The sequence below is a fragment of the Pungitius pungitius genome, chromosome 5 (assembly GCF_949316345.1).
Source record: "Pungitius pungitius chromosome 5, fPunPun2.1, whole genome shotgun sequence".
NCBI lineage: Eukaryota > Metazoa > Chordata > Actinopteri > Perciformes > Gasterosteidae > Pungitius > Pungitius pungitius.
Genome location: NC_084904.1, coordinates 4,783,142 through 4,845,554, shown reverse-complemented (window position 1 = coordinate 4,845,554; position 62,413 = coordinate 4,783,142). Strand labels below are relative to the sequence as shown.

The 62,413-nt window shown below is 45.3% G+C and overlaps 6 protein-coding genes across 8 annotated transcripts; 2 read left to right on the top strand and 4 right to left on the bottom strand.

Moving 5' to 3' along the window:
• Window positions 1–1,924: 1,924 nt before the first annotated feature.
• Window positions 1,925–11,339, bottom strand: LOC119224415 (uncharacterized). Its single transcript, XM_037481354.2, has 13 exons — window positions 11,017–11,339; window positions 10,109–10,212; window positions 9,866–10,033; window positions 8,960–9,064; window positions 7,470–7,592; window positions 7,048–7,194; window positions 6,889–6,925; window positions 5,504–5,604; window positions 4,519–4,679; window positions 3,898–4,057; window positions 3,658–3,780; window positions 3,343–3,412; window positions 1,925–3,013 (listed from the first exon to the last, which is right to left on the bottom strand). Exons 1-13 carry the CDS (start codon window positions 11,078–11,080, stop codon window positions 2,889–2,891), a joined length of 1,488 nt encoding a protein of 495 aa, XP_037337251.2. The 5' UTR covers window positions 11,081–11,339; the 3' UTR covers window positions 1,925–2,888.
• A 265-nt stretch (window positions 11,340–11,604) lies between these two features.
• LOC119225449 (leukocyte surface antigen CD53-like) lies at window positions 11,605–16,556 on the bottom strand. Its single transcript, XM_037483315.2, has 8 exons — window positions 16,144–16,556; window positions 15,581–15,769; window positions 14,877–15,065; window positions 13,908–13,982; window positions 13,609–13,719; window positions 13,349–13,456; window positions 13,081–13,164; window positions 11,605–12,378 (listed from the first exon to the last, which is right to left on the bottom strand). Exons 1-8 carry the CDS (start codon window positions 16,186–16,188, stop codon window positions 12,310–12,312), a joined length of 870 nt encoding a protein of 289 aa, XP_037339212.2. The 5' UTR covers window positions 16,189–16,556; the 3' UTR covers window positions 11,605–12,309.
• Window positions 16,557–16,632: 76 nt separating this feature from the next.
• On the bottom strand, window positions 16,633–21,795 carry lman2lb (lectin, mannose-binding 2-like b). Of its 3 annotated transcripts, none has more exons than XM_037483312.2 (9): window positions 21,533–21,794; window positions 20,782–20,900; window positions 20,096–20,213; window positions 19,320–19,402; window positions 19,160–19,180; window positions 18,833–18,994; window positions 18,520–18,634; window positions 18,010–18,129; window positions 16,633–17,722 (listed from the first exon to the last, which is right to left on the bottom strand). In XM_037483312.2, exons 1-9 carry the CDS (start codon window positions 21,735–21,737, stop codon window positions 17,580–17,582), a joined length of 1,086 nt encoding a protein of 361 aa, XP_037339209.1. In that variant the 5' UTR covers window positions 21,738–21,794; the 3' UTR covers window positions 16,633–17,579. The 3 variants fall into 3 exon arrangements, with proteins under 3 accessions (XP_037339209.1, XP_037339210.1, XP_062418270.1); XM_062562286.1 differs by lacking the exon at window positions 16,633–17,722 and adding an exon at window positions 17,783–17,915 and having other exon boundaries at window positions 21,533–21,795; XM_037483313.2 differs by lacking the exon at window positions 19,160–19,180 and having other exon boundaries at window positions 21,533–21,793.
• A 9,695-nt stretch (window positions 21,796–31,490) lies between these two features.
• Window positions 31,491–32,701, top strand: tbx3b (T-box transcription factor 3b). Its single transcript, XM_037482773.2, has 4 exons — window positions 31,491–31,807; window positions 31,888–32,155; window positions 32,359–32,505; window positions 32,594–32,701. Exons 1-4 carry the CDS (start codon window positions 31,491–31,493, stop codon window positions 32,699–32,701), a joined length of 840 nt encoding a protein of 279 aa, XP_037338670.2.
• Window positions 32,702–36,798: 4,097 nt separating this feature from the next.
• Window positions 36,799–40,410, top strand: tm2d2 (TM2 domain containing 2). Its single transcript, XM_037483378.2, has 4 exons — window positions 36,799–37,197; window positions 38,176–38,263; window positions 38,345–38,460; window positions 39,263–40,410. Exons 1-4 carry the CDS (start codon window positions 36,932–36,934, stop codon window positions 39,474–39,476), a joined length of 684 nt encoding a protein of 227 aa, XP_037339275.1. The 5' UTR covers window positions 36,799–36,931; the 3' UTR covers window positions 39,477–40,410.
• Window positions 39,979–49,529, bottom strand: htra4 (HtrA serine peptidase 4). Its single transcript, XM_037482772.2, has 9 exons — window positions 49,118–49,529; window positions 45,803–45,902; window positions 45,517–45,721; window positions 44,122–44,316; window positions 43,984–44,016; window positions 42,811–42,925; window positions 42,666–42,723; window positions 42,184–42,279; window positions 39,979–40,955 (listed from the first exon to the last, which is right to left on the bottom strand). Exons 1-9 carry the CDS (start codon window positions 49,527–49,529, stop codon window positions 40,790–40,792), a joined length of 1,380 nt encoding a protein of 459 aa, XP_037338669.2. The 3' UTR covers window positions 39,979–40,789.
• Between the last annotated feature and the right edge of the window lie 12,884 nt (window positions 49,530–62,413).

Sequence of the window (62,413 nt, the reverse complement as noted above, 5' to 3'; positions counted from 1 at the left end):
TCAGTTGATGCTGGCCACGGGGGCCTTCTGAGGAACCTCAACGTTCCACGTGTGTGCTCCCCGGAGATAAGCGCAGGTTGCTGTTTTTAGACGTCTGACGAGACGCTGACGCATATCGACCCCCCCCCCCCCTCCTATGAACTCAACTCACGCTGCAAGCATCGCTGGACAAAAATAGACTCTGAGCAGATTCTGTGTCTGACGTTTTCACAGGAGAGGAACAAGGGAAGGTTTACCTGTTTTTTTTTTTTTTTGAGAAATGAAATAAAGCAACGTCATTTCACGTTGCTTTCACTAAGGAGTGGGAGCATTTTCTCCTCGGTTAGAAAGCCTCCGACGTGGCATTTAAATAATCCAAGTTAGAATTGAACTGGATATGTAACAAGAAGGAAATATAGCAATGACGTTTCTATATATATTCAGATTCTTGATAGCTGTGATGCTTTCTGAGGAAGCCCAAGCGCCAACAAACAAACATTCTGCAAGTGAAGCAGGGGAAAAAATAGATTTTAAACCGCTCATAAAATTTAAAGCACTATTAGTTTCACCCCATCAACCTCCATCCACCTGTCAATCAAATGATAAACTGCTCCAGGGGTCTAGAGAGGGAGAGTTGTCCTATTACTATGTAAATACTTCCAAATGGCCTCACATTCCCATCAGCGCTGTGAAGCTGTAACTTGAACCAATAATAGACGCTCATATTCCAATCTTTTTTCATATGTTGTAGTTCCACGGCCCCCAATGGATTCCTAGAATTCCTCTGGACTTTGTTGCTGCTATATGTCAGCTTTTGCCATCAGAGGATTTGTAAACTATTATGAATTGGAGTATTAATGAATGCATTTCCGGAGTCGAACTGGCTAACTAAGTGACGGATTAAAGAGGAGGGGAGATGGGCTTTGCGTTGTTTTCTTCTAGTGATGATTGAATTAAGGCAGGACGTGACGGCGTTGGAGAAAGGAACCGGTTTGCTGTCTGGTCGGCACACGCCTGCCACGTGCTGCAGCCCGAGGGGGGGGTTGGCGATGACCTACTTACCTGTGGGACCCGCTCTGCTTTGCCTCAAAAAGGCCCAGAGAGGCAGCAGCAGCAGGAGGACGAGTGCTTTTACAAATAAAATCAATGATTTCTCTGAGCGGACGCGGCTAATGACGTGTCGGTCTTCATTTGTGGTTAAAAGGCACGAGTTTGGCTGCTCATGGTTCTGTCGGCGCAGCGAACGATGTCCCCCCCCCCCCCCCGGGTTTGAGTCCGATACGGCGCAGCGGACCACGCTGTGTCTTTCACGCTAACCCGTTTCTTTAATTCAAGCCCACGCAGGCCCGTCGCTGTGTGGCAGCGACGTCAACCTACATTCTTTCTTTCTGGGGTGTGAGTCGCCGACCCTTCTCGCGCTGAGGCTGGCGTTCGTTGTCGATAGCTGGTCGACGCCGCAAGACCAACTCCCGCCGTCGAAGGTCGGCTGAGCAGGACGCCATTACTGTTGCAAACTGGAGTTAGGAGAAGACAGCAGACACCAGTTTTAAATTTTGGCCGTTTGGGCAAAAAAGGCTATTTTTGAATTTGGGGTAAAATGTCCCTTTAAGACATGTTTATTTACTGTGGTTAAGTGGAGAATATACCCTCAGACAGGTCAAAAGGCAGGTTAGCTTCTTTAGCTAGTTTGGGTCATGTATATTTGTGTAGAATAAAAATCCATTGTGTTTTTTTCCACATGCCTGTTCACCTCCTCCCACTTCGCGGCCTCTCTCCTGGCAACACCTCGTCTACAGGAAATAAGTCACATCACCGAGTCACATCGTGCCCTAGATCCACACAGTACGACACGTGTTTCTCATGGCTTACAGTAGCTTCAATTCTAACATCGTAAACCCGGACTTCACCAGGCCAAGTTCACCACAATGACAGAAAAACTCCATAGTACATCCTATGCATTGTGTTTTATTTATTTCCAGGCAGCTCATTGAAGTGATCATCATATCACGAAGGAGACTTCTGGGCAGTGGGATGTCTTATTTTCCTTACCTTAAACAGATTGAGCCCAAGAAACAGTATTTCTCAATTTTTATGTTTCAAAGAAACTCTACTTAAGCCCCTGGTCAGGTGACTGTAATCATGGGTCAGAATGCTGTGCCTATGTGGGTGAGTCTTTGAAATTGATCACCGCTTTTAAAAAAGGGAACTCTGTATGGGAAAATAAATACAACCAAACGCTTTTGTCTCAAGTGAAAAAATAACTTTGTATTCACGCAACATATTTTGTAAGTCAGACTCTAAGAACGAATGTGACGCCACAACGCGCCATCGTCGACGTGTGCAGTTGATACGCAGACACAGGTGCGTGTCAAATCTTTGTGTCAAGAGTTCAGCAAATTCTGTAGAGCGAAATGAGCCGAGGCGTGAAGTGTTTCACTAACAGGATAAGCCACCGTACAGGTGCCCACATATGTGTGCCCAGAAAAAAAGATCTGTTTTGCAAATAACGGAGTGTTTGATGTTAATACCGGCTGGCTTCAGCCCAGTCAGATGAACCTGCCTCTTTAAATGAGTATCACAATGCTCCCACCTAGCGGTTCAATATCAGCAGAGCAATCCTCACCAAAGATTGTCTTTGTGCCTTCCTTACGATTTATTCTCATACACAGTGAGAATGTAAAACCCTAAAATGGGTAATATTCATTTCCCTTTGATCATAAAAAAAAAGACGACGCAGCTACCATTACTGAGTCTAGCCTGTGGTGTAGAAAATGAATCCCTGAGTCTCTCCTTCATCTTCAAGTGGGTTGCTGATTGGGATCGGTGACATCAAACAATCAGTGAACTAAAGCAGAGGCGCCTTGTTTATTTCATTAGCCCCGTGGTACCACGCAGCGGGGTCCGAGTATCTACTGCTTCCACTTGGCTCTTGATGACTTCTTCTGCCCGGCTTCAATCAGCCTGCTGCTGCAGCGTTTGATCTCCTCGCGGGACGGAGCGCTGCCCTCTTCGCCGTCGCTGAGATGGGGAGGGACTGTGGGACGGAGACACTTGGTTAAGACAGATGGCCTTTGAAATTTTATATATCTCTCAAATTCTTGATCTTGGATTTTTGGCCATACTGCCCGGCACCAGTAGGTATATACACCCCCATTTTCTACGTATTCTTTTATTTGGAGGATGTTTGATGGGTGAGCAATTCAGCACATTTTAGCATAAAAAAAAGAAGACATGGGACAAAATTTCAAATCACAAATCACCCCGTGCTGGGTGTATGACGACAACAAAGGAAAAGGTAGCAGGTTGACCAGCAGAAAAGGGCTGTTTTGGGAGGGAGAAAGGTATTCTATGTCTTCTACTCGCCTATAGGGGCGCTTTGTGTCTTGGCGTTCCTTGATTCCCGCGTGTTGAGCTGTTCGTGCAAAGTGTAAAGCTGAGGAAGAAGAAGTCGAGGAGGCAAAGGTCATTGGGGGTTAACAGGTTTAGCAAAAAACAGAGCCGGTGGGGTTCAGGTGGTCAAGGACAGTCTGTGCAACATTTAGCTATCTTTGTGTTAAAGGGCCAAATTTGTGGAAATCTATAATAACAACATCAGCACAAAATATCACACACAATGCATTACACCTGCATCTTTTGAAAATAAAACAGCACCAGACAGGTATGAGAGAACTGCAGCACCGTCTCTTGGTGCAAGCCGCCGTCTGCCTCCTGCTCCGATGCTCTTTGTAGTAATATAGGCAGACGGGCTCTGATGTCCTCCAGTTGGTCCATGCAGTCGGTACGGGACGCACTGGGAACCCCCTGAAGTGTGAAACAGATCGATGGACAACGAGCAAACTAACTACAGCGCTCTGACGCCGACGAGAAGCAAACTAGAACAGGAAGCTCTACAGAGAACCATCGGAATGTGACGCGGACCTCTACGGAGACGCAGCTCATCCTGAAGTACAGGTTGTTGACCCCCTGCTTCGCACGGTCCAACAGGTCCTGGGACTGCTTCAGCTCGGCCTGCAGTCGCTGAACACGGAGCGCTTTCTCTTCCCACTCGGCCTTCACTTCTGCCCTCAGCTCGTCCAACCTAAACAACAACAACAACAACAACACAGCTCCCTTTGCTGAAGTATTGAACCGATATTTCTCTCAGGAGACAAGCTCTCACAAACAAGATGCACACTTTCCCCAAGTGCAAGCTGAGGTCGTCAGCGCGTCGCACTCAACAAACAATCAGACCCAAGTCGGTGCAGACTGAAAGCATTTGAGAAGCTGCTTCCACAGAATTTGGGTCATTTTTGCTTAGAAATATTAGCTCATTGATACTGACTCACGGCCACTACCAACTGCTTGAGAGTTGCGGATTCATTCTCCATCAACGCATTATGCAACCAACAGCTTCATCTCCATTTTAAATGGAAACAGTGTTCCAAATTACAACCAACTCATACGAGGTGGCCATCTGAGATGACTCAAACAGAGCTTCACTTTTCTTTGGTAATTGAAGGTTAACGACACACGGCTCAGATGCTAACTCGCTGACGGTACCTCGCGGCTGAAGGTCCGGCCCCGAACTTGAGTTTGGTGTGCTGGAGGTCCAGCTCGGCGAAGGCTTCGGCCCCCTGTCTGATCTGGTCCTGGTACCGGGTCAGCTTGGCAAGGAGTTGCTCCTGGGTGGCCCACTGAGACACCAGTTTGTGACCTAGTTCCTGTTGAAGGAGCCGTGTGCAGAGATCAGTGGCCTCCAGCGGCGAGCCGTCAGGCGGGTTGCATCCCACCGAGCGTGTCGCAACTGCGCTGGTCTTTAGGTAACGTTAAGAAAAGGACGAAAAAATGAAAAGGTTCTCCGCACAGCCAGTATTTTTGTCCTTTCTGGGCTACCGTGGAAACGACTCACTTGAAGAGGACCTGCTACCTTGGTGGCTAAATGGCTTATTCTAGACCACAACGATTCTCCATCACAGCTCATATAGATAAAATAGGACATCACATTTCCATTTCTACCATAAATATCCATAAATACTAGTTTTATTAAGACGGACAGGCAATTTATGATGAAGCCAGAATACAGTGGTTTAATTAGGCCATCATTTATCAGTAATCGGCCCGGCTTTCTGTCACTCATTTTTCCGGTATGTTTTTTGTGCATATTTGAAGCTCAGAATTCAAAAGAGAAAATATGAATAATTAATGGACTAAATGTGTCTTAATAAATCAAAACCACACAAGAGATGTGATGCCGACCGCTCTAAAGCTTGTTAAATGGATTAAAATTATCCAACGTCTCCCTAAAAGACACAGTCCAACAGTTAGGTGAATGTGCTTTCTTACTGGGAGTTGGATGAGTAGGTCTGTGGGATATGAATGAGACAGGATTTATTACATCATTCAGCTAGTTTTGGGGTTGGTCAGAGTTTTCTAGCAACCTCATTTGTTGCCTGGCAACGTCCTAGTGACTCAGGCAAATCTCTGCACCTGACCAAGAAACTCACTAAAAGCACAAGAATGTGACTCAAATTCAATAATCGTCTACCTGCACATCAGAGTCGCCCAGAGCTTCTCGCAGAGCCTCCATGTCCTCCACCAGCTTCCTTTCAGACTGGGAAGCGCCACTGACGTCACAACACTGATGATCTGCAGAGGGCAACACTTTAGCTACTCGATTACACAACTCTTTCATGCTAACATTGTTACTGTACTGACTTTATATTGCATGAATAAAATAGACTAGATAGGCTACAGCAGCTTCATGATTATTTGCCATTTCCTGCCAAGGAAAGGTTCCATGTTTACCACAGCACGGCACGCTCCGAGTGTTCGATGCCGGTTCTATACTCTATAGACTTACATTTCAATCACTGAATGAAGCCGGCCATATTTAGGACGTTAAATTGCTTGCACAAAACTCTTGATCAGCACTCAGCATTTGTTTACTGTGGTCGTTCATTTACACCGCTTTGCACAGAGCTTTGCAACGGTGCGAACGAGCCCGAGTGAGAGAAAAAGAAGGTGTGCGAGCGAGAGGCCTAAGTCTGCGATCTTGGCCATTAGTTCATTTACTTACTTTTTACGTAGGTAATATGTTGTTAAATATTGTTACCTATACAAGTAGTTACGTCTTATCGTATTAATTTGTCCTGTTATTGACGTGCCTAATGCGCAACCTATGGAATTCCTCAACAAAGAAAGACGCTGCGGCGGCTTTGGGTATGCGCGCGCGCGACTTTCAGCCTGGACAAATGTCCCCACCGTAGCAACCAGATATTCAAATATATTTGAATGTTTTTTTTTTTTAAATGAATATTCGAACGTTATTTTTGAGCAATTTTGACAGCCCTAGTCTCCTGCTGCACAGCACCGTGTTCATTTAGTAAACGATGCTCCAATTAGAGGCTCAGTGTGATTGACAGGTCTTGTATAGGTATACAGCATCTTTACTTTCCTTCTCTGAATTCCAAATATTGTAAAATGCTCCTTATTTAATTTAAGATGAATATGATTGTTGATTTCAGATAAAAGTAGGTGAAGACACACATCTCTGTCTACAATGGAGCTGAGGTGGGGCTAGAAGTGAAGTTAGAGAGGAGCTTGTAAAGAGCTCAGGCGATATTAAAAGACACCGACCTGTTCAACTAGCTTATGTTTTTCTTTCTTTTCTATGTTGTGCATCGGGTTCGTACACTGATAAAATGAATAAGACCTTGTAAACCCTGATAGGCAGTGAGTGATACAGGATGTAACTGTAGGTATTGTACTGTGAAAGTAATTCGCTGGAATCCGTCTGCCTTCACACAGTGAATTAAGATTCCTAAAGTGTATCATAGACACAACATGACATGTACAAATACCTGCAACTGCAGGGTGGGACTACAGTCACAATCTGTTGCATGTTTTTTTTGCGGCTCAACACTACCGTACCTGTGGCTTCTTCCTTTCCTTGGTCACCATCAATTTCCTGCATGAGAAAAATGGCCCAGCAACCAAAAAAGAAGCAAAAACAACAACTTATTTTAAACAAAGTGATTCATCTCATTTGTCTTAAACCTAGTAGCACATTAGTTCCTTTTCCCTTCTTACCCGCTCTTTCTGCCTGCTCTGGCTTGTGGCACTAAGATGCTTGAGTGTCCTTTCTGGATTCCTTTCGTCTTCATTCAGTTGGTAAAGCTCAAAATCCATTTCTCTTTTCTTCCTCAGGAATTCGTCATCCATGTCAACCATCCAGCCCTGAGGGGTAGGAAGAGAGCAATAACAAAGATCATGTATCAAATGACTTCAACTACAACTCTGCTTGTATAAATACAACAGCCAATCAGCTTTCCTCTACCAGAGCACCAGTGGACTGATCAGCCCCCCCGCGTTTGCCCGACTGCTACCCTCCTCCCGAGGGGAAACACTGAGCTCCTACAAAAGTCAGCTGGTCAAAATGGATCAGCGCCCAGTGGGACTCCCGTCCCACCCGCTGTGGGACGCGTACGCCAGGAGTGTGCAGGTCTTTTTACCTGTGAGCTCTCCAGAGCCGCTGCTGCTGCCTGGGATTGTTTGCTTGCTCTCTCCACCTCTGCTTGTCCAATGCTGACGGCGTCCACTTTGTGGTCGTGGGCTTTGCACATCTCACGGACCTCCTGACCACATTACAAACAACAAGCATCGGCTCAGTGACAGAGTGGTGGTTTACATTGGATTCATCCAATACATGCAGTCTTCATTAGTGCTTCTCTGGTCTTCTAACTGAGGGACATTGGCTCATTTTTGTAACTAAAAACAAGTAAAACTTGTGTGTCAAATATGCAAGTTTTACTTGATAAATCTTCTCTCTAGTTACATTCTGTTAGAAACAACACTACACACTGCTAGCGTTGTCCTGGATCAACTAGATAAACCCAGGAGACAGATACAAAGCTCAACAAGGCTGCACTGCAGAGTGTGACACACAATTCACGTCCCTGAAATCAGAGCACCTGTTAGCTCCTTTCTCTGTGTTAATTTACAGCATTATATTCTATAATTACTTATATACTCAAGTGATATTGCTTGGAATAGTTCCTTTGAGATTGGCTTTCCGTAGCGTCTATTTTTTTACCCAGTAGCTAACCACCAAAACGCACCTGTAACCAAAGGAAGGATACGGAGAACTCATTCAAATGTTGTTATTGAATGGGATGCTTTTTGGACCTCAGCTGCTGTAGCTCATTCATTTAGGAGTGAGATATCGGCGATCCGGTCCAAAAATATCTTATTTACTTGCTCCAGATAATTTTCCATTGTTGAGCATCTAAATGGGGCCTCGGATGGAAAGCAGAGTATGAGTGGTGGTGAAAAGAGAAAAAACTGTCGAGGCAGTACACCCAAAGTTAGCACTGGTTTACACTTAGTTTCACAGCGGATGCAACTGCAGCGACTGCGTGAGCTCGGTGTGGGGAAAATCTGTCCAGCCTAATAATTAAGCAATTATTGTCCAATAATGTAACAGTTGGAGAGCGTTGTTAGGCCCGACGCGCATTGTTGAAGATAAAGTACTGCCTCAAGTACCTTATTGCTTTTATAATAAGGTTACCAGCGAAATTGTAAATAGCTGCCTTTCAGCGCAAAATAGTTGTAGCCACCAAAATGTTGTGTATCGCATTTCAGTAGTCTAGAAAAAAAAAATCATTCATTCACGTCGCTGATGACGTCCATCGAGCTAAAAGCTAAAAACGCTCAGATCAATGTGAACAGCAACTGTACATTATCGAATAATGCAGCCCCCGTGACTCACTCTCAACCAATCAGAACGCTGGATTTAATCTACCCATATTATAAATAACGTTTAACAACACTGACATTATTAAAATATCTGAGGTCCCACTCTCGGATAAGACGGATCGGTCACATGTCTGCGGACATCAAGAGCGTGGTTTTGGCTATATTGATAAGATACTATTTGCAAAGTCCTTCTAAATCCGCCTGCTTTCATACAGTGGTGGCCAGCGTATCAAACAGCAGAGCTCACCTGCAGCAGGTGTTCATGGATTTGTTGGTAGGCCATATAGATATCCTCAGCTGCGATGATCTTAATGCTCATCTTGTCTTTGTTGATCTCCAGCTGCTGTTTGCGCTGATATTAAGTAAAGGAAGGAAAAAGGTTGTAGTATGTATATCAACGATATGGCGAGATGAAAAAACATATAGGTAATAGATCATGTACGGCTGGGCTTCACAAACCAGTCCATTCTAAGAGATTCACATAAAACCGTTAAACCCATCAAAACATAATAGAAAGGGAAATTTAAAAACAATTACGAAAAATGGATTGAAACATTAAACACCGACAGCATATTTAGCTCATAGTTCATGTTTACAAAAATAGTCAAGCCAATAGGAACAAATCAGGGGTGCCAAACACTAAATGATTTCATGTGCATTATAGCTGGCGTGCAGAAGTCTCGCCTCTGTCTTCGGGGGAAGTACCATACGGCAGAGAGCATGGCGCCGATGCTTCAGATACAAAAATGGACTCGCATTTAGTGCATTTACTTAGGAACAGTCTCCACAGTTCCCCAGCTTTCAGCTCCATGTAGTTCTCATGCATCGTTGTTTAAACTGGCATCCGGTGCATTGGTACCACTGATAGGTTCACTGGTAACCGGGGTATGACACGGGCACTGCATTGAACGCATGTGTACTGAATATCTCCCTCATTCCGGGCATATTGTAGCCAAACCGGTGACGCTGGCAGCACCTGTATCCTTAGAGCGAGTGTGTGTGTGTGTGTGTGGGTCTGACAGATGCAGTCATCATGTCCCGACTTGGCACACAGACTCGAGAGGGCAAGATGTGTTGTTTCTATGTTGAGATAACGCCGAAATAATCAGCAATCTTTTTGTACTTGTGGTGTGTGTTCTCATGCACTCGTCACCTGGTTGTACGAGTCTTCATCGTTGTAACCAGGTGGCTTGAAGTCTTTGTCCCTCAGTGTCTCCTGCAGCAGCTTCAGCTTGGCCTCCTTTTTGGTCACGGAAAAACTCAGGAGGTTCTGCTCTCTGATCAGACGATGCAATCTGGTCTTCTCTTGTTCGATTTTTTCCTGAATGACAAAGATGAAACAATAATGCATCAAATACGAGCTTATTGTGCACCTTTTTAAAAGTTGTTACAGTACCTCCAGATGAAGTCCAGGCCTGGACAGCATTTTACCCGTAGAAGGCAGGTCAAAGCCTTCCCGGACCGGACCTGCAGCTCTGTCCTTCGCCTCAGCCATTTTCTCTGCACATGTAACACATGGTGCTCGGTTGGATCGTCTCGAATCGCCACTAATGGCCACTAATGGCCAACTAAATGATTAGCTAGACTTCACGGCCGTGTTTCCAGTCTCCACGAGTATTATGTGAGGACAGTATTTTTCCACTCCAGTGCAACGATGTGCAGGGAGGGACCTTAATAAGGAAGATTAGCTAACACTAGGCACACCAGTTCCTGCCATACCTTTATAACGTTAAATATCATTAACATACTGAAAAAAGGTTTTACAACGAGACACCGAGTTGGGACAAGGATAGTGAACGGCTAAAGCTAACGTTAATTTAAGGCGTTATGGTGCTTCGACAGTCTAGTAAAGGCAACGCTAAAGTGTACAACGTTAATGAACTTAAAACAGTATTTAACTTGAAAGGGGAGAAGTTAGACTTTGGTTAATACACCAAATCAGCTGGAGTCATAACATCATAATATTTATTTTTACTGGAAAGTTGGCTATGGTTAAAAACCTTCCGATTGAGATAACAGTGCTAGCTAACGTTACATCTGTAATGCAGCTAACCGTTAGCTACCATAATATCAACATGAATGATTTTTTAACAAAAATGGACTGTAATGTTTTTTCACAGGTCAACTGACTTGGCTAACCAAACGAACGTTAGCTATGTTACCGTTAACCTAGCAAGCTGAAATACTTACCGTTAACTTTGAAAGACAATAAAGATAAAGTGTATTTTATTGTAAGCGGGGAAAAAGAAGCGCGTGGTTATTTATGCTACCTGTGATACTAACATGATTCACTTTTTTAAATACCTGAGGTTTTGTTTTGACGAGTTGGATCCTTCATCTTTGTAATGTCTGGGAAATTATACTCCATTTTAACATGTCACCACGAAAAAGTCTTAAATATCTTAGCCGTTACCTTCAGGCCTAAGTGAACGCAATTGTATTCAATGTAACTTAACGTTACATGTTTCAGTTGCTAACGTTGTGTCCCTCTGGTTACTGTTTCTACGCGCGTCATGCATTCAATTCAGGCAACTATTTATTAATAACTGAAAACTATGGGCTGTTAACCATAACCTAACGTTTTGAAACAATGGCTCTCTGACCAAGACAAAATCAGGAATCCCATTTTGACACATCCGTTTGACGCGCGAGTATAATGCAGGAACAAGACGTGGTGCGATGGCGACACCTGCTGGCCGTATATGCCCCACCCACAATAATGTACTTTACAAATTACATCGAGTTTAGTAAAAAATCTACATTGTATTTAGAGGACGGGAAATTGTTGAGTGGCAATATATACATGAGTAAATTAAATAAAAGGTATAATGGATCCAATAAAAAGGTAACAAAAAACACTCCAGGAGATTGGATTTTCAAACACAACATAAATATTTTAATTATAATATTTTAATTTGGCTCCATGTATTTGTGGATGGTAATGGAGTAGGAAACGCTTATTGAAAAAGGCAGTTTCTGAACACGGGCTGTGTGGTTCTCCAAGGACCATGCCAGTTACACAGCATGTATAATACACTTAGACCTGATTTATAACAATGAAAAACAAGCTTGTAAATGAACCTTACCTTTTACAATATACCTTTAATGTTCCAGCAATTTAATTGTCCAGCTCTTCTGAATAACAATAAAACAGATGGCTTTTTAATCAGCATGCACACTGGTTTATTAGCAGAATATATTGAAATGATCAAAAAACATTAAAAAGAAAATATTAAACTCGATGAATAAGGTTAAAAACACCTACAGCCCTAGACCAGTTTGTGTTTTGAGGTTGAACAAACTGGGAGGGGCGTGTCTCACCAAATGGTGCCGTCATCTAGTCCAGCACTCATGAGGGAACAGATCCCCGGGGTCTTGGTGGATTAGGACAGGTCCTTTATATAATCATGTCCAACCCTTCAAATGAAATGTCTCCTGCTATGTTATTCACGTCACAACACATAGTCAATAGTGATGACGAGCTGCTGTCAAAGAAGGACAACTTTTTTTCATCAAGTTGGTACAGAATATTAAACGGATGACACAGGGAGGAGCATCATGTCAACATACAGAAAGTCTGTTTTAATTGGCCCTTATTCACTTGTAACCCAGTCCATGTCGACTGAAGTGGCAAAAGAGGGGGACGGTGATGGACAGACAGATGAACTGAAAACCAAGAAAACAGGTATAAAAAAATAGTTAAACATGAAAACGATGCTGGTCAAAGCCACAGAACATGGAAATAAAAACCTAATAAAACAACAAAATATATCCCTTACATAAACTGTACAGTAAGACATACTAATGCCAGCTGAGATTTACACACTGGAAGCCCTCGTTCAAATGTGACATCTCAGAGCTGCTCTTATCAATGTGATAATGGAAACAAAAGAGGAAAGCACTGTGTGACAGCTTCAACGTTTTTTGCATATTCTCTGTATAGCTGGAAAGTTGTCTGGAGCTGAAAATGTCCATTTTTGTCAGACATCCTGAACTCAAAGGTAACAAGGAAACACCTTGTATTTAGTAGGGACACAAGCACGTTTTCAACTTGCCAGAATGATTGACGCGTTCAACTTTATAATCAACAGAATATTAGTTGTATTTGGGAGTTTGTTTGTTGTAGATTTACTACAGCACTCTCAGTACTGTAGAAGTATTTGACTGGGATTAGCAAAATAGATAGAAATATCACTCCCAATGAAAAGACATTTATCCCCATAGCAAGCGTGATGCATGTCTCAGAGGATGCAGTCATTTGCTAATTTCTAATAGTTCCTATTTGAAACAAATACTTCTCATACACAAAAGGTGTTCAGCTGTTTAAATTCTCTCCTCTCAGACTGAGGAAACCGGGATGGAGCGTACCTGCAGGATGAACATCGTGGCCACGCCGGCGCCTGTGCTGCGATAGTTTCCTGAAAACCAGTCCCTCAGTTTCACGAGGCAACCCTGAAAGACAAAACGTCTGCGGTGACCCGGGCGGAACTGGCAGAGCATACGTGGACGTTCACAGCGGGAAATGATGCACGGAGAGTAGAAAAGGAGGGGAACAGAATCATTGGCGTCATTAAATCCACAGACTCGGGAAGCACAGAAAGCAGGTGTTTAGTGCAGTGATGATGGTGGAAGTGACCTCTTGCCAGTACGAGCGTCCCAGGACGTTACAGGGGTCTTCCCTGCAACAGGAGATGGGCACGTCCCCTTTCCAGTCTGCCACACCGTGGACTCCACAGCACCTGAACTGTACCGGAAAAACACATTTCAAAATGTGCCTCTTTCTACAACTCAACCAATGATTTCAACTGAAGCACTAAACAGTTGGTTGAAGGGTAGACTTTCAAGCTTTCGTTCCACCAATGTAACAGAAACGCCACATTCCAGAGATCACTTTACCAGGTGCTGGACGGCATCGAAGTCGCCTTTCAGGGTGCTGTTGCTCTGCGGGTCCAACTGTCTGTAGATCTCCAGGCTCCGCGTCAGGTCTTCCTCGAAGTACGTGTGGATCTGCGGGGCAGATGAGGCGCGTTATCTGTAATGCGCTGCTGCCCGATGGACATTAAACACGTCACGGCAGTGTGGACAGCGGCGAGGTGTCCCATCACCGGCCTGTGCTCGTTAGGAGAGCTTTTCCCTCTGCAAAGCAGTTTGAGGGGTAAATGTTCATCGACAGAAAGTGCTTGGAAGGCTCTTACATCTCTGCTGTAGACCAGGAAGACGCAGGCCATGGCTAACTCCACCAGCATCAGGATGAACAACAGGACGAAGAACTGCAGTCGGGGAAAATCACATTCTGTAGTGAGAGTTGGTACCGACCAACATGTTGGACTGGGTTACAACATGGTAACATTGGTCTGTGTAGCTGCCTTGTGTCATTTATCAGCTCCTTTAGGCTGCAACAACGCGTGTAACGTGCTGGGACGGTCTCTATAGAAGGAGTAAAACACTAGAACACTAGCAAACCGTAGCACTAACAAATGATAGCACTTAAATTGTACTTATAATGGCACTTTTCTATAACATGTTTTGAAACTGCTTATTTGATGAAAAATGTACTTTCTTGTTACTTGTTCTTCTGAGTTTGTATCTCTATGTGGAAATGCACTTATTCTACGTCGCTTTGGATAAAAGCGTCAGCTGAATGACATGTAATGTAATGTAATGAGTGAACATGTTCAACTCAGTCGTTTACAGCGTCGGGTTCGGCCATCTTGATTTATTGGAACCAGAAGGTAACATTTGTAAGACACCTCCGTGACTAAACACTGCGTCAGAGACGCGTCAATCACAATAAGTCCGCCCTGAAGCATACCCTGCTTTAAGGTCTATTTGATAATAAACAGACCATTGTTTACCAAACGAACGCCATGCTGTATTGGAGACTATAAAGACACTGTAAACTCGTTTTTTATAATGTAGCGTCATTTTCTCATCAGACCTCTTTTTACAACCAGATGGTTAGTAGAGAGAATGCAGGTGTTAAGACAGAAGCCCAGAACAGGAGGTATAGCTAATTTTTACAAGGCAACCGTGAAACGGGTTAGTTTACAGGTTGCATTCCTTTCTGGAATTCTACTTTTTTTTTTTTTTATTTGATCATCAGTGCTATCGCACAGCTTCAGGTGTCTGGATGGCAAATGTTAACAGAGCAACCAAACACTCACATTGATGAGCATGCAGCGGTTCTCCTTCATGGCGCCCAACACGCCCAGGTAACACACGCAGCAAGTGATGGTACCGGTGGCCACCACGGTGTTGGCGGGGAAGATGGGCCAGAAGGTGGTGCTGAGGGAGGTGAACTTGGAGTGGATCACCTGGAACTCCCCCAAGGCCACCATGAAGGCGGCGCAGAGCTGCAACGTGCACACGGGCAGACACCGCGCCTTCATATACGTGCACGTGTACGGGGCGCCGTTTGTAACATGTCGCACGTTGTAAAATCCTGAGTTTTGGTACATTTGGCATTATCATATGAAAAAATATATTTATGTCACTTTATCAAACATTTAGAGAGAAAATACATGCAATAACTTTTCTAAGGATAAGGTTAGGCAGTAACACAAAGTTGTTACATTATATATCTAATCTAAATGTAAATGTTAAATGTTATATAAATGTTAAATGTTCATGTAAATGTCAGATATGACAACTGAACATTACAAGCCAAGACGGCAAGTCTGAATGAATTAGCTCCAGTTATAGAGCAGGGGTATCAAACTCATTTTTGATCATCTGAACACATTCAGGATCAAGTTGACTGAATAACTTAATAATAATACAAGATACATTTCATTCAATTACTGCTGTTACATTTTCCATGTTAAGGACAAGAAGTTTACATTTATGTCTGGCTCTGTTTGTTACTCACCCAGCACAGGAAGTTGAGAGTTGTCACCAGAGTTTTCAAGAAGTTCACACAGGAGCGGTTCATCCTTCCTGACAGTCGCCCTTTGAGACGTAAATGTTCAAAGAGAGCAGCGCACAAAGTGTGGTGGGTTACAGGCGCGCGCTCCGGGTGCACACCAGAGGACGCGCTTTGAGGTGGAATGCGGTCCTGCTGGAGTCGACGGGGGGGGGGGGCGGGGGGGGGGGACGAGAGATGTTTACAGAACACCAGTTTGATGTGGCAACACCGGGCCGTCATCGGGTGACCTACTCAGGCTGCACTTCATCACTCTTATCACCGAGCTCTTATCTGCATGGTTAACCATTTGTTGCAGGTTTTATACCGTACATGGGAGACTGGGTTTCGTTCAGAGCCACCACACTGACATATCGTGGGGGTGGTGATCATCAACGTCAATTTGAATATTTACTTTACATCACACAGAGAAATACTGCACCGTTGTTACAGATCGAGCTGTGGTCCAAACAAACGTGTGCGGATGCATTGTACAACTACTCAGCCATCACAATAAAAGTGGCTCTTACCTTCCTTGATCCAGCAGTATTCCCAGCGAGCGGTGCCTGCGTCATGGGAAACCAGAATGGAGAAGAGACTGCAAATATCTGCGTGATGGACAGTGAAGAGGCGGGGCCTGCGCTCGGTAACGAGGAGCTGCTGAGAGAGAAGTCTGGTCCATCAGCAGACACACGTCTCCATGTCCAGCAGCGGCCCGCGCTCCAACTGATGCACAAGTGGTGTGCATTATTGGTTCTATCACACCAATAGCTTCATCATTTACTTTGCACACCACCGTTTAGTGCCAGTCTTAGTGAAGTTTTTCGTTCTCAAGGCAGGGGAGAGAAACTAAAGCACTTCTAGCTTTGACCAACTTAATTAGATTAAACATCTAATAGTGGTATAGCAGTATTTATAATGACTTCATAAAAAGCAGGCTTGGAAAGGGACAAAGAATGCATTACCACAACTGAAACCAAATTAGTCTTCTGAGAAAAAGAGAAAACGGACACAAGATCTTGATCAGAACAGCTGTTTACTCACATTTTTTTCAGGAAAGTGGTTTTTGATTTAAATAACAAACTACATGAAATGAAACAGATGGCAGGATTATTGACTGCATCAAAGCATTCGACACAGTAGAGAGCATCTTGACTTAGTATAAAAAAAACCTCCCCAGTAGTTTGCACTCAGATATTTCACGACAAAACTGTGGCTGTGTGCACAACCTTTACGCCTTTATGGAGGTCAGTGGAGCGCTCTGCTGGGGTGACGCCCACCGGGATGATGACGCGAGTCCGTCTAGCAATGGATGCATCCAGTGGTCCCTGCTGGTGCCGTGTGAGCATCACACCCCAACGCATCATCGTACTTCTGCTCGGCTACGTTCCGCTGATGTTTGATAGAGCAGAGAGGTCACATGACCACAAAGGAACAAGGTGTTTCCACATTAATAGGTTGGATTCAGTGCGACAAAAAAAACAAAAAACTGTTGCTAAGAAATGTTGCTTAACCCTTTACATCAACTTATCACAGCAGCGACTCCAGAGAGGAAACAAACCAAACCACTTTGTGACCCAACAGGACGTGGAGGAGGAGCTCAGACCTGGGAGTCACCTCAGAGGCTCTTCTGCTTCCGTCTCTGTCCGTTGGGGCGGATCTTTGTGCTTTCAGACGATGAACAAAAAGAAATCACATTTGAGCAGCTTTGTCGCGTCTAACACACACTCTCTCTCTCTCTCTCTCTCTCTCTCATTCGCTCACTCACTCACAGGCATGGCTCATCTATTCATCTCAGCCGATCGTGTTCTTGTGGCTCCGGGCTTCAGAGCCGCAAGGTTTTCCGTTGAATTGTACGGCTCAGTGATGCTACGACAGTCTTTGCAATTGCTGTGATAGATGCTGATAAAGAAAAACATTCTAAAAGACTAAAATAAAACCAATGTAGGTAGAAGCCGCTCTCTCGTCAGTAGAAGCGCTTGCGTCGGTTCTCCTTCCAGCGGCCGTAAACGCTGAGCCCGACCACGGCGAGCACGCCCAGGCCCATGGCGGAGAAGAGGAGTGTGACGACCAGCTGCACGCCGCTCATCCCTTCCTCCTGGACCTCCACTGCAAAGGCAGGACGACAGTTTGGTACACAGAGTCCAACCGAGAATACACATGATATTTGGGTTATTTTTTTATCATTTAAAAGAATTAAAAATGTATCTTAGCCTTTGATGCTTCGATCTTTATTTTTTTCCACAGAAGTGGAGACAAACTTGGAGAATTATTTTCCATGCAAAGCATAACGCTGTCAAACCTCAGTGGGAATTATGAGAGATAGTAACATTCAGTTGCTGCAGTATTCAACGTTTATGGTCACTGAGAAGGAAGTGATGACCTCGGGCATCTACCTTGGAACTGCTCCATGTTGTCAACTCGCGGTACGGTGACCTCCTCCTCTTCATCCTCCTCCTCTGGAGTTCTTTCTACGGTCAGCTGGTACAGCTTCATAGAGATGATGTCGTGGTTATCTAGAGAGAAATGTGGAAGAGAGGGTGGGATTAACACTGAAAGAAAGAAATTCAGCCTCAATGATGAATGTTGCCATTTGCCCATCCAGGTTCATAGTTCTGTGCCTTAATGCTACATCTCATTCCCCCGTTACTCCCCATAATCTGGGTGATACGGTCGTTGCCATTCGACATTGACTGTAGGTGCCAAGGATGGACCTGCTGAAGTCTGCCACCAACTCCATGAAATAGCTGGGTGTGTTTTTTAGAACTTCACAAAACCAGACTGAAGCCAGACAGTAGCCGGGCCCTGGTCGGCAGATGCTATGCTACGATTGGCGAGTTTTAGCAAAGGGCGGGACTTAGCGATCAGAATCAAACCGATTGCGCAGCTGCCTGAAGATTCCGTACCCGACAGGTCTCCAGTCACCGAGGAGGCTCCGAAGAAGTAGCCCGAAGGGAGCCGCAGTCCTGTGACGTCGGCGCAGTCCTTCCATTCCTGCTTGCCGTCTACGTCCACCATGAGCTGGTTTGATAGGACGTCAACACAAATTAACTCAATCAAAACTTTAATTTCCATACAGTTCTTTCACACAAATTGGTTTGTGTAGAAGCCTCGTATCTGGGAATATTTTATATATTTTGAAATTAAATTAAATTAAATTAAAGCTTTAATACATTTAAGGTGCATTAATGCGCCGCTTCAACCGCAAGGGTTCCGTACCGTGAGCCGGCTTTTGGCGTATCTGAGGAGGAGAAAGGTGTCGTGGACGGCGTTGCGGGTCATGGCCGTGCATCCCCCGAGCTCGGTGGGCCGCCCGTCGTAGTCGTGGTCGTAAGACAGAGTCCCATTCCCCAGCATCACCGACACGTACGGGAACGTTCTCTGTGACGGGAGACCGGGGAGGTGAGGGCGCAGCAGCAACACCACAGACGCGCTACGGCACGTGAACACAATACGCATGCACGTGGAGAGATGGCACGTGGTGAGAAGGCGAAGCGATGGAGGTAATGGAGGAACGTTTCCAAAAACTGATGTTTCAGATGCTACCTGAGTTCCAGACTGAGTCTTCTGCACATTTCGAGGGGTGTGGGGGGGGTTTGCAGAGAGAAAAACATCACATGCTTTTGATATCATTTTGGTATATAAAGCACGTCAGGCTGCTCACGACCAGCGAGTTGTGCGGCAGAAGCTACCGGCCACCACTCACGTCGAGGTTCTTTTCGGCGTTGGGATAAGTGTCCACGAATACACCGAGTCCGGTGAACTGGTTCATGCTGCCGAACACGGCGCCTGTGGAGACAAACGGGAGGATCATTCAGGCCTTTCCACAATGTGAGTGTTTTAGGGGGGCAGGCACCAGGATCCAAGACATTTGGTTCAGTATGTGTAGGCAAACATAAGGTTTACCCAGAGGGTTTTGGGGGCGCAACAGTTGGTTGAGCTTGGCTAGCCAAGCCCAAAGGACAGCCATTGGGGCCGGGAGGACCGGCCCGAGTCGCTTTAAGGGATTTTCATTTTTAATTGTGAATAAATATAATTAATTAAACGTTATTACAAAGCTGCTCTTCAGATTGGCAAAACGGATGCCAGAAGAATGTTCGGACAAATACTGATATGTCTAAATAATTAAACTTATTAATTGTTTTGTCTCCAGGCTTTTGGGGTGTTATTTAGAGAAATTATACAAAGTTTTGTAAAATAATTTGTCGTACAGGATGTACAGAGATGAAATGCATACATCATACCATCCAACTTTGCAGAAGCAAATTCCCCACAATGTTTGTGTAGATTCGGTTTTTCATTTAATAACTTAACAGCTTTGTTGAGCACAAACATGTGACAGCTCTTAACACACTAGCCTTTGTACAATGTGCTGGGGGGCTGTTCTGTATTTTTTCACATCACACCAAAGGATCTGTAACACAGGCTCATCGAGGTTGTCTGGGCCGGGACACCTCTCGGCGCGGCCCGGTTTCTACCTACCGTCCTGCATGCGATCTTTGGTTAACCAGATAGCCATGCCGTCCCCGTTCAGGTTCTTCTTTCCCTGGCCGTGGATTTTAAATTGCACCTTTAGCTCCCAATCCCGCACGGAGAGTGGCTAAATGGCAGCGGAATGAACAAAATTAAGACAAAAAGGTTACTCTGGTGCTTTGCGTTATATGGAGGACAGAATTGATTGACAGACATAACTTGAAACAGGCTGAACTTGAGTAATGTAGTAAATGCTTAATTTAATTTCAGAACAACTGTGTGAGAGCGTGGCAAGAGGTGAGGGACAACGTATGGCTGGGCAATATATCAATACTAAATCCATACTGTGAAAACAAACCAGGTATCGTCTTTTGACATCGTAACTTTGTAGTACTGCATAAGGGATACATTTTACTCTTTCAAAAGGCCACATTACAGTTGTCATCAATTGTCTTGATTTATTTGCCTTCATCCACCTTGAACATGAATTCTCAACTCATTACTTTCACTTTACTGCTAATACATTAAAAAAAAATATACAATGTGAAGACACCAATGGTCAGTCCTAAAACAATGATGCAATGTAGTTATTTTGTATTGAGCCATCTTGATTTTCTCCTAATAAAAGTGTGTACTGTTTGGAAATAATGTTAAGTGTGTGTGTTTTTATTTTTACTTTACAACATTGGACTTACAATTCGACTCCACACTGCCCCCTGTCTGCTCTGCAGGTCTGGGGTCAGCCTCACGTGGTCAGGTGTAACCATGGCAGTGCCCATCAGATCCCATTGAGACGAACTAGAGAAACCCAACCCTGTGAAACAGCAATGCACCTGTGAGACAGCAGCATCCACCATGGGATGCACACAGCTTTTAGGAGATCCCAACAACTATTCTACTGTCAAATGCCAACGAAACACTAAACATCTACTTACCGGAAACATATACTAAACTCAAACGCACAGACTTTAGAACGTCGGGTAATTATGGTGCATTCTGCATCATTAACATTATCATCGATAGACCCCATAAGCAAATCATTTAATTACTTATCCGCTGTATCAATGATATGATAACAAAAAACGTCATTTCCCTTATTCTTGGCTTGGCTTTATTGACGGTAAAGCACCACAGTCGTTGCGGAATAACAGCAGCTCGCGATTCACCTATTGTGACATTAGCGAAGAGTTCATCTTAGTTAACCATGTGAGGGTAGCTGAGCTATTACAGCATTGATTAGCGTTAACTTAATGTTAGCTATCTAAGACGGTCGCTACGTCGAGTGAAATGCCCCTTTAGGAGGACTGCTAGTCGGTAAGCCGATATTACCTGATGTCGGCTAACTCAGTTTAGCTCAATCCCACCTGTTAGCTAACGATGACGTTAACGTTAAGGCTAACGTAGCCGTCGTTGGGCTAAATTAAGGGTAGTTGACAGCGAACTTACCGCGGTACGGCTTCACCAGAGAATATTCCCGTTTCAGAAAGTCTTCAATAAACTCCTGTTCGTCCGCCAACGACTGGCTCATTAAAACACAAAGCGACACAAACAAACATGTTAATTGACGGATGTTTTTTAAAGGAAACATTGGACATAAAAACGAGAAACCACCGAAACCGTTCAGATTTGCCTCGGTTATAGTGGCAACCATCTTTACGTTCCCACTTCAAACAGAACCCGTCACGTGGTGTCAGGGAACTGAGCAGGAAACAAACGTACTTCCGGTTATTGCTTTCCAAATTAAAATCAATCTCACCAAACGCGTTTCTCTGCGTTTAAATAAAACAACACATTTCATTATAAGAGGAGTCATGACAAAATCATCAAATAGGTTGCTAAAGAGTAGTATACATTTGACTTAGATATTTAGTCGTCCAATTATCATCAGAGATAAAAGAATCACGGCCAAAGTATTTGTCTTACAATATACCGCCTTCAGGTTATTCCAAACTGATGCCAAAATATTAAGACAGAAACTAGTAACCATATGTGGCTTTCAATCAAAAGCAGTACATTATGTTTTATAAGCTGTGCGCACATATTTAGTTTTGCCATAATGTTTATGAACCAGAGCTGCCAGCTCTCCTGGATCTTTGAGCAATATGATGGAAAACACTTTTGGCAGTGAGGCTCATGTTTACTCACCAACTGCTCAAACCGCAGATATGAACTATTACATGATTTTAAACTGTGTAAAGTAATGTATTGTAATGAATTTGTATTCTCCTATTGACTAGCTCTCTGATTTGGCTTTGTAACAATATTACATACAATGTACATACAACATATTATATGCAATTCAAGTACCGGGCCTGACTTTTTGCACATTAGGAACCTGTTTTGTGTTTGAACAGCAGGATGTTATCAACAATGAATACATGTAGGGTAATTATGTAATCTTATCTTAAAGGTTTGTGAGTTTGGATGGTGGAGTCCGAGAAGCTTTTATCTGCCTGTTCAAACAAATCAAACTCCAACGTGTTACATAGACTCAAAGGTTGGGACATTCCAACCAAATATTACCACTTTTCAACTGTTTAATAAAGCTTATGATAAGTTCTCATATTAAAAAACAAGTAAAAGTATAGGTGTCAGAGACACACGATGGAATAAATGACCACTTCTCCCTGATTAATGAAAGACATATTTATTGAGTTTCAAAACCCAACTACCGAATAAAGTTTTTCTTTTACGTCTTTCCTTCCGTCATCATGCTGTCGGATCGCATGGTTATTTCTAATTTAGAATACTGAACCGAGCAGACCCATGGACTACAGGGCGTTTGCTATCAGTGCAGTGTCGGGGGGGGGGGGGGTGTAATGAATAAACAGGGGATAGCGAGAGGTCATCATGACTGATAATTCATGGCCTGTGCTTCCCAAACCCTGCATTGCTTAATTGTTCGCCTCATTGCAGGAGACTTCTGATGGCGGCGTCCGGAATCAATGGTGGGTTGAATCTCATGGGAGGAATTACACTAATGCAGTCAACTTCAGGGGTGAAGCTATTGCTCCTCGGAGACAGACAAATAACCAAGAGTGGAAATAAGAGAGGAAACGTGAAGGGTGTTTATGATCCACTGGTGACTTGGGGGGGGGGGGGGGGAGCCTTAGTATTTCCTGTATACGTCCCCTGGGTAAATATCGTTCGCTTCCATCGAGGAGGCCGCAGAATTCCAGCTGAAAGCTTGAAACCCGAAACATCAGTGTCTAGCACCCCTCCTGACTCCCACGCGTCACCATGTGTGTATCCCGTAATCCGTGGCGGAGACTAACACATAGAGCGCGGGGGCTGTCTGCCCGGGGGCCACAAACTCTGGCTTTATTGAGTGGAGAGGAAACGCGCGGCGTGCAGCCGCTCTCCCACTGTGGCAGACTCGCACCGTAATCCCCCTGTTTGCAAACTCAAGAGATATTTTAATATCCGTTGGTCACACAGGCCGATCCGGCGCTCATCTTCATTAAAGCTGTCCACACCTGTTCTAGTGTAAACAATCGGGGATCGAAATGCTTCCCCGGGGAAGCGAAGGCATCACTTTTACAGGCGCACATGGTCCGTGTGTAGTGCACCGCCCTGGAAATGATGGGGAATACAGAGTCACAGATGCTGTTGTCAATAAAATGTGATTCAGAAGAGTCCGCAAGCTTTCTTGAGGTTAAACGATGACAACATTGAAACGTCTGGTCGCAGCGTGCTCACCTGTCAGAGTGGATATCGCAGGAGCCGGGATCACAACTGCTTCAGGGTAACAGGTGTTCCAGTTTGACGAGCGGCTGTGTTAACCGGTGACTTTCAGCCCGATTTGTGTGGAGGCTTTGGTCGCCGTAACAGGGGGCAACCACGGACACATTGGGTCCAATGGCACCAGTTGAGTGTCTGGCGGCGTCCATGTCTGCAAGCCGGTAAACATGGCGACGACCACAGGGCCGATCAAACATGATTGTTCTTGTAGTCGCTTTTTACATTTTACGGTTCTGTATCCAAAATAAATCAATATCCTAACAGTGGACATTATTACAGGCTACTTTAAATTCCCTTAAAAATACAGGTGTCCGATATACTTCTGTTGAGGATGAAAAGATTGATATCATTTTAATAATAAGCTCTAATAAGATAGTTTTGCCCACAATCATGAACCTGATATCGTGACATTCCTACTTGCAACATACTTTATAAGTCCCTTTTTGTACATGTGCCCACTAAAATGAATGTACTGTAATTCATATACTGTATGTATATGATGGTGTTCTACATTTAACTATCCTGTTGTCATTTTGTCTAATCGTGCTTGCCTAGTGGAACGATGAAGAACGATGTGGAATTCTTCCAGTATCACTGTAGTGGTGAAGATGGACGCGCAGAGCTGCTTCTAAAACAAAGTCTCCCTTCAAATGGCCCGGGATCTCACAGCACTTTCTTTAATGGACGGTCTCCGTGTGGGTTGAGTTTGCACAGTACACAACTAACCCAGCGTGACCGGCTCCCTGACAAGCCCACAGCGCGAGGAAGTGAATGATGAAATAACGAGGAGACCTTAATGCTTCTTCTGGCAGGACGTGCCTCTGGTTACGTACGAGCACTTACAGGCGGACAACTGTCCCCTTTGTCTGCTTGAAGAGCGCAAACACAAAGAACCGGCCGACACCTCCGGACATAAATATTCACACTATTCAAACCAATGGGCCCGAGCAGCGTGAAATACGGTCGTTTCCGACGCACTCTGATGAAGTTTTCATCCTTTTTGTGCTGACAGAAAGGCAAACACGTCTTCTTAATTGAAACGCTCACTTCCAAACTATTTTGTCTTCAGGATGTGTTCACCGGTAAACATGTCAACATTTCATAGCTGTGGTGACGACAAGCAGAGGATTATGTCATGTATACTATTTAGATTCATGATCTTGTGGTAGGCACACATGTGTTTCTTAAACAAATATTCCAGTCATTCTATACCTTTGGCATATTTCTATAAAGGGAGAATGACTGGGCTACCACACTGTGACACAGCTGGTCAGATTAAGATGGAGAGCAGCAAGATGTCTGCGCTTTGAGCAAATGTGTACACTTCAACACTTCCTCTTTAAAAGATGGACTTCTTCACGAAGGGAAAAGCTACTCTGGAAAATTAGTGACAGTCTGCCAGCTTCTGTAAATTATCCGGAAAAGTGCACTGGACTCACTTTAGGGCTTTGAACTTAGGAGCTTGAATTGTCCTGGGAGTTAAAATGCTGAGTGGTGTCAATCACTTACAGGGGCAACGTGTGTGATTTGGAAATCCTTTTAGTTTAAAACGTTCAAAAAAATGAAGGATGATGCCCAATGTGCCTTCCATCCTATGTTCCCTCAACTCTTTATTCCCTCCACCCCATGTTCCCTCAGTCCTGTGCTCCCTCAGCCCCATGTTCCCTCAGTCCTGTGCTCCCTCAGCCCCATGTTCCCTCAGTCCTGTGCTCCCTCAGCCCCATGTTCCCTCAGTCCTGTGCTCCCTCAGCCCCATGTTCCCTCAGTCCTGTGCTCCCTCAGCCCCATGTTCTCTCAGCTTCCTCATTATGTAACCCCTGCTCTAGGAAGACAGAAATGACTATTGCACAGCACATGGCTGATTATTATGTAAAGTGACATCGTTAGAGCTTAGCCACTGCATTATTTTTTCTTCTGCTAGGAAACCTTCCTGATATTCTTTCTCTGGCCCAAACAAATCTCACCCTCTATACCTAAAGCTAACAATCAGACAGTCTGCTGTTGTCAGCGTGATATCTCCAAAAATCCAATCTTTAAAAATACCTTTAGTTGATTTATTTCCCCCTCAGCCAACTTCCATCTCCTTATCTGAGGATAAAAGGACTCGTTTTAACCCCTCAACCTGTCCGGTAACCGTATTTGGATTTTGCCTTACATTTAGTGGCAGCATGTCAAATATTCAGAGTTGTTCAAAGAACAGAATTTTTTGAATTCATGATCAATTATTATGTCATTTTCAGATAACTGACATTTCATTAGGCAATTAAAGTGTGTTATGGTGGTCTAAACACAACTGTGATGGATTATTATACATTTCAGGCTGACTCCACTACTTTGGACATATAATAATGAGAGAGAGAGAGAGAGAGGTGCTGGAGTGTTGTTCTTTACTTTCCGTGGAGCTCATCAGTGGAGAAGCCGTTTCACAGTTACAGCTCTCTTTAACGCCATCAATCCATCTTTCACCTCTCAATAAGCTAATAGGTCTAATGTGTCCAAATTGATTTCAAGGGGCCTTCTGCCTCCTCCTCCCACAGCTCTTCCACATCCTCTTTCTCTACTCACTTTTTCTTTGTTGCTGATTTATGGCTAATGTTGTTGCAGCAAAAACTACATTGTACTTTGTTTTGTGGGAATGAAGTGGAAAAACGAAATTCACTCAAGAACTTCAAATAGTAAAAAGTTATTTCCGAATTATTTTAGCGCTTTGAAGCTGCGGTTTATTCTGGATGCAAACTACATCCGCGTTTCTTTCAGCATTTTGGAACTTGGGGTTTTAATTTCCACTTTTAAAGCAGGTGAGCAATACCAAAATGTGTCACTCGTACTGATGAAAGTAAAGAGAATGGTCTGCTGAATCTCAAACTCCACAGAGCTTTCCAAAGCTCTAAAGTAATTTCACACCAAGCAGTAATTTTAATCTGAAGAAATATCTACAAAAATGATGACAACAGATTCAAAGGGTTCTTCATCTGCATTCCACAGAACATGCTTGCTTTGAATACGTGTTCAATCACACAGTGCTACAGAGCTACTGGGTATTGTTGTTCACTTTTGGGCCCACCACGTAAATATGTCTTCACAGTGTGACTTCTTCCAGAGGGGATCTGGGAAATGTGAGGAATGCTCAGCATCACCTTGTGAATCTTCCCGCTTCAAACTTCCCCACTCATGTGCAGCCCAGAGGTTATCTCTGCATACACACTTTCATTCTGAAAAAACGTGTGACCGAAAACCTATCGATGTGTTGAATTGAACGCTTTGAATGATTATGATGCCAAGAGGACCCCAGGGTGGAGATATTTGAATCAGTTACGACAACGTACAACTTATGATGGTGAGACGTGGTGGGAATGACTGGTTCTATGAGATGGGGTTAAAAGTACCACATGCGGATATGTGTATCTATAAAATCTAAAAAATGTGTTGAGTGTGATTTATTACTAATTTACAAATCCAATTAATACTTCTCACTTGGTCTATTACATTGTAAACATGAGTTTGTGGTCTCAACGTCGTTTCAAGTCTTCTTCAATGCAGCATGGTGGTCGTTTAGTAGGTTATGCTCCATTCAGAGTCAAAACAGAGTGTGCTTGAGAACAGGGTTGTCCTGTCTGAAAGATGCCAATAACTCTTTTACAGTGTGTTTTTCTCTGGATAAACGTTAACTACCGTTTTATACCCTAAAAGTGTCTTATTCAGGTGCTCAATGGTAGGTCTCAAACCTGTAGTCCACGGTGACTACGTACCCTTCTTATCAAGGCCGTACCATAAATAACCGCTTGGGGACCTGCTCAAAAGAAAGTTTGCACTACAGCGCTACTCGAGGTAAACAAGGTCATATTTGGTGTCTCACATCCCCTTAACTGCTTGACTGAATATGAGATGAACAGAGTGATGACACGACACCATGCACCCTGATGGCTGGTCCCCGCAGTCCGCCATACCTCTCGACATGGTGCCGCTTCGTGTGTGTTTGTGTTCGATATCAGCTCGGCCCGTCTCGTTTACCACCTCCGCTCCGCTGTTAAACTACATTCCACCCACCTCCGAAGCCCAACTATGTTCAGTTGCACTGACCCGTTACCGCTGGGCCATTCATCAACGCTGCGCTGTCCAAACACGGGAGGTGTCAGGGAGACGATGCGCCAGAGTGGGTTTGGAAGATCTCCAGTGGAGACGATTTCCAGCCAGAGGAGGACGTCAGGGACTCTTGACCAGAGGTTCTGTTGGATCACGAAAGAACATTATTGTCAAGGAATAAACAAAGCCAGGTGCTACAGGTGACTAATCTGACTCCAGTAGCTCGTATGTACCGTAGACCGTGTATAAGATGCGGGCGTAACCTTGAGTCACCAGTTGGTTTGTGGACTGACGTTTTGATGCATTGAGTTTGTCAAATACGCCGGATTACTGCCGTCGCCATGTTGTTGTATTTTTTTACAACTAATAAATAGCAAAATGCATATTACATTATTTTTGCGGAAGAACGTCATGCTGTATTGAAGCAGAGTTGCCCTATCGGAAGAGACAGCTACAAGTTTAGAGATAATTGGCTTCACTCGGCACTGCCTGATCTCTACTCTTTCATTTTGGTGCTGATCTTGGTAGCCTCATTGTCAGCAGGGGTCTGGTGTTTTTATTACATTCTTATGAAAAGGCATTTGGCTATGAAGTGTTTAAACTGTGATTATGATAAAAGAACGTTTATGCAAAAAGGTTTGTGATTGTTTTTGCCCTTGATTATTTTTATATTGTTCTTGTTTATTTGTAGGACCGTTGTGACCACAGTGTAACTCGGGGCACATTCCTTGTATGTGTATGTATACATGGCCAATAAAGCTGAAAAAAAATAATAAAGAAAAACCTTAATCATCGAGGGGACACGAAAAGGAGATATTCTCCTGTTACGTGTTTCACTCAGATGGGAATCAGCCTCGCTGAGGTAAGACTGCCCTCACAAAACAAGTTGTGGCTTCATCTATGACCTGGCGCTGAGTGATACTTTCAGACTGACTCAGTTGTCATTTGGCCACACTGTGTTTTAATGTGGGAACCATTTTTCTTCGACCACACAACAATGGTGCAGTACTTTCTTGCCATTTAAAGGGCAGATGATTCATATAGTGAGATTAGTGTCAAACACTCCATTTTCTGAATTATGGTGATTATTAGTGGAAGAATTTGTGCGAGGCGTGTTTTCATTGACGTAAATCCTCAAGGTGTTTTAACTAAATGGTCATGCGGATATTGTACATTATACAGTGGCCTGTGGAGGATGGACAGTGCAGACTGGCCTCTACCTAAAATGCAACATTTTCAGTTTGATGTCTGCCCCGACGTGACGCGGCTTCCCGGATTCAGCACCTCTGTCGATGGACAGCGACCAATAGCAGACAGAGTGCCTTCCTAACCAGTTAACAGAATCAGAAACATCTAAATAAGACCTTTAAAGGCATGTACTAAAGGCATATTTAACAGTTGTAAGCTTGTTGATGTTCAAGTTCTAATTCTAATCTCCAGCATTTTTTTTAAACCATTTGACCACTCTAATTAACATGAATCAAGTAGGGATTAAAAAAAACAATTTTAAGTCAGTCGCAATTCCTCATAAGTTCCTGGGTAATTGTTTTTCCCTTGAATGGACACACTGCAAATCCCTCTCCCTGTCCTGATATTCATTTATCCTTTGCTTTCCCCAAATTTAATCACATTAAAGTAGGGTATTGAGTTTCATTTCATGTACACTGCTAAGGGGAATTTCTACATTACTCCAAATGTTACGTTGTATTTCTTACAGCATACATCACAGTGTAAAGCACACCAATCTAGCCTCGAATGTTTGAAACGGTACGGTCGAAGCTCTGTGAGTTGACACCCAGACCGATGACCACACGTGCTGGAGTAGCACTGAAGGTATTAAAGTTTTATATGTGTTTAAATATAAATTGTCAGTCCAACAACGTTAACGGTGGAAGACGATGAATTGTTTGAATGTTCTAAAGTGAAGAAATCGGGCAAGGGCCGATCGTCGCCCTGTGGTCCGTATCACCGCACCCCAAAAAACAGGCCATCCCGCAATGGGAAGGTTGTACACTAGGGAGAGTGTGTTACTGGGCACTGACCCAGCAGAGATCTGTGCGGTTTATCCTCAGGGACAGGTTTCACACGCGGCCAGTGGGCCAAACCCCCAAATAACAGCCAGGCGTCTTGTTCGCCATCCTCCTCGTTCCTGTTTCGGATTACGGGCTCTTTGAAGTTGGCTGAAAGACAAGCAGGGTTTTCCCAAGCTTCTCTGCCGGAAAAAGCTGCCACCCACTGCATATCTTCAGTACCCCCAAATAATACATACTTACTTAGGCATCCAATAGCAGAAGAAGAAGTTACAACAAAAAGGTTCCAGTGAGGCATTTCCAGATTTCACAGCAAAGTCCCTCCTGAATACTTTGACCCCCTTACCATTGTTTCATCTAAGGCCACGACTTAAAGGTTTGGACACGCTAAAAATAAGTGGAGAGTCATTGACACCAGACCTTAAGCACAGTGGCTATTGTGTTTTCCAATGAGGATACACACATTTTATCACAGGAGTCACTGTTGGCCTACGCCTGTGACGTAGTAGCTTACATTTACTGTCTAGAAAAGCACCACAAAATCACGTCATCGATTTCAAAGACGGCCCATTGAAGTCATCCCAGTCCCACTGATGTTGATCTCCTTTCAGTTAGGTGCAATTAAGTGGACGTACCTTGTGAGTGGAGTAAGGGGATTGGTTTCCTGGTAGTTGTCTGGGTTAACGACTGAGTCACGCTACCTCAGCCGAGAATCGTGCCAGGCTGTGAAGTAGTCACGAGGTGCGATCTGTGTGCAGGGACTGTAATTGTCTGGGGGTTTTTTTTCGTGGAGCTCAGCAGGAAAATAATGTAAGTGGAAAGTCAATTTAGAGCCTAATGTAAAAAATAAATAAACGGATCCACGTGACTAAGCAACATTGCTTCAAGGACATCAAATTCATTTAGAGATGTCTTACTGTTATGAACACACACCGCATTTTTAGATGCGACCCATGTGCCCAATATTGGATTTAAAAAAAAACTATGTTAATTAATACCAGATATATCTTTATTAATATTGAATACACCAGGGTTGTTTTAAAACCACTAATAACAGGAAATCAGTAAATGAATAAATCAGATATTGCTTTTCTTTACACAACATTCAACTCCAGCTTCATTCTTATCACAATATGCCGCAGTCACACAATAAACGTTTAGCAGCCGCTGGTGTTAATGGCTCCTATTTGGATCTGCACTCCATTTGTCAGGAGCGTCTTCATCAGCCGGCGAAGAAACTTGAAGCAGCATTTTGTTGCTCGTGAAGTCCAACAACGGGGGAACTCCACCCACTGCTGGGTGACCAACTCCAGTCCAAACGCGTCACGGAGCAAATCAACGTGGACGTGGACTGGAAAGCATCCGACCGAACTGGACCAAACATCCACAGCAAAGACATTGTTAACGCGTCTACCTTTATTGGCCTTTAGTGATTTAAGTATGCATGTAGGAGAATCCCACAGTCATCAACGTGGTGACAAGGTGTAACCCGACGGCAGCCGTGCGTAAAAGTTTCCTCTTTTTTTTCTCCCTCTTCCTTTTTGGAGATCATGCGTAGCTTCTCGGAGCCGTTCACGAGAGTTGGAGATGCAGCCCTGCACGGGACTATCTCGGTCGGAAACCCGCTGTTCTCAGCCTCCGCCTTGTCCTCCCGAGGCTTATCACACCCCGGCTTGGATGCCAGAACGGACCCGACGTGTCACACGTCGCCGCCAGAGCAGCGGTCTTTGACTTCGCGCCTTCCTCCAGAATCTCTGGGGGAAGGCGAGCTGACGGAGGACGATCCGAAAGTTTATTTGGAGGCCAGCGACCTTTGGACACAGTTCCACAAATGTGGCACTGAAATGGTCATTACGAAGTCTGGGAGGTAGGGCACAGTAAACGTCTAGTGATTACGCGCGGGATGGAAAGCCTCGCATCACGCCGTTCTCTCTCCTCCCCATACAGACGTATGTTCCCGCCACTCAGGGCCAGGTGCGCCGGCATGGACAGAGAGGCCAGGTATGTAGTTCTGATGGACATTGTGGCGGCCGACGACTGCAGATATAAGTTCCACAACTCCCGCTGGATGGTGGCGGGGAAGGCGGACCCGGAGATGCCCAAACGCATGTACATCCACCCGGACAGCCCGGCCACGGGCCAGCAGTGGATGTCCAAAGTGGTCAACTTCCACAAGCTGAAACTCACCAACAACATGTCCGATAAGCAAGGATTTGTATGTTTGGATTTAGAAAATGGAAATAATAACAGCCAAGATATGTACTTCTCAGTCATAGATTAGATTTGGTTTAGTGCGTGGAGTACTAATTTAATTTGATAATATGCTTAGCTGCTCTTCAATTTAAGGCCCCACACGCATTAGTTCCCTAACAGATGGTTCAGACTTAATTTTCTTTCTTTTAATTTATATGATCGCAGACAATCCTCAACTCGATGCACAAGTATCAGCCACGATTTCACATCGTGAAGACAAACGACATCCTGAAACTGCCTTACAGCACCTTCAGGACGTACGTCTTCTGCGAGACCGAGTTCATCGCAGTGACGGCTTACCAAAACGACAAGGTGACCGCAGGGCGCCCCTTCTTGCACTATTCAAACACGTGATTCAAATCACAAAACGTGACATGTCCCTCCGTGGGCCAACTTTCAGATAACGCAGCTGAAAATAGACAACAACCCTTTCGCGAAGGGATTCCGAGACACGGGCAACGGGAGGAGAGAGAAGAGGCAAGTTGTCATTCAATTTGTTACAAAATGAGAACTTTCTATTTTTGTTGTGTAATAGCCATACAATTATGTTTTGTCCAACTCCATCAGAGGTGCTGCAGACCTGAATGCTGATTATTATATATATAAAAGCCCATTTTTGTGTGAGTGTATTGATGTCATGATAATAATCAACTTTATATACTTTATTTTTATTACACCTTCTGACTAGTGAAATGTGCTTCACAAACTTAAGAGACAGGGAATTAATAAAAACAGACTGAAATGTTCAAACATGCATTTGAACAAAAGAAAGGAATAGGAACGACACACATCGTGTAAAGGATTAAAGAGAAATAAGAGCAATAAAACATTTAAAAGATCAACGGGACGAGCAACAGGTTGTTAAAGGCATTGATGAATAAATTTGTCTTCAGTCGTTGTTTTAAAAATGTTCACAGTTCAGTTTGCATCTCTTAAAACCTTAAATCCATAGTTTTGGCCGCAGATTGTATTGTGTGTGTGTGTGAGGTTGTTTGAAGTTAAGAAAAGGAATGAGCAGTAAAGGGTCTAAGAGATTGTGATGAATATTAGGGCGATCTTAAAGCATTAAGGGCCTTGTAAAAAAGTAGAACTTTAAATAACAATCGTAAAATACATTAGGGCAGGTTTACTAAAACTGGATGGATTTTTTCTTTCTCTGTAGTTAAAAGCATGGCCACACCGTTCAGAGTGATTTCCAAATGGTTGTTTTGAAAGAACACTGAGAGCGAAACAAAAGTGACCTGTGTGTGATTTAAAAGCTCTTTTGAATTAACCGGAGAGACAAACTGACAACTACCTCTCTATTAGTGTAGAATCCTCACATTGGACGCTGCGACCACAGATGGTCGGGTTTTTGCTGAGAAAAAACCTGCAACAGTAAATTGATCAATAATTCATTTGAGAAATACTACTAGTACTACCTAAAATAGTACTTAAAATGGAATAATTCAGATCATTTTTACCCTGATGCTGAAAGAACTAACATAAAGAACATTTGTATCGTTTGCTTTATGCAATGAATCAATCTTCAAGCCACAGAAGGATATTTACATAGTGACAGAGTGCAGCGAAGAGACAGCAAATAGGAACTAAAGGAACTTTAAACCATAAAGCAGCTAAAGAAGATGTTTTTCCAAGTCATCTTTGGAGCACATAGAATGTCAAAAGAGGCCAAGAATAACACATCTGGTTGTCTATTTTCTGAGTCTGATCTAAATGTTTTCTCTCCTGTGTTAATGACTTACGAACAGTTGTTTCTAAATGGGTTTTTTTCAAAAGTGTGAAAAAAATTGTTGTTTTTATGTAAGAGGCACGGGGACTCCGTGCGGTTCATTGTTTTCCTCTCTTTTGTTACTCAGGAAACTACAATATCCATCGGAAAAGTCTAAAGAGATTCAGATGACTGATGGGAAATGTGAACCTGCGAGGGAATCACGACATTCAGACGATTGCAAATCTCCAGGTAACCAAAAAATGTTACAGTGCCGAAAATGTGGTGAGTCAGCGAACAAAGCTAACTCTTTTTTATTTATTTTTCTTGTTCTCAAGATCCTCACGAAAGTGAAAGTGGCAGAGCCAGCAAAGTCGAGGACGGTCCCGGTCAAGCGGTCAGCGAGGTGCCGATTGAACCCAAGGTCTCGGCCCGGGTTCGGAGAGAAGCCTCGGGGAGGGAACGGACGGGCGAAGCACGCAGCGGCGCCGTTGCGCACGGCCTCGTCTCCACACGGGATCCGGGCGGACGTGCACGTTCGCGGGATCAGAGTGTCTTCGGTGGTCTGCTCGGCTCCGCTTGGGGCCGCTGCGCCGCCGCGGACGGGTTGGCGCCGGGTGGGCCGAGGCTGGCGGCTCCTTGCAGGACTCTGGGGTTCCCCATCTGCCTCCGCCAGCACGCGCCGCTACAGGTACACGGACATGGAACAAAGGTTGAAACCAGTGGTGCAAGAAAGAATAGTAGCAATGCCGATTTGAAGGGATGCACGCAATAATATTTGCAATCCTTCATTTACAATGTTACTTTAATCTAAGTACAGCGGAAGTATCAGATGTGGTCGCAGAACCTCTCTTAGAACATGTGGCCTTGAAACTCCTCTCCTAACAGGGACCCCCCTCCTACTGGCCAACCAGTTTAGTCAAGCTTTCTGGAGGAAACCCTTTCTATTTTTTAGCAACTGCCATTTTATTTCTCAAGGTGGTCCCAGCTGCAGTGATTGGCTGTAATTGTAACAGTAGCCACGCCCAGGCTTTACTTTATCTGTCGGCCCATTCCCTCTCTGGCGCCACCTTGTGGTCTAACCTTATTTCTATTATGTGAATTGGCCAAAAGTCACAGCAGTCAAATATGTGCAGACGATGAGAATATGTCCTTCTAAATTAAAAGTTCATTAAAGTTCCACTCCTGTGTAGTGCTTGACTCATTAAAGAATAGTAGATAATGCGGTGCTTGTTGTATTGTCTTGCCTTGTTTAACAGGACATGGTGAGCGCCTCCCCGTTTGGAGGCGTTCTGTTTTATCCCTACTCCAGCTTCTCGCCGGCGTCAGCACAGTGTTTCGCCCCGCCGATGGATTTCAGAGCCTACACAGGCGTCCACAGCCCAAACTGCTTCCCCTCTCCCATGATGCCTTCTTCTCTTCCTGCTCCGGGTGGGGGCGGTGGATTGGAATATCTCGGCCCCGAGTTGCTAACACTACGGGAAACCGACCCGAAGGACCCGGCGGAAGCAGTTGAAGTTGATTGACGTGGTTTTGAATTCTGACTTGAGAGCAGTTCCTTTCTGATGTAAATTCCCCCCGCCCCCCTCCACCCCCGCCTGCATGCGGTCCCACAGAATGCAAACGGGTGGAACAGAAGGCCAGCCTTTCTGGGGAGTGACACTGATTTGGTTTTAAAATTTGTAGCAAAGTCTACATCTTATTGCTTTCATGACGGGGGACTGAAAGAATGTGTCGCAATGAGCGTTTTATTTCTGTAAACCTAGTTTATAAAAACCTGAAGTGATTTTACGAAACTGAGTGAGTCATGAATGGTGCGGAATTAACGGCTATTCAAAATTCCGAAATTGACTGATTTGAACAAAGAAGAATCAAACGTTGGCAAATAAAATATGAACAATTAAATTAAACAAATAACTCAATGCATTTATCTATAAAAGCTGAACGTCATTTAGATATTCCATGGTTCTGTAAACTTCCATAAAGGTTTTAAGACAATTTGTGTATACACACACAATTTCCATGAATATTGTAAAACACTTTCATTGCATTTATATGATTTGTCCATGAGATTTGTTTTTCCTCAAAAACTGCCATCCAATAAATGATAGAAAATTATATTTATCAAAAGACCAGACTTGTTGACACTTATTGTTTTAAAACCTTGAATACAAATCTTTAATTTAATAAAACCAACAACCCACTAACTGTTGCCAAAAGCTTTTAATGGCAATATGATTTGGAAAGCCAATGAGGTCATTATTCATATCCTTGACCTGTTGTTTGGTTTGACATCCACCCGGCTGCGATTCATAAATGCTTCATGCTCCTGCCTTCTGTCAAGTAATGTCAGTGGGCCCAAAAATACTTCCTCCCATAAACTCATATTGAGAGAAGCGTTTCTTAGGGTTAATATGCTTCCCGATAAAAAACCCTCTAATTGTGCTCATTGAAACCATACTGAGATTGCAATAGCCATTTGAAAACATTCAAATGCTAGAGAAAAAAAATGTGTTTTCAATATACTTTTGAACTATATAAAAGACAAATTGATTGCAAAAAGGGATGCCAATTCTTGGAAAAACTCTTTTTATGGGTTTTTACCTGGCATCATCTCTGTAGATTACCAAAGAAATAGGCAAACTACATTTTAATTTGTTTTAGAATACACATCACAAAAGAAGATTTAAGTGTAAAGATGGTGGAATAACAAAATGAATGTGTTGAATCTTCTCTAAAGAATGGAATTTCTGGTGTTAGTTTATCACAATGTCTTCTTACTGGGAAGATTGTAGTTAAAAGAAGCTGGGTATCTGGTTTGAACAGGAAGCCTCACTTGAACTGTCCAGGGTCAAGTAATAAAAATAGAAAACGTCCATAAAAAAAGAAAACGTCCGTTTTTGATGACGTGTGTCCGTTACGTCATTCCCACGCGACACAAACAAACCATCGCAGAGTTAGCTAAATGTCGCGGTTGACGGTAAACGGTTATGTCGTTAGACTGAATGTAGCGTTTTGAGGGTGACAATGATTTCGGTGAGCTACATTCTGTTGTGCGGGCAGCTGGTGCTGCTTCTGACGGTGATTCTCTTACAATGTCTGGAAGGCATTCACTCCCAAAACTCCTCGACAACGGGGACCCCCGCTGCTTCTCCTAGCCAGGGAGCTACCGCGGTCCCGTTCAGCGAGCAGCCACCGGGGACCGTGAAATATGAAATCCCGGTGGAGAATACGAATTACACAGAGCCCTATGAGTACCGACCCCCGTCCCCGGTTGTCCTCTGCAGCTACCTGTAAGTACCGTGAAGCGACACGGTAGTGTGTAGGCAGTGTTGTGGCTCGTATGCTAGCCAACGTCGATGCTAACTACGCGTAGCCAGCTGCAGGGCTGAGACAAAAGCTGCCCGTCAATCAGTCTGATCGCTCTCACCTGTCCATCTGCGGGGCTGTTACACCAACGTTGCACTAATAGTAATATATTGTAAAACTAGAGCTTTTTTAATGTTACAGAGGACGGTGGCTTTAGCTAGACCGTTCAAACATGAAACCAGACCACACCCCTGTCTGTATTTATATGGTCTGTAGCATTATTTCACCTCGTTCAAATTTCTCCACAGAGGCCAAATATCGTTTCTGATAGTAAATATAGCACCGTGACCATAGTTAAGATGTCCTTCAATCCTATAAATTGCTTTTTTGATATTTAGTAGTGAGACCCAATGCTTGTACTGCAGATGTCTGTCATTAAATATCATTATTATTAAATCATCTGATTTTTCAGACCCACAATTGTGATCTTCCCCTAACCATGTCCCATTTTCAAGGAGCAATCACATTACTTACTCCAATCTTGAGTAATTGGTCAGTTTCAGATTTCCACAATTGAATTTTGAACTATAGAATGCTAGAGAATAGGAAAACCCCTGCATACATGATCTACTATCCATTTCTTACCAGTCATAAGTGAGGTGAGCCTTTTTTTTTATCATTATCTTTAGTTTTCCATCTCTTCTCCTTATCCCCTCAATTTTTTAGCATATCCAAATGGCTCACTAATAAAAAAGTATTAACTGGATTGTAGATCTTATGTATGAGTTTTTCTTTGTACAAATGCTAAATTTATGGACAATATGTATTTTGGATGTTTAAAACGAGTATCTCATTTGGGATATCTGTAATTAAAATTAAATATTATTCCTTTTTTTATTGCAATGGGATACTAGCTCACAATCCATCCCTCTTTATCCCTCTCTTTATTTATCACGGTGAAGACCAGAGGAGTTCATCTACTGCCAAGACCCAGTCGATCACGCACTGAACCACAGCGCCTTCATGGAGTTGGGCCATGGCTGTCTCGGGGTAAGCGTTTTCTCATTTTTTAAGAACACATGACATTATCCTGTACTTGATTTTATTTTCTGCTGTGTTTCTTTCTTTCAGTGGGGTGGCCAGACACATGAAGAGGTGAACCACACACGGGTCATCTGCACGGCCCTCGATGATATCGAGTGTGCCGGATCCAGAGAGTTCCTCAGAGGAAACGTGCCCTGCATCAAGTAAGGGAATGCTGCCTTTACTGTCACCCAAAGCACTAGGCAAAACAAAGCACGCAATCAAAGCAAAAGAATTATTCTCTTCACTTTTAGAATGCTTTAAGTACACATTCACGTTGTCAATTTCAGGTCAAATCTGAATTCTTTACGGCTTTAACAGTTAATGGCACTGTAAGGGCAAATGTCTATATCTCACAATAATATGATAAGGACTTCTCGCACAAACAATAAGCATTGTGTCAAGATTTCCTGTTAAATATCTTTTTTCACATCTGGATAAGTCAATAGAAGACGTATTAATTGTACATGTTAGCACATACTTTTACTGAGAACCGGCTGTGTTTAGGTGTGTTTTTAATGGTATCAGAGATTGAACACAGTATATGTGAGAGAGACTTTGACTAATAAGCTTGCGCACACACAAAGTATATGGAGAGCAACTTGGAGCAACTCAGACCAATTGCAGATTTAGGTCAGAAAGACATGCTATGTTATGAGGGGAGCTGTTTCTACCCAAAATGCACTGCACATGCCTCCAGTTCTTCACCCCTGTGGCGCAGGGAGGTCACCACTAGAGGGCAATGTCTGTCGACGCTTTGAGCCGTCACGCTCACCGGCTAGTGATTTGATCCGTCCTTTGATCTGTCCTATCAGTAGATCAGAGAGGTGCAGCAGCTGGACATGGTTTAGGCAAAACTTTTATTTTGTCCACCAGGGTGGATTAAAATCTGTCTTTTTTTAAAGTTGGTTAGTTGAATATTGTCACTGGTAGCAAATGGCAGTTAAAATGACCACCTTTGCACAGGTACACTGGCCACTACTTCATCACCACGCTGCTCTACTCGTTCTTCCTGGGCTGTTTTGGGGTGGACCGCTTCTGCCTGGGCCACACCGGCACCGCCGTCGGGAAGCTGCTCACCCTGGGGGGTCTGGGAATCTGGTGGTTCGTGGACCTGATCCTGCTCATCACCGGCGGCCTGATGCCCAGCGATTACAGCAACTGGTGCACCTACTACTGAGACGCACCGCAAGGGCGGGACTTAGGACACCATTGAATCCACTTGAAATGTCCCACAGAAAGCCAAAGAATGCCACGTCCTAGTTGTTGTCGTCGTGGTAACAGCTTTGTCAGACAGTCGCTGTAGGCCCACATAGTAACTCAGAAAAGGGATCCTCCATTCTACTTAAACTCTTGAGAAAGAGACATCATTTACGTTGGCACCTCATTCACGATGTGGCAGTTTGTATGAAATACATCCATCAGATCTGTCCTTTGTTGTAGATGTAATCTGTGTCTTTAGAAATGCCCTAAACACTTTGATGTTCAGGAGTCTCTTTGACCTTTGTAAGATATTGTAAATAGTATTGATCCACTCAACAGAAGCTTTTATATTCTTTAAAGTCAATCCGTTGTTCTGTGTATGTATTTGACTGATGTCTTTCAGATGTTCATTTGTGTGTCATGTTGATTTGACAGAGATCTCCACTGGCCCAAAATAATAAACAACAAACCCAAGTCAGTCAGGGTTCAGGTTGTGCCACACTGGCGTACATCTTTATTTGGCTTTTCCATCTTTTTTTCTTAAAGCTGCTTAATGTGCTCCTGGGGAACCGGAGTTCCTCCTGTTGCCACAATGAGAAGGAACCCAAAGTGCCCCATGCTGGATCTGCCGCTGTTAGCTGCCGCCGTGGCTCACGGTACGGAGCGTCCTCTCAGTCTATTTTATTTCTCATTAGCACTTGGCACCAGTAGAGTCAGCTGATGCAGGCGGGGATCATCTCATTATGTTGCTTTGCACCAGGACAACACTCTTTCTGCTTTCAAAGTATGGGAATATTTCATAGTATTCCAAATATTCATGTTATTTATTATCAGTTTGAGGATGGGTGTACTGTATGTATTTTTACTGTATTTGTTTCACTACTTGTCCTCAATAAAGTTTCCTCTAACATCCTGTTAAAGTATGTTCTATATTATATTGACAGCCGGTATTCCATATGATCCTTTTTCAACAGCGGCACCATAGATCAAGCTACAATGATTTTATCATGCATAAAAGCATTTTTATTTAGCATTGGGAGGGGCTTAACACTGCTGCACTGCAGGATCTCTACCAGACGGCGTAGTCTATACAAGCAAAGCTATTTGTAAACACTGCAAACCGCGATGAGCACCGTGAGCCTGAAGTACTACAAGCCTGAAGCACCACCTTCCACAAGCGCTCCACAGCATTGATGCCAGGCCACCAGCGGAGAGAAACCTCGGCGAAACCGTCAACGAAGCAACCAGCGGATCAGTAGCTTCGGCGGTCCCCATGTGCAGTGAGTGGCATCATTCAACGTCCTCAGGGGTGACCGTCAGAGTGACCTCCTCACGCCTTCGCCTCACGGTCACCGAAAGCGCGCCGCCGCTCCGGACGGCTTCCCTCACTTCCTGTGTGGTGTGGACGGGCCGACCGTTGATGCGGACGATGACGTCGTGGTCGATGAAGCCGGCGCTGCGGAGAAGAGGAGGCCTCACCCCGTTAACCCTTCTTAGTCCTGTCGCAGTTTGCATCGATATAAAAGTCCTGAGACTTCATGGAAACAGTTACCATCTCATAGACGACATGAATGGAAAAGTAGAATGAATCACCGGAATCTATATATCAAGCTTTTTTCCAGTGTCCAAGTTTTACCAATGTTGGAAAAAATTTGGGAATGTGATGCTTGAAATATGAATTTATTTGAGCACTATTTTAAATAAGCCGTCTACAGCTTCAGTCTCAAACAAACGATGTCGCTTTGCCAATTGTTTGACAAAAACATGCTTTTCGATGGGCTTGGGGCTCAAAAGGTTCAAAAGGCAAACCCAGCTGGGTGGATCTGCCACCCACAGGAAAACATCATTGACCTTTTAGACAAGTCCTGTTCCCTCTGCCCTGAGAGACCAAGCTAAAGTGGCCTCATCATGAACAACCCCCGCTTGACATTCACACGTGAGGGACCTTCTCTCGCCGGCGATCCTTTGCAGACTGACTGACTGACGGCAAGCGATTGCACATCAGAAAATGGCGCGGGACGCAAGGAGGAGTACGGCGCTTGGGCACTGCCACGGTGTATTGGAAGTCCTCTGCCGTCCTCTGTCGCGCGTCAGACTGCCGCTGTGTGCTGTTCAAAGCTCCAGGCTGCAATGACCCTGGAGGCGCTGTTGGACTATGAAGAATGTAGCGAGCGAGAGAGACGCCGGCTTCAGTGAGAGGACGATGTCAGAGCTCGACCAGCGGGAGGCGCCGGGATAATGAGCAGCTGATCCGCGGCCTTGACTACTGCGGGGAGGCTCTTATTCCGCAGCTACACAACACACCCCGGAGGGCCCAAAAACGCCAGTTTGCCAATCTGTGGTTGCATTTTTATAAAAGCCCAGCGCCTAAACAGGCTCTGTCCATTAAATGAGTAATAATTAGCCGAGAAACAATTCAGTATGTTATTACATACATTTACATTTGATGTAATTCACTTTGGAGAATAACATTGGCGTGCGCGTGTGTCAATTAGCGATTCTTGTTAGTTGGTGTTTATGTGTTTTGGACTGAAACCACAGGAAAAATAAATGAGGATTCAATGATTCACCGAACCAAAATGATCAGTAAATATCCATTAGTCTGGTCTTTCCTTCTCTCGTTATGTGACGTGGTGAGCTGAGTGGAGCGACAGAGAAAGAAATGATTGGAGCTCGCCTCTTACCTGGATGCAGGTCTTCCAGGTATTACCTCATAGATGTAAACACCTGAGATCACATCGGGAAACTCGCCCAGACGCTCCTTGAGATTTTGGATCAAACTGGAGAAGTGGAGAGAAAGACCGTGACTCGCACCTCGGTTTGTTTTACTTCTAATATAAAAAGCTCTCTCCATCTTGATGTACCTGACTGCAGCTATTGAGTTGAACAAACAACATGTTTTTATATTTGATCAATCGTATCTATTCATTTGAGATGAATTTGATCAAAATGACTTGGACTAAATCAATTTAATCCGATTTCATGGAGTTATGTCTACGTTTAAGTATTTTGTTGCATTAATTCGGCATGAACCGCATAGATTAATGTTGACTGCCCTCAAAATGACCCATACTGTGCCAAAATACTTTTTTTTACATTCCACATCCCTACAAAGTGCTTCAAGTAGCACCTAAAACCAACGTGTTATCATTGGAACTTTACTTACAATGGTGAGAGCTGCAGCATCAGGACGCCTATGTGTTTCTCTGTTAATCCAGGTTTTCCTAAATGCAAATAAACAATGAATTCAAATAAATGACATGGTTCATAAGGGAGAGAGATCCACAACACCAGCCTTAGATCCTGCTCACGGTTGACTTGTCTGTTGAAGGAGTCAGCCAGGAAGTGTCGTATTCTGTCGGAAGGGACGGCAAAAGAGATTCCCGCCGCCACTTTCATGGTATTTATGCCAATTACATCTCCATCCTGTCAAATAAACAGAAGGCGAGGGGGATGAGACCGTTTGTGCCTCTACTCAAAGTGAAATGGGAACCAATTTGGCGAATGAATGATGACGTGGATGAATTGTCCAAGAGAGCTTCTCCACTGAAGAAACCAAAATGCATCTCTCTGCACCGATCACTTGATCCACAATAACTCTTTAAATGACGCCATGTCGACCGGGTTTCATCCCTCTCTCACATTTTGTACGACCTCACCTTTTGAGAGCGTACAATAGTGCAGCTGATGTGTAGTTATTGCGGTCGGCTACCTGGAGTACGAACGATTGCACGTAGAAGTACTTAGAAACGGGCGCGTCATGCGATATTTGGGGAGAGCGGCGCAAGTCTCCTTCTGAAAAGGTGCAGTGGTTTTCCAAATAGGCAACTGTTGCCGTCCACTTCACTGATGAACTCCTGAAAGTGGCTTTACAGCAGTGGATGGAAACAATGCTTCATTTCATTTACTGATTTTCTAAAATCGACAGATTTAGACTTAGAAATTGAATCCTGGTCTGAAGTGTTTCAACGGTTTCCTTTTTTCCGCAGTAGTAGTAGCTCTTTGTCTTGCAATGCATATTCCAAAGCTCACATTCTATTAAATGTTCCTTTTGCTTCAACAAAACCCCTAAGCCCTGGTTATTGTAGTAACGTATCTGCGTTATCCCAGTGAAGGACAATCTATAAAATACACTGTCGGTATGGCAACTGTTCTCCTTTAGAAAGAATTGTATTTTTAGGCAAAGGGAGCTGGAGGCAGCTGCCCTGATAAATGCCTGCACCAAATGTCTGATTGCATTCCACGGGAACAACGCAGCCATAATCAGGTATTGTCAACAAAATACACTGAGGCTTAATCATAAACCAGTGGGAGTAGACCGGAGACTTTGGGTATTAAATAAAACAAAATCATGACCTTAGTCTTCACTGTCATGCATAAAACAGGAAAGTGTGCCGGCATGGCAGAGGGCATAACATGTACAGAAATGATGAATAATGGTATCATCGCTTTTCATGCAATACAGCGCTACAAATCCTCCTCACCAAGTTGACGAGCGGCCCACCAGAGTTGCCGTACTGTGAATCCAAACAGAGCAAAAGTGACCTATTACTGACTCATTGTGAAAGTAGAACAAAAAATGGTCGAGACAGATCGAACCAAGACAGGGAGCGCTTACTGACATTAATGACGGCGTCGGTTTGGATGTAGTCCATGTCCGAGTCCTTAAAGCCCAGCTCCAGTCCGTTGCGCTGCGCGTTGCTGATGATGCCCGTGGTGATGGTGTTCTGCAGGGAGAAAGGGCTTCCCACCGCCACCACAAACTCACCGGGACGCATGTCCGAGGACAGGCCGAGATGGAGCGCGGGCAGGGGACTCTGCAGCCACAAGTCACATCCATTCAGTGAATGCAGCCTTTTCCCTATTTCATTCATTAGCTCTCCTTAGTAGGATCAATGAAGGTCAGCGGGAGAACTAGCTCGCCTAGACACTGGCATTGGTTAGTATAGATTGAATAAGAGTTCAAGTAAGGTTATGTTAGGCTTTAAAGTAGCTGGAGCCAAAATGAACTTTCGCATTGAAGTTTTTCATTGCCACTTGGATCCTGCACATTGGAACCGTGCTCAGTGAGCAGTCACTCCACGCCAAGTCGATACCGTCGGATAGCGGATGCAGTCATGATCAATAATTATATTTAGGAAAAACGTGTTAAGAATGTAACATGAACAATGGACAAAACCTGTAATTGATGTAAAAGATTACTCTACTTTACTCTGTTCCTGAAACCGAGGACTACATTGGGAAGGCTTCTGGTTTATTAGCTCCAAAAAGGGATTTTTAACAACAACAAAAAAAAACTCAACCAAGCCTTAGCTTGTCCCTGCCTGCCTCCTCAAGGTTTTTTGGACTCTGGTGGCTTTGCAATGCTCAGACAAATTTACAGCTCAAACTCCCGCAGAATGAGAGTCTTATGTCATCCCAAATTTGCCTTGCAGGCAGGGGTTGAGACCTCCTTCTCTCCAAAGAATGTAACCCAGAGAGTTATTGCACTGTACAGCTGTCACCACTCCCTGATTGCTTTTCTGATAAACTCCTTCACCTATCAAGTTAAGACAGTGACTCCTCCTCTGGCTTCTCTCAGGGACTCTTGAGGCACTCTGGTATTCAGATCAGCACTAACAAATGTTAATGATGCGCTTCATGCGGAGCGGAGTCTGACTGAAGGAGCACGCAGTGGCCCCTTACCATACAAAGCAGCTGGTTGTGTAACAGCATGTCTGAGTAGTGGCATATTTTATTCAGAACAGCACTCGCCAACACACAAAAAGAAAAACGACGGCTTTGAATTTGACGAGACATGACCCGACGCCGCCCCAAATGAATTCAGATAACAAATTGGCTGAGTGAAGAGGCAGAGCTTATTTTTGCTGGGCAGAGGCCATTGTCGACTTCCTCCATGGAAAAACGTATTGTGTGTCGGGGGGGTAATACACTCTGATGACAAGCTGAGAGGCCAGAGGAAAACAAAGGACAGAATCTAGCCTCATGGGAGCTGAGAGGACGCAATGGGCACTCACATCTGGTTCGATTTTGATGAGAGCAATGTCCATCTTCTGGTCCACGTCCTTGAGGGAAGCGTCGTACCGCAAACCGCTTTTCAGCACCACGTTTATCCGCTGCTTGTTGTTGAGCACGTGAGCACTGGTGAGGATCCAGCCGTTCTCTGACAATACAAACCCAGAGCCACTGGACAGAGAGACCTCCTCGCTGGAAAATGGCCCTCTGGCAAGACAAGAAGGCAAATCAAAAACCTGATTTTACATCTGAGAGGACATGAGGTGACAATTAACGTTGCTGGTTTACCGTTGGAAAAGCTCCAAGTGCACCACAGCTGGGACGATCTTGTCCACCACATCTGCGATGAAGTTGAACTTGTGGCGCATACCTCCTTGACGTTGCATTCCTTTTGAGGACACAGAACAATGCAAAGGTTACAAGCTACGCCAGGTCAAGCCTCCTAACCACTAAAAGCTTAAATCTCTAAATCTGAAAAAAAATATTCAAACAATTTCTAGCCATGTTAGCAGTGTGGCGCTAAGGATGCAACGTTAAGTGTTGATTGCTTTGTTCATCAAACTGAAATGTCTCAACAACAATTGACGATCACTTGTGACCCGGTCGTGGTCCCAACAGGGTGAACTTTATTGAGTGGTGATCCCGTTCACTTTCCTGTAGAGCCATCAAGGTTTGTAGATGTAGGTTTGATAGAAACATCTTTAGATCTAGCCACTCAGGATGGCAGATTAAACAAAGAACGCATGCTGGCAGCTCTTAGGTTGTAAATGCTAATGCCGTCATGCTAACATGCTCGCATTGACAAGGCTAACACAATGCCAATATTTATGAGGTATCAAGTTCACCGTGGTCATCATATTAGTTTAGTGAGGTAATTGAGCCTTCGATAAGACCTGCTTCCCACTGCTAGTCCGTCAAGATGTCAGAGCTCACACTGTCATACCCATATAAATACCACGCTTTAGAAACTTACATAAATATTAGACAATATTTGACCATGACTAGTTCAAACTACATGATTGCTGCGCTGTGATTGGGTATTCCTTGTTCGATGGGTTGTACTGAAAGGTCAATTTGGCGCTTTTATTGAAGGGTGCTAAGACAAGTTCACATGCAGGTGTTCAGTAGGTTGGGCAAAGCTTGAGTTTATTTATTACTCTGAGAGAGAATTTAGATTTTCATTACAAAACTGTCATAAGCCTAGTGTCAGCATATTACCTAATTAAAATACGTGGAAATAGCAAGAGAGCACTCATAAGCTATTTCCTTCACAGCGCAGGTAAGGCCGCATTTCAGCATGTTGAAAATGAAGATGAAATGTTGGACTTAATTTTCAGAGTATGTCACTCGATATGTTCAACTTTTGTCCCTAGCTTTTTTAGCTATTAACTTGGACTAAACAAATCTGAAACATGTGCCAAAGCCATTTATTCTGTCTTGCATTTTCTTCATACAGTTGATTAGCTTTTTTTTAAAAATATGATAGAGTTGAAGGCTGTGATGGCTTGAGGAGGAAATGGAAGGTCAAACCTCCATAGTTTTAAAATGCTATCTGCTGTGGACACCTGTGTTCCGAGTCACCTGAGGGCAGTGCAATCTCTTCCCTTATAATATCTCCAAAATGATCTGTGCCTGCTCTCTAAGCAAACACGCAATCGCTCTTCCGAAGCCACCACATCCTGACTGATGCTGTGGTTACAGAGTTGCATAAATGAACTGGTCTCTGCAGAAAAAAAACATAATATATGCCAGCGTGCTTATTGCCAACAGCTATTTTGGCACCAACTATATTTGCCTGTCAGAGAGCTTGATGAACAAATCAACAGTAAAGTCCCTGTTGGCAGGGAGATCTTGTGCCTTTGTCTAACCGTTTAATTACGCTGAATCGACTTGTGTGATTACTGCGGATCATCCATAAAATGAATACTCTTATGTTATATGCCACTAATCTGCTACCAGGTCTTTGGATTTGAAAACAAGTGTAGATTTGCACATACGACGCCATGTAGATCATACCATACAATTGCAAAGAGGATGTTTTAACCTTCCTTTGCTCTTATGACATTGCAGACTCTCCGGTGCGTTACCGTCTACACTTATTTTAAGGAATCGTTGTTCGTTGTTTGGAACAAATCTGTGTTGTCCACACACACACACACACACACACTCACATCTGCTCACATCTGCCAACATCTGCCAGAAGCTCATTGCAGGACGCTAATTGGTCCGTGCACTGGCTTGCCGGACACAAAGGCATTTCTTTAAGAGATGGATTTTTGTTTTTTGTGTGATCCTGGCATTGCATGAATCTAGCTACCGTCCCTGCAATTAATATTTGTCTCCATCCATTGACGGGGGGGAGGGGGGGGTCGGGGTTCAATTAAAGTCGCAGCGGTGTATTGTAGGGAAAGGGCCTCAAAAAAACACCTCCAGTAAAGTATTATTAATGCATGCTTGGCTGAACATCGTATGTCTGTGAGCTTTTGCAGACCTGCGTGTGTTGGGGAGCAGCGGGAGTTGGGGCATGATGAATTCTCTCCTCTGTGGAGGGCAATCATAACAAACCCTACATTATGAAAATGCATGGAACCAGCCCGTGAAATGAGGAGGGTGTATTTACGCAGCAGCGTGTTGGATTCCCTCTGGAGGAGAGGATTCCATCAGTGGAGGATTTGTGAGTGCATTTTGGGGCATGAATATGGAGCACTTCAGAGGCCCACTACTGGGAAGACATTCATACACTTGTTGTTTTCGTCCAACGTAAGAGTCACGCACAGTCTCCAAAGCAGAGAAGAGAGCTTCCCAAGTCAAGTTAAAGACTTCAGGTCATGATGAGTGGAGTTCTTCAAAACAAAAACAACACACTTAAAAATGTTAAGACAACCTATCAACATGTGACATTATTATTGTTTATTGTAATATGTCCAATGGCTTCTACCACACTATGTCTACAAATGTGAGGAAAAAGAAGCAGCGACTTTGAAGGCATTTGGGATTTCTACCTCTGGTTATTAATAGGCACAGACCACTACTGGAAGATGTAACTTATTCAGCTTCTATACTTTGGAGAACTTAGGAAATAAGCTTTACTTTCTTGCTTGGCTCAACATCTGGAATCAGCTGGTGTGGTTCTTTTCAAAGGTATAATCCATCTTAAACTCCCCAAAACAATAATAATAATTACTTTTTAAATTAATATTATTATTTCAGTAGTAGGAGTTGTAGATTAATAGCAATAATATTAATATCATTTTTAATAGTAGCAGTGGTAGAAGTATAATAAATTCAGGTGACATCAGGACAGCATTTGATTTCTTTTGTGTGATCTCACGTGACTTTAGTCCTAAGCAATGTATTAGCACCCCTAACTTTACCATAGCCTCTTCCTTATGCTGTCCCAAATTACCTGATGTCCCAATATACCTGAATTCACCCTAGTAGTCAGCCATAATACTGGAAATGTCTCTATTATTTTTAGCAGAAGTTACAGAAGCAACTAATACAAATTTAGTGATAACAACAATCAAATTTCGTTCTGAAAGTTCTGAAATAATAATAATTATAATATTGCTGCAAGCAAGTGAAGTCAATCGAACAACTCACCGGAATCACACGAACCCCTCTGGATCACAATGACCGGGGGGCCCTCACCGAGCTCCGCTCTGGTGTTCTGGGCTCTCAGGCGGCAGACGCTGGGGTACGTGCGCCCGTCGCTGCCGCACACCGGGCCGGACGAGGCGCACACGCAGGAGCCGCGGAGCCCGCCCCCCGCGACGGCGTCGCACTGCAGCCCCGTTCCGCAGGGGGGACCCCGCTCCCCGCAGGCCTCCCCCTCCCCGGCCGCGCACACCGTGCAGCAGCCGCAGCCGTCCTGCACGCGGCCGTAGTAGCAGGGCTGCCGCGAGGCAGGGGGGCACCGAGACGCGACGCAGACATCCGGGCAACTTGGCCTCTCCGTCAACAGACCGGCGTGGGCTGCCGCGGCGAGGAGAGCGAGGTATGCCACCAACTTCATCCTAGTATAACTTAAATCTAATGTGCAGACTCAGTCTGGATGGTATAGCTCTGACCTCCCACCCCCACCCCCCAGGCCTTGGATACACACCACCACACCATGACATGTCATGTCACTGCAGCTTTTTCAAAGCCTGTGAGGCTGGCTGAGGGCCAGTCGTTATATTCTAGTACCAGCATGCTGGATTCTCATTTATGATCCTTTGTTCTGGATCCGCCCAAAAAACTCAATTTGACTGCAGCTGCATCGGGGTTTTTTTTATGACTTTAACTTGTTTTAATGTGGAGACCCAAAGGCGATGTAGGTTGAAGTCTCCGCCCGCTCATGGTTACCGAATGTGATGGGTGGAGCAAGTGTATTGGCATCTAAGGCTAAGGTGAAACTCGGCCATCTAACTTAATGCAATCATAAATTTAAAAAAGACACGTAGTGCATTTTTTATCCTTGTGAACCTTTATTATAAGTCCTTTTCCTGGCCGATTGGCCACAGTGGCTGTTTTGTTTTTGTCAGTCAGTCATCTTCTATGCCACCTATTCTTTTACTCTTCACTCTCACATGGGCACGTTCCACTCAACCTGACCTCCACAGCAGGTCTTTGGTCTGTGGGAAGAAGCCAGAAAACCCAGAGCGAACATGCGGACCCCACACAGAGAGGCCGCTTGGTTGGATTCAGCGACCAACACACCCTTACGGCCCTGTTTTCTTTGTTTGTTTTGTAAATCTTACACACTTTTGGTAGTTCCTCAAGGTTGCCAACCCTAGCTTTAATAACCAATATCATATCCCATAAGACAGTCTTTTTTCATAGGTATTCAGGGACACTCAACATCTGCATGAGCTACGAGACAAGATCTAAGCTCCATTCTGAAAGTGGGAAACTTTCCACTTGTTTGTAAAGGATATTCATGAACAGAGTTCCCTGTGACCATAACATAATGCACACTCTTCTCTTTGTTATTGCGGAGATCCAAGTCGGCTTCTTCAAACGACGCAGGCTTCATTCTCCTTCACTCAGCCCCTCTTTGTTTTGGCTCTCAGACGCCATGATTAACTGTCAGCCCTCGTTATGAGAGAAGCTACCTATTGATTTAGAGGCCGGTATCTCCCTCGCTATGGTTACACCTGTTGCAGGGCGTTGCTTTCATTTGATCCACAGAGGGAACTCGTTTACTAACTCTTGAGAGGCTCTTCTAAAGGAACCACAGCAACCTTTGATCGTATCCCACAGCTCGCTAATCCGGACGGACACTGAAATCAAATTCTAATTTAGGATCTACAGCCTGAGCCATAACTCTTAAACAGCTGTTTCTTTACATTTTTATTTACCATTACGAGTCAACAAAAGATACAACGCGTAATCCAAAATCGAGCACTGACCAACTGCAGTTCAAGTGGTCTGATCCCCTTTTTCATGAACTGGTTCTGACGCATCGGCCCCTCATTGGTGTTATTATGCAACTGTGCGTCAGACTGAGGTGGGCTTTTCTCAACTTCCAGGTTCGTACATCCCCGTTTCCTTCCCTCGCCTCCTCACCTCGCGTCTCCAAACCCCGCCCACGGGAGAGTGGAGGTGGGGTCAAGAGGAGAGAGGTCTTGAGGCGACAGGCATTTAACAGATGAGACACCCTTTCATTTCATAGTCAAGTCAGTTTCACTTGACTTGTGATGGTTTCATTGGACATCTGTATCTTATGATCTTTTTCGGATGCGACGGCTTCTATATTTACTATTAATTTAATTTATGACACGGCGTATGGAATAAGAAGTACAGATGTCATGCTTTACATGTCTGATAAATAAATCCAACATATAGCTGCAGATCAGCCTCCTGCAGGAAAAGGCGCTTGCCAGCGTGGTAATATGACGTGACGCACATTTTAGTCGAAAAAATATTAAAACATTAAGGTGTTCATAAAGGTGTTCACTTTGAAACACTTTAAAGAAAAGTACAATAAAAATAACAGTTATTTCTTTCTTTTCTCTTTCTTTCTTGCGGGGCAGGCCATTGTGCTTCTGATTAAAAACGTTCAACAATTTTCAAATCAGATACAAAAGGAAATGGTCCTCTTTCTCTTTTCTCTGCAATCCGTGGTCTATTCTCTTCAGTTATAGATTGCGACCTTTGGAATGTCTTTCCATTCATCTTTCTATGCGCCGTTGGATTTTGTCAGATTCTTTTCAGCTTCCATTTCTGTGTTCGTTTTGTTCATTTTACGACGCAACTCGGCCTTCTCCCCGTGCTTTTAGTGCTTCCTACTCTCTGCGTTGTTGATGATTATATTGGATGGACAGTGTTCTCTTTATATGTGCCGGGAGGGTTGCCGAGTTAAGTTCTGTGAGGGAAGTAAAGAAATTCAAGATGTCCTTTTTTTCTGTGCTTTCTCTCGTCTTTTCCCTCAGCCACAGGGGTCAGTTGGGATCCTCCTAATGATCATATATGCTGGTAACTGCTCTGCTCTTCACTTCAGATCAACATTTTTGCCACGGTAACATTTGAGAAGATACAAATTCACGGATAAAAAAAAATATAAAACAGTTTACAATTTTGGGGATTGAAAAACTGATTTGATTTGTTTCTACAATAGTATTTTATTTTGAATTTATTAAAATTTGGATACTTTTATAAATAGTTTTTAATTTTTTTAAACTCCTGGGACGGTTGCGCCACCTGACATTTTGAGGTTTGGAGGGAATAACACATAAAATAATATGTATTATTTGAATCTACTCAAATTCTTGAACAATTCAACCTCATGAACAATCATTTGAAAGGGAAGGAGATGTACTCGAGTCATGTGAACGAATCAAATACATTGACGTCCACAGTTTGAGATGATCCCAGCTGTGAGTCACGCCCCTTTTACTGCACATGTGGGCCGGAAGGCCATAAGAAATATATAACGCTTGTAATCATAAAGCGCAGGGCGGACTTGAACAAAATCAGGTGATGTAGCATGAAGAGCGACCAGCTGCACTCCAAACAAGGGACGTTCACCCCGGAGACAACTGGTCATGTGACACCCAAAAGTAAATGTTGACTTGTTTTAGCTTACCTTTGACTTGACTAACTACGTGGACATAACAAAGATACTTATTTTAACCCAAACTACGATCTATAAAGCCTAAACAGGTTCTTCACTCTCACGGCACAACACACAAAAATAACAACTGCGTCCGATAGACAACATTTTGTTGGAGGATCCTTTGCAAGAAGAAATGCTCGCTCTTCAGGTTGTGTTTTTCCTTTTTCCCTTTTTGCTTGCAGGTGTAGTACACTAAAACGACTTGTCTTTATATATAAGTACATTAAGAAGTATCTTTCCTTGAAATCATTGTCACACCAAAGGTTTGAGCTTTGAGAGAGGAAACTTGCCTCGAGGGTGCAAATTGAGTGCGCCAAAGATCTTGAGTTGGATGCTATTTCTTCATGACTGTAGAATGCCCCTCTTATTTATGGTGATGTGCTTGAAAGAACGTTGTTGAAACCTGTTTCTCCCATTCCTTCATAGTGAGTGTGCTGTTTTCAACAGAGGTTAATAATCCGAAAATGTATGGATTTGATTAACGCACAAGCCGTTCATACCTTTCTTTACTGAGCATCACGGTGTTGAATTATTTAAAAAACGCATCTGCTATCTGTCTATGTTAGATTTTGAGCATTATAAACTTCATGTGTAAACCATTATAATATAATAACCATTATTATAACATGGAAGGTCAATGAGGACATTTTTACCATATACATTATATATATATATATATATATATATTTATATATATATATATATATATTTACATAGCTTTTGTCTGCACAAATAACATTTCACCTTCCTTTACATTCCCTCGCCACTATGAAACGGGAGTCTCTCTTACATGGCCTAAATGATCCTTGCGGTAGTTTGTGGTAGTTTGAGTATGTTACAGACATTGCATTAAGACTCCAAGGAACCAGATCAACCTGTGGTCCAAAGCCTTTCACGCCACCCTCCCTTTAGAAGGGATCCGGTGGGCTACTGTTGGGCCGCTCGATTGGGTTTGCGATGACGCCATTTATTTGATTGGGAAGCACATAGATGGACCATCTGTGTGTTTATTTTCTCCTTGCTGTTCTCAGACTCACACAGCGTTCACACTGCTCCGTAAGAGAGATTTGGATACTGCCTCAATAGTCTCCGACATGCAGCCAGGCTCGGTGGAGCAGCGTCTCTGAGACACGTTCTGTTCTGTATTCTACTGGTGGCGCTGGGATTCTGCTCACTTGGAGCTCGGTGCGCTAATTGAAATGGCCCCACGCGATCATTTGGCCTAATTCTAAAAGTCATTTTCCAGGTTTTCCAAACGGAAAAGTCCACTCAGCTTTCAGCAAAAGACGTTGTGGTGGGTTGTCAAAGTAAGCCGGTCAATAAGTTCAAGAGTTCAGCTCCACCGGATTAACTTATGCTGTACAAAGTTTGGATATTGCCAAAATGGATTCTTTTAGAAAATGGGTTTGTATTTAGCCATGCTGCCGTGTTCTGTGAGGTGATATTACAAATGGTCCTGTGGCTTTGAAGAGAGCCATATTGTCACGGTTTGGGCCCTCTGCTTGTCTTATTTTGTAGCTTTCTTGTGTCTCGTGTCTCTGGGTGAGCTTCACTTCCTGTCCTGTGATTGCCTGATTGCTTCCACCTGTGTCCAATCACCTGCACCTCCCCTGTGTATTTAAGCCCTGTGTGCCAGTTGTCCTTTGTCGCGTCATTGTCTTGTCAACCGTCCGTTGGAGCACGCCTCTGTCCCTGTTTCTGTGTGTTTAATAAAGAACACTTCTGTTGAGAATCCTGCGCCTGAGTCCTGCCTGCTTCCGCCCGCACCTCCAGCACCGATCCGTGACAGAATGACGCGACCAAAAGAGGACTCAGCAGGATACAATTTTGCAAATCCTTTTTGGGGAACCCGTCTGGCCTTTGGTGGGCCACGCAGCGTGCAGCTGGCTGCCCGGCGTAATGCCAACCACGACTCGCCAGCAGGCTCCGGGCGGTGTTCCAGTCACCGCCCTCGCCCCTCTCCAGACCCAGGTTGGGCCTCGCCGATGGAGGCCAGCGTCCAGCCCCCAGTCCTCAGCGCACGCTGGGAACAGGTGCTGGAGCTGGCCGCCCGCCTCCAGGCCAGGTACGACCCCCACGCCCTGGACCTCCGCATTCGGCGGCAGCGACGGCGGCAGCGACGCCCGGCTCCGCCCGAACCGGCCCCAAGACCCACGCCCCCAGCTCCAAGACCCACGCCCCCAGCTCCAAGACCCACGCCCCCAGCTCCAAGACCCACGCCCCCAGCTCCAAGACCCACACCCCCAGCTCCAAGACCCACTCCCCCAGCTCCAAGACCCACTCCCCCAGCTCCAAGACCCACTCCCCCAGCTCCAAGACCCACGCCCCCAGCTCCAAGACCCACGCCCCCAGCTCCAAGACCCACGCCCGTTCCGGCCCCCAGAGTCCAGTCTCCGCCCGTTCCGGCCCCCAGAGTCCAGTCTCCGCCCGTTCCGGCCCCCAGAGTCCAGTCTCCGCCCGTTCCGGCCCCCAGAGTCCAGTCTCCGCCCGTTCCGGCCCCCAGAGTCCAGTCTCCGCCCGTTCCGGCCCCCAGAGTCCAGTCTCCGCCCGTTCCGGCCCCCAGAGTCCAGTCTCCGCCCGTTCCGGCCCCCAGAGTCCAGTCTCCGCCCGTTCCGGCCCCCAGAGTCCAGTCTCCGCCCGTTCCGGCCCCCAGAGTCCAGTCTCCGCCCGTTCCGGCCCCCAGAGTCCAGTCTCCGCCCGTTCCGGCCCCCAGAGTCCAGTCTCCTGGCCCGTCCCCACGGCCCCTGATCGTGCCCCCTCCCTCCCATCCCTTGGTCCTCTCCCCCCCACCCCTGGGGGCCGTCTGGGATCCGGCCCTTGAGGGGGGGGGTGGGGTCAGGGGTTGGGCCGCCGCAGCCGCACTGCTCGGCGCCCCCCGCCACGACGACGCCGGAGCCGCACTGCTCGGCGCCCCCCGCCACGACGACGCCGCAGCCGCACAGCTCGGCGCCCCCCGCCACGACGACGCCGGAGCCGCCCAGCTCGGCGCCCCCCGCCACGACGACGCCGGAGCCGCACAGCTCGGCGCCCCCCGCCACGACGACGCCGCAGCCGCACTGCTCGGCGCCCCCCGCCACGACGACGCCGCAGCCGCACTGCTCGGCGCCCCCCGCCACGACGACGCCGGAGCCGCACTGCTCGGCGCCCCTCGCCACGACGACGCCGGAGCCGCACTGCTCGGCGCCCCCCGCCACGACGCACGGCCGCCGACCCGGCAGACCCCCCGAGACCCTGAGGCCCGGCCGCCGACCCGGCAGACCCCCCGAGACCCTGAGGCCCGGCCGCCGACCCGGCAGACCCCCCGAGACCCTGAGGCCCGGCCGCCGCCCCGCCAGACCCCCCGAGACCCTGAGGCCCGGCCGCCGCCCCGCCAGACCCCCCGAGACCCTGAGGCCCGGCCGGCCCCCCGAAGGACCCGACACAGGGCCGCCATCACCCGGAGTTCCCCGCGTGGTCCAGGATCGTCGGGTCCCCACCCTCCCTCCCCTGGTCTGATTTTCTCCGGTTCTGCTCCCCTTTAGGACCGTCTGGAATTCGGTCCTTGAGGGGGGGGTTCTGTCACGGTTTGGGCCCTCTGCTTGTCTTATTTTGTAGCTTTCTTGTGTCTCGTGTCTCTGGGTGAGCTTCACTTCCTGTCCTGTGATTGCCTGATTGCTTCCACCTGTGTCCAATCACCTGCACCTCCCCTGTGTATTTAAGCCCTGTGTGCCAGTTGTCCTTTGTCGCGTCATTGTCTTGTCAACCGTCCGTTGGAGCACGCCTCTGTCCCTGTTTCTGTGTGTTTAATAAAGAACACTTCTGTTGAGAATCCTGCGCCTGAGTCCTGCCTGCTTCCGCCCGCACCTCCAGCACCGATCCGTGACACATATAACTTCAGTTCCCAGACAGAAAGGGTCAGAAGACATTCTGCATAATCATAATCCATGTCTTAATGCACCACCGGTAACCTACAAGGGCATAAAAAACAACGTAATATACAAGTAGAAGAATATGTTCTATGCATAGACACATATATCAGAAGTATCAAACAATGCCTCTGTATACCTGAATGTTGCTACTATTGTAATGCAAAATTGTGTTTAATTGAAACACTAAAAGGAAACACCCTTGGGAGTCTTAATAGACTGCTTGCTGCAAAATATACCTAATACCCACTCACATGATTCCATGGTGACTGACACGGACCTTTCAAAGGGCAACATCCCATTTGTCTTTGAGCTGACTGGGCCCCCGGCCAAAGGGAGACACGGTGACCTCAGCTCCTCCGATCAGTTTGTTACGAATTGTAATTAATGCACGTTCACTTGGTAAATACATGCAGCGCGGTCCAGTCAAGAAACGCTCACATCGGAGGCCAAAGTAACGACCTGCCATTCCAATAACGGCCGACTGCATAACGACGCCAGTCTTTTTTTTTTTTTTCTTCATTTATAGCAGCCGTCATTCCTGGCTGCCCCTCTTTAGCATACAAATCCATGATTTCAGCCGCAAAAACTCATAATTCATAAGCTCATTACAGCCCGCGTCCTTTTGTGCAATTTCCCGATCAGGAGTGGTCTAGTTTTTGAAAGTCAAAAGCCTCGTACTCTCCCCCCCCCAACTTCTCGAGATTCTCAAAGTGACTTTGAAAGCAGTCGCTGTGTGTCCTCTTAGCCTCAACGTGCCCCAACCCCCCCCCCCCCCCCCCGCCCGCGGCCATGAGCGAGGCCCTCGTGCCACTCGTCCCTCTTAAGAGCATCGTCTTTGGCCATCAGTGAACCCACTTGATCATCACCTCGCCGCTGCCGACGGGGCTGAATGCGGGCTGCCCGGCAGCAGGGGGCAGGAGCGATCCACCTTTCGCGCCGCCAGCAATCAGCCAATCTGGGGCCTGCCATCTCATCTTGTGCGACGGGGCACGCCGGTGCCTCTGTAGACCTCAGGTGCGGCGCAGGGAAGGCGTGCTGCCCCCCCCCCCCCCCCCCCCGAGGTCGGCCATCTGAGGAACCAGCCACGGCCGCCGTCTCCTCTCTCCTTTCCTCTGACGACTGCCGGACTAATTGCCTGCGGGGGTTTGCGTCTGCATTGCTGAAAATGAAACTGCAGCGAGATGACAGCCCCTCTGGACTATCAGAGCTTTTTTCTTTAAAAAAAAAAAAAGGTCCCATATGGCAATTGCCAGAGCCGGGGGCTGTTTGAGGGGAACTCCACGTCCTATTTCATAAGCCTTGTGTGCTGTCGTTGATGAGAATGTAATGCGGTGGCAAAGTGCATCTCGCACACTCTTTCCAGCTGTCAGATCACCGCCGGGGCAAATAAGCTTAGCCATGGATATTGAGTTTACTCCTTCGCTCCCTTTTGTGGGCTCTGATTGATGGCGCGTAATCTATTAAGAGGATTTAGGGTGCTTTGGAAATTGGGGGCAAGAGGAAGTGCCTTTCTCAACGTGAAGACATTCTGGTCCAAGGCTACTGGGACATGGAGGGGAGGCCCGACTTCAGTGTTGATGCGGGAGAACTCAGTGGCTGTTTAGGAGCAACTCGCAGCCTCTGTCTCCGTCGATAAGCATTTCACACGGGCTCATGGAGGAGACGTTCTGAGCCAACGCCACGCCACGGGAGGAACACATGTTCAATTCCCCCCCAGCCTTAGCCTTCAGTCAAGGGCAGAGTTCTCATTAAATCGTGGTTTCACGTTGAATCTGCTTAAAGGCCAGCTTAGGTTAAAGGGGCAAAATGGTATTTTCAAAGGATTATTAATAAATTACCAAAACATTTATTGTCTACGGAAACATATAGAAGACAAATGTGTCCCCCCCCACCCCGTATACCGCAGTTACAGCTCCGGTTCCCTCTCGGGGTCAACTCTCCATTAGCTGAAATCTACGTTAAGACCCGGCCGCTAGTCAGCACCATTTGCATTTCATCCCCTCAAGAAGAGGTTAAACTTTCAAAATGGCCGCGATTTTTAATTCCTCAAAGAAAGTTGATGGACAGATTCAACATGGTTTATTTTTGTGACGCTGCCGCTGAATATCTTTTAAGACAGTTGGTACGTTGTGGAGAATAATCGCCAACAGGCAGTCTCTTTTTTCATTTCATGTCAAACCATTTTTTTTCTTTACACTTTTTATTATTTTATATTACTTGGCCACGTTGCTCCATTATTTCAGCCTGCAGTTTTTCTGCTGAGCCACCTTGAGCAATGTTATGATAACGCAAGTTGATTTGCTTTTTCACATATTCGTTGTAATTTGGCTGAGCAAAAGTCTCCATATCGATCCGATTGTATTTACAAAGAGATTACGCAACACCGCGTTGCCCCAATCGGACTACTAGACTGTCCTAGGTACCAACAACCCCTTTCCTGTGTTATCTAGACTGATGTATTTAGACAACCATCAGGTCCATCAGCAGAAAATCTTCTACATAACAGCAAATGAAAACAGTAATCAATCATTCTGATGAGACTACGGGAGGATTCATCTTCGATGTGTTTTGAGTGAAAGCGGCTTCCCGAGGGTTAGTTGGCCGTTTGATGAGAAATCGTGGTAATGATTCGGCGGTGGAAACCAAACTTTGGAAGCAGACAGCTGTGACAGCTGTAAGAGAGAGAGAGAGAGAGAGAGATTTTTTTTTGATTTTTTAAAGAAAACGCTTTATTTACATTGTTATAATCCTTTCAAGTTTAGACGTGCTTTGCTGCTGCTTTTTTTTTTTTTCAATACACACTTCATTTTTTAAAAACTGGAGCAAACACCAATTCATTTTCGATTACAGAACAAACAACATCATTAAAACACCAGCGTTGTTTAAAAGCGTCCACGTCTCCAATGTGCTTATAAAAACTGAACTCGAGCCATAGTCTGGCCCTGATGTTCACCAGCCACACTGCCCTGGCTTCCTGCCCCTCTCCGTTCTTTACTTTGGCTTTCCGGCTCAGGTAGATGGCCATTTTTGCTTCCCCCGAGAGATAGTTGAGGAGCTGCCACTTTTCTTTTTCTGTTTTCTTGTAGGCAGCTCCCATGATACAAATTTTCTCTGTAAAAACCACATTAAAAAGACTAAAAACCAAACCAAAGCCGGCACGGCCACTCCCACCTACGCACATGTGGCTCGTCTCTAATCAGGAGAGGCTGGGCATTTAAGGTGCCGAAGCCTCAGAGGCCGGTGCGAAGTCTTGTGCATGTTGCCATCACAGTCCGAGCGTTCTATTGATATCCTGTTTCTGCCTACCTGCTATTTGACCTCTCCTTTGTCCCAGACCTCGTTCACGCCTGCCTGACCCCCGACGGTACCTCTGCCTACCTCTGCGCTCCCGGCTCTCGACCCCTCGCCTGACCCCCAGCTCCGTCCTCGCCTGCTCCCTGACGGTACCTCTGCCGACCTCTGTGCTTGCCTGGCTTTTCGACCCCTGCCTGTTCACCGGACACTACCACGCCTGACGTCTGTACCTCGTTAATAAAACTGCGCTCTGCGCTTGGGTCTACTCTGGTCTCCTGTGGTGCGTTACATAGACATTGTCCACCATGGACCTGCCAGGGACACAGTAGGTCTGGTCCCAATGGATGACTTGCTCCATAGCTTCTCTCAGCCTGGAGGCAAAGACCTTGGACAGGAGCTTGTAATCCACACACAGCAGGGACACAGGGCGCCAGTTGCCGATGTCCTGCAGGTTTCCTTTTTTTGGCAGCAGAGCTATTACAGCTCTGCGGCAGGACATCGGCATGGAACCAGAGGCCAGACTCTCGTTCAGGACTTTGAGGATGTCCTCCTCAAAGATGTGCCAGAAGGCCTTATAAAACTCGGCAGGGAGGCCATCGATGCCGGGAGCACGCCGTCCCTGCATGCTTTTCAGGGCGGCCCTCAGCTCCTGCACCTCTATGGGCCTGTTGAGCTGCTGGTTTGTCTCGTCAGAGACTTGAGGTAGCTCATTACTGAGCTCCTCCATCAGTGGTTCCTCCTCCCTGTACTCACTGGCGTACAGGGAGGAGAAGAAACCCACAGCTCGCCTTCGGATCTGGCATGGTTCCACCACGGGCTGCCCTGCATCACCTAGCAGTGAGTGGATCACCCTCCCCTGCCCACTCTTCTTCTCCAGGCCGAAGAAGAAGCTAGAGGGAGTGTCCATCTCCGTGATGGTCTGAAATCGGGACCTGACCAGTGCGCCCTGTACTTTAACGTCAAACAGGTAAAACATTTCCAATAAAAACATTACATAAAAGCAAAGCATGATCAGTAAAACCAGCTGGAACAATACTGCACATTTTAAAAATATTAAAATGCTGCTTAAAAACATAAAACCGATCTAACCTGGCTGAGGAGAGTCTACCTTCTCTAAGGTGGGACCACGTGTACTGCCGGCAGTCTGCATGCATCCTTCTCCACACATCCACCAGGCCATGGGAGTTGACCAGCTGCCTCAGAGCGTGCTGTGAAGCTGGATGTGGCTCTGCATGGTTGCGATCTAAAGATGCATTTTCTGTACAGTTAAAATCCCCACCCAAAATTAAAAAATCCTCCGAGGCACAGCCATTTAAAATCTCATTAATTTGTTGTAAAAACAGCTTCCTCTCTGCACCGATTGTTGGAGCATACACATTGATAAAAACAACAGTAAAAAGGTCGAACCGTGCCTTGACTAAAAACAACCTCCCCTTGATGATGTGTTTGACCTCCAGGGAGACTGGATTAAAAGACCTGGAGAAGAGGAAGCCCACTCCTCCACTGAGGTTGGTGTTATGGCTCAGCAGGACTTCCCCTTCCCACTCCCTCCTCCAGTCGGCCTCGTTGGTGCTGTCACTGTGCGTCTCTTGCAAGAAGAGAACATCAAGGTGTTTCATTTTTTTAAATTCATAAATAGATGTTCTCTTCTTGGCCTCTCTGGCTCCATTCACGTTCAGGCTTCCTATTTTAAAAGTGTCCATGATGAATAAAAAAATTAAAACACAAATAAAAAACAAAAAATCAATAAAAACACACATTGGAGCTTTTTTCGTGACCATCGTTAATCGCCCGTTTTGCTTTTAGCACAAGTTTTTTCAGTCTAAAAACCTCTTGATCGGTGAAGCCAGACTCCTCCCTCTGGCTCATGCGGAGTCTGGCTGAATTATAAAAGCACATTAGCTCTGGGAAAAACTCCTCAATTTTTAGATTTCTTTTATTTTTTACTTTTTGTAGGAATGTTTTTATTTGCTCTGCAGAGTATAATTTTTCTCTTTGGCTTTTTGTTAAAAAGGCACTGTGTATGTCGCTGCCATCCGACACACAGCCCTCACTTTCACTTCCGTCTGTAAACTGCCCCCTACCTGCCTCCTCTTCCTCCCCAACCTTACTGGCTTTTGCCTCGCTGCCTATGTTTTGCTTCTTTTTTTTTCTTTTGGTTGCAGCTTTCGTCTCCCCTGCTTCCTCCTCCACCATCTCCACCTCTTCCACTTGTTCCACTGCCCCGTTCAGTTCTTCCCCCAACTGAACCTTTAAACCCCCCGCCTCCTGTCCCACGCTGCACCCCCCCTCACCCTTTTTCTTTCCTTCCTCCCCATCCTCACCCTCTACCACCTCACCCAAAGTGTCTCTCTCACCTACCAAACCACCTTCATCCACACCGTGCACATCTTCCAAACTCACCCCGTGTAAATCAGACACAGCAGCGGACCAGCCCGCGGGCCGCGAAACCGGCCGCTCGGACACCGCAGCCATCCCCGCGGCAGGAGGCCCCAGAGGTTCCCCCGCCGCCGCAGCGACGGAAGGCGGCTCTCCCGGAGGTCCCCCCGCCGCAGAAGCGGCGGGCGGCTCCCCCGGAAGTCCTCCCGCCGCCGCCCG

Bases quoted from the DNA above. Each gene is read 5' to 3' on its own strand.
- LOC119224415 (XM_037481354.2), bottom strand. From the start codon at position 11,080: ATGGAGTATAATTTCCCAGACATTACAAAGATGAAGGATCCAACTCGT. The intron at 10,213-11,016 runs GTATTTAAAAAA...TTACATGTGCAG, and splicing joins TCGTCAAAACAAAACCTCAG to AGAAAATGGCTGAGGCGAAG. The intron at 10,034-10,108 runs GTACTGTAACAA...TTTGTCATTCAG, and splicing joins GGCCTGGACTTCATCTGGAG to GAAAAAATCGAACAAGAGAA.
- LOC119225449 (XM_037483315.2), bottom strand. From the start codon at position 16,188: ATGACGCAGGCACCGCTCGCTGGGAATACTGCTGGATCAAGGAAG. The intron at 15,770-16,143 runs GTAAGAGCCACT...CGTCGACTCCAG, and splicing joins ATACTGCTGGATCAAGGAAG to CAGGACCGCATTCCACCTCA. The intron at 15,066-15,580 runs GTGAGTAACAAA...TGCACGTTGCAG, and splicing joins CTCTCAACTTCCTGTGCTGG to CTCTGCGCCGCCTTCATGGT.
- lman2lb (XM_037483312.2), bottom strand. From the start codon at position 21,737: ATGGTTGCCACTATAACCGAGGCAAATCTGAACGGTTTCGGTGGTTTC. The intron at 18,635-18,832 runs GTACGGAACCCT...CTATCAAACCAG, and splicing joins ACGCCAAAAGCCGGCTCACG to CTCATGGTGGACGTAGACGG. The intron at 18,130-18,519 runs GTACGGAATCTT...ATTTCTCTCTAG, and splicing joins GGTGACTGGAGACCTGTCGG to ATAACCACGACATCATCTCT.
- tbx3b (XM_037482773.2), top strand. From the start codon at position 31,491: ATGCGTAGCTTCTCGGAGCCGTTCACGAGAGTTGGAGATGCAGCCCTG. The intron at 31,808-31,887 runs GTAGGGCACAGT...CTCCCCATACAG, and splicing joins GTCATTACGAAGTCTGGGAG to ACGTATGTTCCCGCCACTCA. The intron at 32,156-32,358 runs GTATGTTTGGAT...ATATGATCGCAG, and splicing joins TGTCCGATAAGCAAGGATTT to ACAATCCTCAACTCGATGCA.
- tm2d2 (XM_037483378.2), top strand. From the start codon at position 36,932: ATGATTTCGGTGAGCTACATTCTGTTGTGCGGGCAGCTGGTGCTGCTT. The intron at 38,264-38,344 runs GTAAGCGTTTTC...TCTTTCTTTCAG, and splicing joins TGGGCCATGGCTGTCTCGGG to TGGGGTGGCCAGACACATGA. The intron at 38,461-39,262 runs GTAAGGGAATGC...ACCTTTGCACAG, and splicing joins GGAAACGTGCCCTGCATCAA to GTACACTGGCCACTACTTCA.
- htra4 (XM_037482772.2), bottom strand. From the start codon at position 49,529: ATGAAGTTGGTGGCATACCTCGCTCTCCTCGCCGCGGCAGCCCACGCC. The intron at 44,017-44,121 runs GTCAGTAAGCGC...TTGGATTCACAG, and splicing joins AAACCGACGCCGTCATTAAT to TACGGCAACTCTGGTGGGCC. The intron at 42,280-42,665 runs GTAAGTAAAGTT...CCACTTCTCCAG, and splicing joins ATGCTGCAGCTCTCACCATT to TTTGATCCAAAATCTCAAGG.